The following is a 52,613-nucleotide window of genomic DNA, read 5'->3' as shown; positions in this document are numbered from 1 at the left end:
GGGGTTACGGCCCTACCCTTCGGGTTCACCAACGCTGCCGCAGCTTACCAACATGCCCTGAGGGGCACATTCGCCGACCAGGTTAAAGACGTCCATCCTCTCGCCGACCAGATAACGCCATACGTCGCCGACCAGACTTTCTGCCTAAAGCTAAGTCACATTTTAATATTCTTCTAAATATTCTTCAATCTCCGTGTATCGCCATAATGTTTCTCCGAGATGTTTTCTCCATGTTTGCTCTCCAAATGATTTTCCGAACCCCGAACAGTCATGTTGATGCTCGGACGCCTCCAGAGATGGCCCTGTCTCTGGCTCCTCCCTACACGTGCTATGGACTGTGCGTTATGGGTGGTCGGCAGTGGCTCCTTGGTCACGCCTGTTCCTCCTACACGTGCATGGGCTCCGCGCTCCGCATTATGGTTAACGGGCTAGCTAGGGCTAGAGACTCAGCTACACACTAACTGTTCGGGTGGTTTATATTAAATACATCTTCACACCAACTAATCGCCGAGCTACTTATGCTATTTTATCGCCATTGATAATTTTTCTTCAGAGTTCATATATTTGTACATCATGTACTACCCGTTCTACATATTTGTATTGCAGGATCATCGCCTAGGTGATCGGATCACCTGGTGCTCGGACTTCACCACCGATCAACTGGTCGGACTGCTTGGTCTATGGACTCCGTCGCTGACCAGTTGATCGGAATGTTCGCCGGTCGCTTCTACTCAATGCTCACTTCACCGCCGATCAGTTGACCAGACTGTTCGTCGCTCATGCTTCATCGCCAGATACATCGGTTACTCCTCGGCGCTAGGATTCTTTGTGCTCAAAGACTAAGTGGTCACACTTCACCTTGCGAACATCGCTAGCGACGTCGAGACTCCTCGCTCCTTGGTGCTCGGATGTCGCCAGCGACACTGAGGACTCCTTGCTCCTCAGTGCTCGTTCATCGCCAGCGATGCCGGGGACTCCTTGCTCCTCAGTGCTCGAACATCACCAACGACGCTGACTCCTCCCTCCTCGGTGCTTGGACATCGCCCGCAACGCCGGGGACTCCTCGCTCCTTGGTGCTCGGTCATCACCAGCGACGTCGGGGACTCGTCACTCCTCAATGCTAGGACATCACCAGCGATACCGAGGACTCCTCCTCGCTCTAAGGTGCTCGGTCATCGCCAGCAACGCCGGGGACTCCTCACTCCTCGGTGCATGGTCATCGCTAGCAACATCGAGGACTCCTCGCTCCTCGGTGCTCGAACATCACCAGCGACACCAGGGACTCCTCGGTGCTCGGACATCACCAGCGATGTCAGGACTCCTTGCTCCCTGGTGCTCAGATGTCGCTAGCGACGCCGGGGACTCCTCGCTCCTCGGTGCTCGGTCATCACCCGCGACACCGGGGACTCCTCGCTGCTCAATGCTTGGACATCGCCAGCGACACCGGGGACTCCTCCCTCCTCAGTGCTCGGACATCGCCAGTGATGCTGGGGACTCCTCACTCCTCGGTGCTCGGTCAGCGCCTGCAACGCCAGGACTCTTCGATGCTCGGTCATCGCCAGTGACATCAGGGACTCCTCGCTCCTTGGTGCTCGGACATCGCTAGCGATGCCAGGGACTCCTCGCTCCAAGGTGCTCGGTCATTGCCAGCGATGTCGGGGACTCCTCACTCCTCGATGCTTGGTCATCGCCAGCGACGTCGGGGACTCCTCGCTCCTCGGTGTTCAGACATCACCAGCGACATCGGGGACTCCTCGCTCCTCGATGCTCGAATATCGCCAGCTACGCCGGGGACTTCTCGGTGCTTCGATCTTGCTACATCTCATCGGTGTGCTATCAAGCTGCTCCATGTTGTTTGGATCAGGGTGCTGATCTTGGGCAGCACGTCTGGGTCTTGATACGCGCATGTCAAACGATGTCGGCAAGCTTTCAGACTTCTTTTTTTTACCTTGCTACAAGATTCATTCTTCATCTTCCAGCTGGCTTGGGGACTAAGTGGGCACACTTCACCTTGCAGTGAATGTGCGCTTTTCTCATCTCGTGGCTATGCCCGGGGACTGGCTGCCTGCTCGGCTAGTCTTCTACTTTCTGACCCTAGCACCACATGACTACGTCACCTACTATTAGGCTCGGGGACTAGCTGTGAGGGTATGGCCCCCGGTATCCACAAGACAAGATATGGGCCACACCATCAGAGGTGGCCCAGCCCACAAGATTAAGGCGTGCACGGCGCTGCTCGGCGTGCACCGCAAGATATTATATAGTACCAAATAGGCTACTTTCCTTGTAACCCTACCCCTCCAGCATATATAAGGAGAGGCAGGGGTCCCCTAGTGGACACGATCCATACATCTCAATGCAATACATCAGAACACAGGATATAGGTATTACGTCATACTAACGGCCGAACCTGTCTAAATCTTATGTCTTGGTGCTTGTATTATCATCTCGCTCCTGATCTCGCTCACCTCTACAACAAATCTACCATCATGGGATATCCCTCGGTGGACTACCGAGCATCTTTTGTCGATAGTGTGTAATTGATTAACGGAGGCACAGGTACCTGGACGTTCAGCGCCCGTAGCATGTTCGAACGCAGCTCCTAGTACCAGCGAACCGAACTGAACCATGGCCTAGCTCCTAGTAACAGGCCCACCATAGCCCGCCCCTATCCACCTTCGCCCTGACCCCATCTACCTTCGCCCTGCCCCACACGCGCAGTCTAAACCCATCTCTGTACCCGCCGATCGCCCTAGACCCCTCCTGTCTCTCCGCATAGGCAAAACTCAGAAGCCAGGATGAGCAGATAAGGACGAGGACACCCCCAGCGCGCCTCGACCGTAGCTCCCCTATCCATGGGACCCTAGTGCTCCCGTCCATTGGGCCCACGATGCGTCGTGTGCCCTGTCTGCCGGCTCGCCCTCAGCCAAACAACATAAAACACTTGCAACATAAGACTAAAAATAGATGAAACATTTATAAACATGCTTTTGCAATATGTGTGTGAAACACATGAAACATCCAAAATAAAACATTTCTTGCAACTTGCAACATGAAAACACTTGTTCAATAAGACTGAAACATTTGGAACATAATGTTGCAACATATACAACATCCAAATAAAAAATGATTACAACATACATCTGGAAATAGATGAAACATTTTGAATGAACGCTTGCAACATGCCTCCTGAAAACACTAACAACATATGCAACATGTGCAACATCCCTCGATCTACTTTTGCAACATTAAGATGAAACAGTTGCAACATATATCTGAATTGTCTGGAACACTTAAAACATACATATGCAACATAGGGGAGGGGAAGGCCAGACCGGTCGATTCCGGCAGTTGGGGTCAGAGCCTTCGGCGAGATGCGGCGCACGAGCACCACCAGCACCATCCACGCTAGTGGGTGCCCATGGCTCGGTTAGGGAAGACCTAAGGCACAATGGCACATGCGCCCCAGTGGCCATGGCGGGGTCAGTAGCATGCACGACGGCAATAGGAGAACAACAGATGAACAGACGGTGAGGGAGTGAGTGACACAGGTGTCTGGGACGGTGAAAGCTCTAGTTTGGTTTTGGTGAATTGATAAAACCCTAAGTGCTAACCTAGTTTATCAAGTGATCATGAGATAGGTAGCACACTCCAAGTCATGAAGCAAATGAAGATCATAGCATGATGAAGATGTTGCCATGGTAATGATCAAGTGCTTTGACTTGGAAAGAAGAAAGAGAAAAACAAAAAGCTCAAGACAAAGGTATAAACCATAGGAGCTATTTTGTTTTGGTGATCAAGACACTTAGAGAGTGTGATCACATTTAGGTTTGATAGTCGTACTATTAAGAGGGGTGAATCTCGTACCGGAATGCGATTATCAAAGTGCCACTAGATGCTCTAACTCATTGCATATGCATCTAGGATCTAGTGGAATGCTAATACCCTTGAAAATGTTTGTGAAAATATGCTAACACATGTGCACAAGGTGATACACTTGGTGGTTGGCACATTTGATCAAGGGTGGTGAAGTTTGGGAGCAAGGGTAAGAGACTCCACCGGCGGAGTGTCCGCCCGTAGAGTGCGGACAGTCTGACAGTACCACTGGTGCCCTAGATAGAAAAGATGGAGGTCATTGGGAGTGACCGGACGCTGGCCATGGTTGGACCGGCGCGTCCGGTCAGATGTATCAGTGAAGACGCTGGCATCGGTCAAACGACCGGACGCTGGGTTGCTATGCGACTAGACGCTAGCCAGGTGCATCCGATCAGTGCTGACGTATGCTAATGTGAGGCACATAGAGGAGACGTTGAATGACCGGACGCTGGGTGAGTCTAATCGGGCATGACCGAACATGTCCGGTTGTGAAAATTCATGTTTGAAACCTTACTGGAAACGACCAGACGCTGAGGTCCAGCGTCCGATCACTTTCTAACTAACGCGTCCGGTCAACTCAAGTGACCGTTGAGATCGGGACACGTGGCTATCATCGGGCAACCAGACGTTGAGGTCCAGCGTCCGGTCAACATGACCGGAGCGTCCGGTCAGCCCGTGTTGTGCCCAGTGAAGGGGTACAATGGCTCTATTTCATGGGGGCTTCTATTTAAGCCTCATAGTTGGCTCAAGCTCACTCCTTGGCCAATTGCATTGACATAGCAACCTTGTGAGCTTAGCCAAAGCCCTCCCACTCATCTCCATCATTGATTCATCATCTTTGTGAGATTGGGAGAGAATCCAAGTGCATTGCTTGAGTGTTTGCATCTAGAGGCACTTGGTGTTCGTGTTTCGCTTGTTACTCTTGGTGGTTGCCGCCACCTAGACGGCTTAGAGCAGCGAGGATCATTGAGCGAGGGTGGTGATTGTCTCTGGCTCCGATCGTGGTGATTGTGAGGGGTTCTTGACCTTTCTCGGCGGAGAGCCAAAAGGTACTCTAGTGGATTGCTCGTGGCTTGTGTGATCCTCATCTTGTGTTGGTTGTGCGGCACCCTATTAAGGGTTTGCCGTGTGAAGCCAATTAGCGCATAAACCTCCAAGTGAGTGAATCGCCACAACGAGGACTAGCTTACCGGCAAGCAAGTGAACCTCGATAAAAAATCATTGTGTTCATCATTGATTCCGAGGTGATTGGTCTTCATTGTTATTCATCCTTGTGATTGATTGGTTCCTTCATCTACGCGGCGGTATAATCTTCTTGATCACTCTCTTTACATTACCGCAAACTAGTTGTCAAGCTCTTTAGTGTAGCTAGTTGTGAGAGCTTGCATGCTTGGTTGGTGTGGCTCTTTAGTTAGCCTTTGAGAGCATACTAACATAGAGTAGTGTCATAGCTATTATATGAATAGACACTATCTAAACTAGAATTGTGATAGGTGGCTTGCCTTTTTGAGTAGGCTAGCGCAACACTTGCTTCGCCTTATAATTGTCTAACCATTTTATTAAGTATTATTGTAGAAATTTTTAATAGGCTATTCACCCCCCTCTAGCCATTAGGACCTTTCAAGTGGTATCAGAGCCGAGGTCACCATAATTTGAGGCTTAACAACCTTCGGTGTTAAAATGGCTCAAATCAACAACACCAAGAAGCCACCCCAATTTGATGGCTCATATTATTCTTATTGGAAGTCAAAGATGACCACATATATCAAGTCAATCAATAGAAAGGTGTGGAAGGTGGTAGAAACCAAAATTGAGATTGAGGATCTAGAAAATCCCGCCGCGACCGAAGAAGTGTTTCTCCAAAACAATGACATTGCTCTTAGTGCCATTCATGATGCAATTGATGTGAGAACATTTGAGCAAATCAAGAATATTGAGATGGCTCATGAAGCTTGGAAGAAATTGGAAGAATCATTTGAGGGCACTCAAGCCGTGAAGGGTGCAAAGGCATATATTCTCAAAGAGAAGTTTGCAAGCTTCAAGATGAAGGAAGATGAGAGTGTGCCAGGCATGTTCCATCGGATGGAAGTGATTATCAATGATCTCAAAGCACTTGGTGAGAAGATAGAGGACAAGGACTTCTCCAATAAGTTCTTGAGATGTTTGCCCGCAAGATTTGGCATGTTGGTCACCTTGCTAGTGAGGATCGGTTTGAACACAATGACACCAAACCAAATCTTGGGAGACATCATGACCGACGATGCTTATAGAGATGATGATGAGAAGGAAGAAAAGAGGGAGAAGAAAGATGAGAAGAAGGATGACAAAAGGAAGAGCGTGGCATTCAAGGCCACATCATCCAAGGGCAAAGCTAAGCCAGAAACATCAAGTGAGGATGATGATTTATGAGATGATGATGATGATGATGATGAGAAGATGGCTCTATTTGTCAAGAGATTTGGCAAGTTCATGGTGAAGAAGGGCTATCGTGCTAGAAGAAAGAAGTCTTCATCCAAGAACAAAGAAGAGTCAAGAAGGTGCTTCAAGTGTGGAAGCAAAGACCATCTTGTTGCTCAATGCCCATATAATAGTGACAATGATGATGACAAGAAGAAGAACAAGAAGAAGGACAAGAAGGAAAAGAAAGAGAAGGACAAGATGAGCTTCAAGAAGAAGAAGGGTGGTTCATATGTGGTCACTTGAGATAGTGATGCTTCCTCAAGTGATGATGATAGTGATGATAACAAGACCACCAAGAAGAAGATTCTTGTAAGCATTGCTATCAATAAGAAGCCTTCTCTCTTTGACTCTTCATCATGTTTCATGGCTAAGGCCACTAAGGTACAAACTTGTGATGATGAAAGTGATGAAGAACATGATGATGATAATGAACATGAAAATAAAAATGATAGTGATAGTGATAATGATGAACCTACTAAGGATGAATTATTTGGCATGCTAGAAGATGCTAAAGAACACTTTGACATTAAGAGAAGGGAATGCAAGAGCTTGAATAAGGAGGTAAAATCCCTTAAGCAAGCCCTTGATGAGCTCAAAGCAACTCATGAGAGGCTAGAGAAAGCCCATGAGAAGCTTGGCAAGGCTCACAAAAAGTTTGAAAAGGCTCATTCCACCTTGCTTAATGAACAAGATAAAAAGAAGCATGTTGAAACTTGTGATGTAGGTGTAACTTGTGATTTAATTGATGCATCACTATCTATACCTATCATTGTTGCTCCTACTAACCCTTCTTGTAGCACTTCCACTTCTACCTCATCTAGTAATGATGGTCTCACTTGTGATGCCTCACTAGTGGTTGAGAATGAGAACCTCAAGAAGAAGGTCAATAAGCTCACTCACACCTTGGCTAAGGCCTATGGTGGTGAGGACCGCTTGCTTATGTGCTTAGGTAGCCAAAGAGCTTCTCTCTACAAAGAGGGATTGGGCTATACCCCTAAGAAAGGCAAGGTGGCCTTTGCTCCTCACAAAACTAGTTTTGTAAAGAACAATGGTTAGTTTTGCAATAGTTGCAAGCAAGTGGGTCATAAAGAGCAAGAATGCAACAACAAGAGCAAAAATGCTAATGTATCCTTCATAAAGCTTGATTCATGCTACATGCTTACTAAGGGTACAAATGGTGTGAAGGCTAAGTTCATTGGTAAACCATGGATGGGCTCAAAGAAGAAAGCCATTTGGGTACCAAAGAGCTTAGTGACTAACCTTTAAGGACTCAAGCAAGTTTGGGTACCTAAAAAGAATTGATCTTCTCTTATAGGTCAATTACAAAGCTAGAGGAAGGCATTAGGTTCTTGATAGTGGGTGCACTCAACACATGACCAAAGATGTAAGAATGTTCAACTCAATCAACACCAATGACAATGATGGTTATGATAGTATCACATTTGGTGATAATGGCAAAGGCAAGGTCAAAGGGCTTGGTAAGATTACAATATCCAATGACATGAGCATATCCAATGTGTTGCTAGTAGAGAGCTTGAATTTCAACTTGATATCCATGGCTCAATTGTGTGATCTTGGATTCAAATGCATATTTAGGGTAGATGATGTAGAGATCATAAGTGTAGATGGCTCTAACTTGATCTTCAAAGGCTTTAGATATGAGAATCTATACTTGGTTGATTTTAATGCTAGTGAAGCTAGATTATCTACATGCTTGTTCACTAAGTCTAGCATGGGTTGGTTATGGCATAGAAGGCTTGGTCATGTTGGAATGAAACAATTGAATAGATTGGTTAAGTATGACTTGGTTAGAGGCTTGAAAGATGTTGTGTTTGAAAAGGATAAGCTTTGAAGCTCTTGTCAAGCTGGCAAACAAGTTGGAAACACCCATCCTAAGAAAAGCATGATGAGCACTAGCAAAGCATTTGAGTTATTGCACATTGATTTGTTTGGGCCAACATAATACACTAGCATCGGTGAAAATAAATATGGCTTTGTGATAGTGGATGACTACACTAGATACACATATGTATTCTTTCTAGTGGACAAAAGTGATGTGTTTATAATATTCAAATTATTTGTCAAGGGCATTCACAATGAGTTTGAAACAACCATCAAGAGAGTTAGAAGTGACAATGGTAGTGAGTTTAAGAACACTAGAATTGATGAGTTGTGTGATAAATTTGGAATTAGACATCAGTTCTCAACCAAGTACACTCCACAATCAAATGGCCTTGTTGAGAGGAAGAATAGAACACTCATTGATATGGCAAGGTCTATGCTTAGTGAGTACAATGTGAGTCAATCTTTTTGGGCCGAAGCTATCAACATGGCTTGTTATTGTAGCAACCGCCTCTATTGTCACCCATTGAAAGAGAAGACACCATATGAGCTCTTGAATGGTAGAAAGCCCAACATTGCATATTTTTGGGTCTTTGGTTGCAAATGCTATATCTTGAAGAAAGGCACTAGATTGGGCAAATTTGACAAGAAATGTGATGAAGGATTTCTACTTGGTTACTCCACTACAAGCAAAGCATATAGAGTTTGGAATTTGGATAGTGGTACTCTTGAGGAAGTTCATGATGTTGAATTTGATCAAACCAAGGGTTCACAAGTAGAGAATGAGAACTTGGAAGATGTTAGAGGCATTCAACTTTCAAATGCCATGAAGAACATGGATATTGATGAATTGAGGTCTAGGCAAGTGAATGATGATGAAGATGATCAAGTGCAAGTGCTCTCTAACTCAAATGTGCAAGATGATACAAATCAAGTTAGTGCAAGTGGCTCTCATGACAATGAACAAGATCAAGTGGCTAGTACATCATCTCAACCCAATGATCAAGCAAGTGCAAGCAATCAAGTTCCCGTCCTCCAACCAACTAATATTGCAAGAGATCATCCATTAGACACTATCATTGGTGATATTTTGAGAGGTATACAAATAAGATCAAGATTGGCATCATTTTGTGAGCATTTCTCATTTGTGTCATCCATTGAATCAAAGAAGATAGATGAAGCTTTAAAGGATATTGATTGGGTAAATGCTATGCATGAAGAATTGAATAACTTCACAAGAAATCAAGTATGGGAGTTGGTAGAAAGACCAAAGGGACACAATGTGATTGGAACTAAATGGATCTTTAGAAACAAGCAAGATCAAGATGGGATAGTAGTAAGGAACAAAGCAAGATTGGTAGCACAAGGCTATACACAAGTTGAAGGTCTTGACTTTGGAGAAACATATGCCCCGGTTGCTAGATTGGAAGCAATTAGAATCTTGCTAGCCTATACTCATGCCCATAACATCAAGCTCTATCAAATGGATGTTAAGAGTGCATTTCTCAATGGCTACATCAATGAAGAAGTATATATTGAGCAACCTCCCGGTTTTGAAGATGATAAGAAACCCAACCATATATACAAGTTGAAGAAAGCATTGTATGGCTTGAAGCAAGCACCTAGAGCATGGTATGAGAGATTGAGGGATTTCCTACTCTCTAAAGGGTTCACAATGGGAAAGGTTGACACCACTCTTTTCATCAAGAAGATTGGAAAAGACTTGTTTGTGTTGCAAATCTATGTTGATGATATTATATTTGGATCAACCAATCAAGACTTTTGTGATGAGTTTGGAAAGATGATGGCTAATAAGTTTGAGATGTCCATGATTTGAGAGTTGAGTTACTTCCTTGGTCTTCAAATCAAGCAATTGAAGAATGATACATTTGTGAGTCAAGGCAAGTATATCAAGGACATGATCAAGAAGTTTGGCATGAGTGATAGCAAAGTCATTAGCACACCAATGGGAACAAATGGCAACTTGGATAGTGATGCAAGTGGAAATATGGTGGATCAAAAGTTGTATCAGTCTATGATTGGAAGCCTACTCTATGTGACCGCATCAAGGCCGGATGTCATGTTTAGTGTATGCATGTGTGCAAGATTTCAAGCCTCACCAAGAGAAAGTCATTTGAAGGCTACAAAGAGGATATTGAGGTACTTAAAGCATACACCAAATGTTGGTTTGTGGTATCCCAAAGGAGCAAAGTTTGAGCTAGTTGGTTACTCCGACTCGGATTATGCGGGATGCAAGGTTGAAAGGAAGAGCACCTCAGGCACATGTCAATTATTGAGAAGATCACTTGTTTCATGGTCATCAAAGAAGCAAAATAGTATTGCATTATCAACCACTGAAGCTGAATACATATCCGCCAGTAGTTGTTGTGCATAAGTACTTTGGATGAAGGCCACTTTGAATGACTTTGGAATCAAGTTCAAGAAAGTGCCATTGCTATGTGATAATGATAGTGCAATCAAGTTAACCAACAATCTAGTTCAACATGCAAGAACAAAGCACATTGATGTCTGCCACCATTTCATAAGAGATCACCAACAAAAAGAGGACATTTGCATTGAGAGTGTAGGCACCAAAGATCAACTTGCCAACATATTTATTAAGCCATTGGATGAGAAAAGGTTTTGCAAGCTAAGGAATGAGTTGAACATATTGGATTTCTCAAATATGTGTTGATGCACCTCCCCACTTATATGGCATGCCTCTCCTTCGAGCAATCCAAGGTAAAAGTTGATTGGCATGGCATGCATCCTTGCTAAGGACTTGTTTAGTGCATCTAGACATCTTTCATGTTTAATAGGCTCATTTATGAAAATCAAATGAATTTGATGATTGTATGGTACCACTATAGCTTCTATGCTTGACTTAATCTAGTGGTAGCATATGATATGTTTGTGGGCTTGTAAACCTAGTGTTTAATCTAGAAAACGAGCTCTAAGTGTTTAACTCAACATGGTACAAGATAACCCTTATTTGGAGGTGTGAAGAAGCTTGTCCTTGGATCAAACCGAGTTAGATATCTTTGGCAAATGATCTAGATTGGACCAAATTTGGAAAAATTATCCTCACCCCATTGATTGACATTGATAATCCTAACCTATCTATTTTTAAACCTTTATGGTCATTGATGACAAAGGGGGAGAGAATTTGACATAGGGGGAGAGATATGACAAAGGAAAGGAATCAATTAAAATTTTGAGCACACAAGTAAGGGGAGCAAGCTCATGAACTTGTATGGTGCATTTGAATATGCATGTCATATGTTTGCTTGCATGGCACAAATTTTAAATTTCGATATCCATGCTTGTGTGGTGTATGCTAGTTGTAGGTTTGAATGATGAAATAAAAAAAACTAGCATGCATAGGTTATATAGTGATTTCATTTTCAAAGTGTTGTTTCCAAGTGGTATCAAGCTAACCATGATGCTAAGGATGGTATAATGGTGCACTCCAATTGGTATCACGCTTCAAAGGTCCATCTTTTATACCTTAGCATCATTTGGTAGACATTGTCTACTATATTTCCTATCTAAGCATATGTGCAAGCTACAATCCAAACTCTTAGCACATATGTAGGGAGAGCAATTGCTACCATTTGGAGTTCATGAAACTTGTCCATATCCTTTTACACATGGTAAATATGCTTGGGCAAGCAACATGGATTCAATTGAATTTCAATTCATATCTTTGTGTAAGGGTTGTCATCAATTACCAAAAAGGGGGAGATTGAAAACTCTAGTTTGGTTTTGGTGAATTGATGAAACCCTAAGTGCTAACCTAGTTTATCAAGTGATCATGAGATAGGTAGCACACTCCAAGTCATGAAGCAAATGAAGATCATAGCATGATGAAGATGTTGCCATGGTAATGATCAAGTGCTTCAACTTGGAAAGAAGAAAGAGAAAAACAAAAAGCTCAAGGCAAAGGTATAAACCATAGGAGCTATTTTGTTTTGGTGATCAAGACACTTAGAGAGTGTGATCACATTTAGGTTTGATAGCCATACTATTAAGAGGGGTGAATCTCGTATCGGAATGCGGTTATCAAAGTTTCACTAGATGCTCTAACTCATTGCATATGCATTTAGGATCTAGTGGAATGCTAACACCCTTGAAAATGTTTGTGAAAATATGCTAACACATGTGTACAAGGTGATACACTTGGTGGTTGGCACATTTGATCAAGGGTGGTGAAGTTTAGGAGCAAGGGTAAGAAACTCCACCGGCGCCCTAGACAGAAAAGACGGAGGTCACTGGGAGTGACTGGACGCTGGCCACGGTTGGACCGGCGTGTCCGATCAGATGTATCAGTGAAGACGCTGGCGTCGGTCAAACAATCGGACGCTAGGTCGCTATGCGATCGGACGCTGGCCGAGTGCGTCCGGTCAGTGCTGACATACGCTAACATGAGGCGCATAGAGGAAACGTTGAATGACCGGACGCTGGGTGAGTCCGATCGGGCATGACCGGACGCGTCTAGTCGTGAAAATTCATGTTTGGAACCTTACTAGAAACGACCGGACGCTGAGGTCCAGCGTCTGGTCACTTTCTAACTAACGCATCCGGTCAACTCAAGTAACCGTTGAGATCGGGACACGTGGTTGTCGTCGAGCGACCGGACGCTGAGGTCCAGCGTCCGATCAACATGGCCGGAGCGTCCGGTCAGCGCATATTGTGCCCAGTGAAGGGGTACAACGGCTCTATTCTGTGGGGGCTTCTATTTAAGCCCTATAACTGGCTCAAGCTCACTCCTTGGCTAATTGCATTGACATAGCAACCTTGTGAGCTTAGCCAAAGCCCTCCCACTCATCTTCGTCATTGGTTCATCATCTTTGTGAGAATGGGAGAGAATCCAAGTGCATTGCTTGAGTGTTTGCATCTAGAGGCACTTGGTGTTCGTGTTTTGCTGTGGGTTTCGCTTGTTACTCTTGGTGGTTGCCGCCACCTGGACGGCTTGGAGCAGCGAGGATCAGTTGAGCGGAGGGTGGTGATTGTCTTCGGCTCCGATCATGGTGATTGTGAGGGGTTCTTAACCTTTCCCCGGCGGAGAGCCAAAAGGTACTCTAGTGGATTGCTCGTGGCTTGTGTGATCCTCATCTTGTGTTGGTTGTGCGGCACCCTATTGAGGGTTTGGCGTGTGAAGCCAATTAGCGCGTGAACCTCCAAGTGAGTGAATCGCCACAACGAGGACTAGCTTGCCGGCAAGCTAGTGAACCTCGGTAAAAAATCATTATGTTCATCATTAATTCCGAGGCGATTGGTCTTCATTGTTATTCATCCTTGTGATTGATTGGTTCCTTCATCTACGCGGTGGTATAATCTTCTTGATCACTCTCTTTACATTACCGTAAACTAGTTGTCAAGCTCTTTAGTGTAGCTAGTTGTGAGAGCTTGCATGCTTGGTTGGTGTGGCTCTTTAGTTAGCCTTTGAGAGCACACTAACATTGAGTAGTGTCATAGCTATTGTGTGAATAGACACTATCTAAACTAGAATTGTGATAGGTGGCTTGCCTTTTTGAGTAGGCTAGCGCAACACTTACTTCGTCTCATAATTGTCTAACAGTTTTGTTAAGTGTTGTTGTAAAAATTTTTAATAGGCTATTCACCCCTCTCTAGCCATTAGGACCTTTCAGACGGGCGCATGGCACAGCCGGTGATGGGCATGGCGTGGCAACCAACGAGCGCCGGTGGGGGAAGGGGCGTGGACAATGAGTGGCCACGCTGCTTCGGGTCCTAGCGGATAAGCATAAAGGAGTGGGGGCGAGCGGATAAGCACGAAGGAGTGGGGGCAAGCGGATATGCACGAGGGAGTGGGGACTTTGTATTTTGTTTGGGGCCCACTCCTGCGGAGCACGGGAGTCAGGGATGGATGCCCGAGTTGGATCATTATCGTCTATTTAAGTATAGAAAGTCATATAGCCTTTTGATATCACATGGTGTGCCACTAGCCATGCCACTACGCTGACTGTGTCGGCTCTTTATTTTCAACCTTTTCCCTTTCTATATATTGGAAAAGATGCGAAATGTGCATATAGTCCTTTAATTTGCGCCACCAATACACATGAGGGCGCTTTTGTTTGTGTTCCTAAGACCACTCAAAGTCCATCATTTGAATTAATTCACTCATGACCAAAGACCACTCAAAGTCCATCATTTGAATTAATTCACTCATGACCAAAGACCCACTCCAACTCTATCACATGAAATCCAATTCACATGACCAGCTAGCCAAATGCCAGCTCCACCTCCAACCTTTGCGTCTCCTGCCTATAAAGGACACGCCAAGCCCGCCGAGCCGTCCCACTCCGCCACTCACCATCTTACTCTCTAAATCGAGTTCCTCTGTTCTTGCCTAGGAAGGCTGCGCTCTGCCAATCTCCCTCTTCGAGCTGTAATCGATCGAGGTAGCTAACCTGCAAGGATTCCTTCATTCTCCTTCTTCATTATTTCTAGACTCACAGTCACATGCTGGTCAACAAGTCTAATAGCATGATTAGCCTCCTCCGATAATATCATTTTCTTCATCTCTAGAGCTCATTTGAATTTATTTATTTATGGTGAAATAAATTTTGTTAGATTTCTAAATTCATGATCTATCTGTTAGTGTAATTAGTTCGTATGGTTCTGCAATATTTTAGGGTTACTTATTAATTATGGGTTGCTCGTTAGTATTATGGTTATTTAGAGAATGAAAAATTTTGTGATGCATTGATAGAAGTGTTAGCCCTAAAATTCTTTTACAGTAGGTTCATTGTATTATTATGTGCTCACTGTAATTTTTATGGCCTTAGAATAGGTTGATAAATATGGTAGCTAGTACACCTTGTTTTATCATATATATAGTAAATTGATATTAACAATAAGGATGCCTTTAGTTGCTAAGGTAATACATGAAATGTTTCATACCTGTTTAGTGGGGAATAATAGGTAACTTTGCGTATTAGTCATTAGAGTTAGTTTAGTAGCCTGGTAGATGTATTCTTATTTTAAGAGTTGTTGTTGTCGTATTACTAAGCATTGCGTCATCATTTCATGTATGTAGATAACGAGTGGGTAGAGTTCGTGACTACGGGCGAGCAGGAGTACGACGAAGTCGTCGAAGAGTACGAGGAGGAGATCCTCGTGCAGGAGGACATTTTGGAGCTGCCCGTCACTGACTTTACTGACACCGTGCCCGCTGAAGGCAAGCCCCGGTGCATAACCCCTATTTTGCTGCAGTTTAAATTATATTTGTGCATTAAGTTTTAAGGGGTTGAATGAAACCCACTTGCATATATATCTTTATCCTATGAGTCTTACTAGTATGACAGGATCATGTAGAATGCTATGCTATAGGACTCCATTAGAAGTCGAGTGATTGCCTGTCACTCGCGAGAGATAGGAAATATATTACTGTATTATTATCACTTAGAAAATATAAATGGTGGAAAGGAAAAATGGTGACCGGACAGGGATATGGTTTGGGTATTGGTGGGTGTAAGAGGTTGTGTCGCTGTGGACGTGGGGCATGGCTTGGTTACACTGTTTTCCCTATCCATGTCGATTAAGGACCGATCATTGCATAAGACTCTAGGCAAGTCACAGACTTATTATCTCGAGCACATACTTGGGTATGGGCGCTTGGAAGACTTGTTGCTCTCTTGTCGTGGATCCGGCTCTTTCTGGACTGACTGTTAGGGTTTGTTTTTTGTTGAGGAGGTCCTTGCACCGCCCTAAGTCTGGGACTCAGGGGCAGGGGCTTGGAGTCCTAGTTTGGACGGGGACTTGGACACCTGGGATAGGAGGGTGATGGGTTGGTCCTGCTTGTGTCTTGGGTACAAACGGGGCGTGTGTTTTCAGTGTACCCAGCTGGGGCATTGATTTGTGAATCGCTGGGAAATCTGGTACGGCTTGTCTGTAGCCTAGCACCATAGTAAGAACTGAAGATGACAGATGGAAGATGGAAAAAGAAACTCTGATTGCTTACCACCTGCTTAAAAGTAGCACAGGTGCTTACATAGAATAGTTAGTTAATGAACCAATGCGGCAGTTTATTAAAAATCAAATATAAGGACGTATACTTAGTAATACTTTCTGCAAATGCAATCAACCCACAAGCTAGACAGCCTTGCATATTCTTGAAGTATTTTCTCCTGTCGGGTTAGTCTTGCTGAGTACAATTGAGTACTCAGGGTTTTATTTCCTCTGTTGCAGGTGACAGGTGGAGGCTTGAGCTGACTCTTATGTGTGGATTCCTCCTAGTGGGTTCAGAGATGATTTCCTTTACGCTGCGATCGTAGTGTTTATTTATAACTTTCACCAAACATTTTTATAAATGAAAGCTTTATAATCTGTTGTCATAGCTTATATACCAATGCTTCATCATGACATGAATATCTGTTTATTTTCGCTGTAACTCTGTTCACATGTTTATATTCCGCTGTTCAATTAAAATGTTCGTAACTCTGATAATATGATTACATTCCGTGGTTATAATAATAAATATTGTACTCTGATGTTGTATTAAAAGTGATGTAAGAAATGATTAAGAATAATGTAAGCTTTATTCTCTCATTTGTGATCTTGATGGCGAAAATGTGGATTTTCGGGTTCTCCCATGGGGTGTGCCCAACGAAACCGAGTAATTTAGTGTCCTCCCTTGAGTGCTTAGTGTCTAATTGAAGACGGCACTCCTGGGAGGCATTAGATTAGGTGGTTCTGCCACAAAAAAGATGTGAAATGTGCATATAGTCCTTTAATTTGCGCCACCAATACACATGAGGGCGCTTTTGTTTGTGTTCCTAATATAAAGAGATATGTTGTACTGGTAGTTTTCCTCCAAAAGATAGAGAAGTTGTTGTCCTTGTAGCCAAGCATGAGTTTATTTTAGTTTCCATCGTTAACAATGTTGTTGAAATTACACAATTCCCTTATTAATCTCTAATTTATTGATTTCTAAGGATCAATCCAAGCTAAGATTTTGTCCTTCGTCCTGGCTCCTCTATACATTGTAAGCAAGAGCTATTTTTATCTCTCGTCGTAAAATGAACTAGGAGCCGATAAAGCTATTATGGTCTTGTTTGAAACGGCTCCAAACGTGACTCCTACTTGCATTGCTACAACGTATAGAGGAACCAGAGCTAAAGTCGGTGAAACCTAAATTAGTGGTTTCATCATCTCCTAATTCATTTTAAGAGGAGAGATAAAAAAAAGAGGGACATTGGTACAGTGTACGGAAGAGCTAGAGCCGAAGTTGGCTAGAGCTCCACCAAACAGGGTCTTTTTTTTTTTTACTTCAATGGATTTGGCTCCTCCTCATGCTATACCAAGGAGCTAGAGCCGTTCAGAGCCATACCAAATGGGGTCCAAGTGTTGATAATATGACAACGAGACCCAACAAAATTAATTATTAAATAGAAACATGAGTTTTCATGAAATTAACTTTACAGGGAATTCTATTGCTCATTTTAACTGGAGAGTTAGTGCTGTCAAATATGGTCCCATACACTTGCGTTGCTTTTACCTGCACACTATTACGCAAAATAAAAATGAACGCGGGAACAGAGGGTTCCCTAGAAGCAGCCATGGACCACGGCACCAACCTGTGCATGCCGGTGTCCGAGAAAATGCTCAGCCGGTGGCGTGTAGAGGCCGTTGCGCGTGGCGGCTGATCTGGTGTAACAAGGTCAGTCTCAGTGGGGTGTGCATTAAATATGCTGATATGGCACTGTCTTGATGAAGAGAAAGAAAATAAAAGTTTTATGGGAGTGGAGAGAGTTTCATGAGGATGAAACTCTTCTGCACTGTTTCTAAAATATGGGTGTGTTGGAAACTGGGAGATGAAACCCCTACTGAGACTGGCCTGACGTACGTGTCGCGCTTTTGGCCGGGGATCACTTAGCTATGATTAAAGGTAAAAAGGAGGAGGATTGTGACGGTGGTAACTACACCAACGAGAAAACGCGTTCTCTATTGTTGCAGTATCTGTAGTTTCCATGCTGCTTCGTTCTGCCTTGGATGTGGATCTATTGACATGATGATGAGACGAAAGAGATGTGTGTGTGTGTATATATATATATATATATATATATATATATATATATATATATATATATATATATATATATATATATATATATATATATATATATATATATATCTCTCTCTCTCTCTCTTGCCACACACGCTATTGAGCCAGTACTCCTACAGTCCTATTACGTGGGGTGCTCATCGTTGACAATGAGTCAATGACAGATGATCTTTCATACTGGAGTTGTCACTTGTGTCATCTTTAATTTAGTGCATATATAGGAGGAATCCAGGAGCCTAGGTCGGATATGAGAAACGATTCCGTTTTGCGAGAACCGGAAGAATCATCTCCAAAAGATATTTTCAGCGAGCGATTCGGAACCGGAACGATTCAGTCGTTCTTACCTATGTACACGAAACAGCGAGAGGCCGGTTTCACATATATTCTCATCCTATCGCTTCCTACTTGTCTTTTCTCTCAGTTAATCCTTTTTTACACAATAAGTTAAAAATAGGTTGTATTTAAATTGTTTAATTACTGTCCAAAAAGTTAGAATTTTTTAAAGCGTGTTTTTATTTATATGATTAGCTAAATGGTTTTATAAAGTGATTCTAATTCATCATCTGAGATAATCTAGATCTGAAATGCCTCTGCGAGAATCTGGAGCCTACCGAATGCACCCTAAGTCCCCGAGGAGTAGCTCCCGATGTAAGTTTTGGATGAGGCCAGCCAAACGTGTCGAGAGGTGCCGCTACCAGGGATGAAAACGGATCGAATACGGACGAATATCACATATATTATATTTGTTTTTATATTTATGTCCGAATTCGGATTCGAATACGGATAGTGTCAACTATGTCGGATAGGATACGATTGGATATCGACATCATAAATATGCGATTTGAGTATTCGGATATGGATACGGTATCGGATGTTGGATATCCAGATTCGGATACGGACAGATCTCAACCCCTCTAAACGGATTCGGTTTCGAATACGGTCGAAAAATATCCGTACCGTTTTCATCCCTAGCCGCTACACGTGTGAAGTCCCGGTTTCCCCGCTGTCTAGAACTATAGGCGAGAAGAGGAGCTTAAAATACCAACTTCTTCTAGCTCCCTCTCACTCCCATGGGCCTATGTATCGGTGAAGGTTAGCTTAAGGATGGTGGACAATGATGGGGAGGAGGGGTGTGGCCTACTGGCCGCCGGTGTCGGAGCACATGTGGCCACCGATGTAGGGAGGAGGAGCACAGCCTACGGTTGCACGGAGGAGGGGCGGACGCTGCCGCCTGCATCGGGGCTGAGAGGGGCGATGCGCCACTGTCGGAGTCAAGGCTGAGAGGGGCGTAGCCCGCATGTGTCGGTGTCGGGGAGGAGGGACAACATGTAGCGACCACCGTCGCGAAGAGGGATGGCACGAGGCCAGATGGGTATGACCGGCAGGCCACATGTGTGGAGACGGAGCATGCTAGCGAGACGTGTTCATGGAGGCAGAGGCGTGACGGGCGGTGGAGGAGAAAGGTAGAGGAGAAGAGAAGAGGAATGGACGATTCATAATTAAATAACACTCACGTGGACACAATGACAAGTGGGCTCATGAGTCAAAATTGAGGAGTTGTTTTATCGAATGTTTTTGTAACGAGAGAAGCCACAACTAAAGAAAATTGTCCACCAAGCCTGAGCCAGAGCAGTTTTAGCTTGTGGCGGAGCTTTACCAAATAGACCCTTTTTTTGCGAATATTACCAAATGGGCCCTTAACCACATGGTTTGGAATATTCACTTTATCACCACCGGATGGAATGTCGAGCTGACGGTGATTATTGCGCACTTTCACAAACGATGACAAAAACCAGTGGTCATGAGGTAGTAGTTAATCCGGTGGTGATAAAGATGTCCATTTACACTTTGGTCGAGAAAACAAACCCAACTTTATGAATTCAATTGCATTTTTATGCAGCAACGGGCAACAATGAACTGTTAAACTTCGGCAAGAACAAAGCAAGAAATACTCTCTAAATATCTGTCGTTTTCGCTTCCCAAGAAATAATTTGATTAAATATATTAAAAAATATTAATATTTATGGTAAATAATTAGTATCATTGAAAAGATATTTAAATCTAGTTTTTTAATAAATTTATTTAAAGATATAAATGTTACACGTATTTTCTATAAATTGAGTTAAACTTGTGATACGTATATCAAATATGACAGTTATTTAGGGAGAAGGAGCAGTCTTTCAATTATTCCATAGTAGTTTAAAATACGAGAGTCAAATGCTAGCGTGTGTTGTGTCCCCTGTGACAGGGCACGATGACAGGTGTCACACCTACCTTCCACATGTCCGACGGTTATGGGGTACTGCTGTTTTGTTTTATTTTGTTTGAGGGGATGCTGTTTTGTTTTGTAGTACAACGTCAAAGGTTTTCTTTCTACCTGGGTTGGGCAGGTGATGCCTAGCGTGAGCAGAGTAGGGTTTTTATTTTAGAAAATAGGTTGTCTAGCATTGAAAGATTACGACTCCGTAAAATACCATTGAAAGTTTGCGTCTTTATAAAATACCACCAAAAGATTAAATCGTGAACTGAAAATAGCATTCCGTTAAAATAAAGCGACAGAAGTGACGGAACTGAAACTAGCCTCCGTCACGCTGTCACGCCCTTACAGATTGTTCTCGTGGACGCTCGCCACGAATAGGAATGGCTCATGTGGCACCACCGGCACCACGTGCCGCAGCGCCCGTGCTTGCACACGTCCTTGACGTCCCGGCTCTGACCTCGCCCGGTCCTGCCCCGCACCAACGCCTCTCCTCGATCCCGGTCTATGTGCATGTAACCTGCGTGGGATGGAGGAGGAGGAGGAGGAGGAGGAGAGCCCCTGCAGCGGGACGTCCTCAACCGCATCGGCGACATCAAGGCGCTCGGCACCTGCGCCCTCGTCTCACGCCGCTTCCACGCGCTCGTGCTGCTCGTCGACTCCGTCTTCGTCCGCATCATCCCGACGACCCGCCGCCCTCCTGCTCCTCCGCTGTACCGGGCTCCCCGCCGCACCAGGCGCTAGCTGCGGGCGCGGCGCGTTCGTGCACATCGCGTGCGTCCTTGTCGGCGGCATCGCCACGCGGGCGTCTCCTGGCGCTCCAAGCCACTGCCCGCACCCATCGCGGACGTCTCCCACCAGTCCACCACTCGTGCTCCGAGGTGCTCCGCTCAGCTGCGGCGCCTCCACATCGAGTTGGCACTGAAGATGGCGTGCTCCTAAAGTGGAAGGCCGACTTCGGCTCCGCCCTCGGCGCCTCGGCGGTCTACGAGCCCACGTCCTCGCGCATGCTCCTATAGTCCTATCTGGCAAGGATGTGCGCAAGCACAACCTGCGAGCGCTGCATGTGGTGGCGGGGTGCCGCAGGAGCCGTTCCTATTCGCGGCGAGCATCCGCGACAACATCGCGTACGGGCGCGACGGAGGCTTCCGTCACTCCCGTGACTTCATTTTAACAGAATGCTACTCTCAGTTCACGGTTCAATCTTTCAGTGGTGTTTTACGGAGCGCCAAACTTTCGGTGGTATTTTACGGAGATCACGATATATATATATATAATAAATATATAGTGCATTTTCTATACTCCGGAAGTAGTTAATCCCTACTTGTACTACAGCTACGCCAACACCGCTGGCCATAACGGGTCCGCATGTGTTCAATCGGATCCAATTAAGCATGTGCCTGACCGGTAGAGGTAATTAAGGAATCAAATAAAATAATATTATCTACTGCTTTGTTGCCGTGATTCTCGGTTTGGTGCTGCGTCTCAGTCGCTAGAGTATGTACGCATACTCTATCTATAAAAAGCCTTTAAACCCTGTAGATCCACAGTGAATCAATCCCAGCCGTTCATCCATTCTCTCTCCGTGCACACGCTTCCAGAAACCACCGGATCAATCGTTACCTATCCCGTCAATCAATAAAAAAAAAAAAAATCGCCTGCTCACCTGGCTCCTCCGTCCTCTCCGTCGCCGCCGGTCACGGCATCCTCGACCTCAACTCCGTCGTCTCCCCCACCTCGCCCCGGTGCTGCCCCGTAGCACGGACGCACGGCAAGCGGAAGGCCCGGCGCCGCCTTGCGTCTGCGCCGCATCGACGCGCACCGGCGGCAACCGCCTCCCGTGCGACCTCCGCCGTCCGCTCAGCGCGGCACCGCGGCATCACGAAGGTCCCGCGCACTACGACAGCCGTGTGGCGCGGCACCACGCCACCATGCTGTAGGCCACACTTGCCTGCACACTACTCCAGCCTTTCTAGAACGCCTCTTTCTAGACAGCATCGGAATTGACGGCTTCATGACTAGGTATTCACACATCGATTCATGATTTACCCATTGCCTGATTGTTTTTGCCTTAACTCCGCCCTCCTTTAGGGTTTGCATTTTGTCCTACATTCTGTGTTCATCTCCGGTTAGGATTCTGACCTCAATGTTCGCACAGATAGTTCTGTCAATTTATTTCACAAACCAGATTAACTGACACTAAAGTAATAGAGACTAATTTATTTAGCCTCTTCCCGTGCAGTGATGAAGTGCTATTTCGTCAGACGCTTTTCTTTGGGCGTTCCCGTCAGCGATGGAGTGATGTTTCATACTGATACAGTCACCTATTATTCGACAGGATCTGTTATTTTGGTGAGATCTTTTCTTCCCCATTAATGCTTCCCTTAACATTCATACATTCTTGCCATTTGGTACTGTTTCTGGTGGTTTTATTTTGCTCATTGCAAATGCTATGATGTTCCTCTACATTCAGACATCAAAGGCCTGGCATGTCCTGAACCAGCCAGGTTTATTGGTAGTGTTGCATTTGAACCTGCAGACACTAATTGCTATCCTCCTCCAGGTGTACTGCCCAGCTTTTGTCAAGTACTGAATCGGCCAACAGTTGTGACTTCTGCAACCCATTGCCTCTAGGTCGCTAATATTGCTTTTTCCCTTTTTCTTTATCTTGCGATTCATGTGTTTCCTGCAGTTATGCATTATAGCAATCCTATTGAGCTTATTAACAAAGTTTATCGTGTTTGCTACAAAATAATTTGTGGTGTATATCAGTTGCTACCACATGTCTCAGCTCTTCTAAATATGGCTCACATAAATTTGCCTCATATGCACCGCTTATGGTGCGCGAATGAACTGGTAATTTCCCCTTCTGCAGTTTGTGCAAGGGAGTTGCTGATCTCAATTTTGCCCCGCTTATAGTGCGCAAATGAACTGGTAATTTCCTCTTCTACAGTTTATTCAAGGGAGTTGATGATCTCAATTTACAAATGATTCGGCTTCCTCTCCATATTCTGATCTTCTAGGTTGTTTTGCTTTTGCCTCCATATTGCACCAACAAAGTATTAGACAGGTCAGCTCCCTACTTCATTGACTTATATGAGATGATTACATTTCCATACTTCTTATAGAACATTACATGACCTGTTGTTTGTTTACCCTTCTGGTCGGTGCTTAACCTTCCAACTTAATTACACTTAGATTTCAGGAATTTACTAAAATATGTGCCGTCTTACAGGTGCCCCTACCTAATGAATATTAGTTGTTTGGTTGACAACGTACAGAACATGACCTGAAAAAGGGGTTACCTAATCTCTGAAACAGCCAACGTATTCTCTATTATTTTACAAAAGCTTCAGTGTACTCCATCTATCATTACTTCTACAAATTATTTCATTAAAATAGTTTTGCCTCACAGCGTATTCCTTCAACTCAAAATATGAAGTGCAAGAGGTACATGCTTTACATTAAAATAAAAAGGGACTCCATTTGGTCCACAGTACAAATGGCATGCTTACCCTGATGTTTATAACAAACAAGTGCTCAAAGTTTTGTTATAGTAGCGAGGCTCCAATGCCTCATACCTTCTCTTTTTTTATCCCTCTTGCAGCCCTTCGTTTAGAAAATGTACATCCTTCAATCTTTTCGTAGGCTCATTGTTTTCCAGCTGCCTTTTCATGCCATTACATATGTTATAGATTCAAATATTCCCCATATTGGCACTTTTTCATCAAGTTTCAGCAACTCAAACAGAGAGTAATGTTCCACCATAAAAGTCCATTGCCTTCCTATTACTTCGTCCAAGTGCTGTGTTTGTTAATCTCTTTTACTTCTCCTATCAGGTTTTAAACTTGCTTACCGAAGAGGACAAAGATACCAGATGCTTCAAGCGGACAGAGCGTAGAATTCTTTGTTTTTTGTTCAACATATATGCAGGATGAGCGTTTCACCACCAAAAGTTGCCCATGGAAGCACCCAAACTTCTTACTTCAGTAGTCCTATTCTTCGTGTGTAAAATATGTCAATCTGTTTGTACATGGTATAAAACTAAATATTAAATTGTACGTATGGTGCTACAGCTACTCTATTACTAGCTCATGTTCCAACCAACATTTCGGAGGTTCTTTAGCCTGTGTTCACTGCAATATTATACCATCTCCAATGCATCTATATCTCTTGGACCCTGTGTGTACTGTTGCCCGCGCGAAGCGCGGGGTGGGTTATATATACTATACTTTAAATTTGTCTGCAAATTACTGTTCATCCATGACCCCACAAGACTTATATCACTGTAGATTAGCAGTACTGGGTTCTGGATCCGCGATAAACAGTGCTCGGTCCCACGATGAACAGTGCTCGACCCCGACAAGGAACAGTACTAGCCTGATAAAAACACTACCAACTCGATACGGAACGGTACAAACCCGATACGGAACGGTATGCGTCCTTTATGAAACAGTACACACCCATTACATCTTTTCTTGCCCTTTTTTTTCCGCACTACTTCCCAAGTATATGCGTGTGGAGAAGAGTATATACACATACATATTCATATACTTTTTGAAGGAGTATATACGCGTACTTTTTTCTTGAAAGGTGTATTTATTCATACTTTTTTAAATGGAGTATGTACGCATACTTTTTAGATGGATTACATTTTAAAACAAAGTTAGTATATTTACATACTTACACGTACGAATATGGCCATATACCTAAATGTAATAGTATGCGTGTACACAATTCAGGTTTGAGTATCATTATATACCAAGTTTCACATGCGAGTATGACCAGATACAAGATTCAGATTTGAGTATGATTGTATACCAAAGTTTAACACGTGAGTATGACCATATACACGATTTAGATTTGAGTATCATTGTATACCAAGTTGTGGATGAAGTAGCACTGTATACTTTTCTTTTATTTTTAAACAATCCAAATAGACATACGAGAAAAAAAATACAAACTTTCAATAACCAAATCTTAGCATACTTTTGTGACAAGGGAGTATGTGTATATACTTTTCTCGTGAAAATTACACCAATGTAATACTCACATGCTGAAATCAAATCATCAGTAATAAAATCCAAAGATGATTGAACCAGATCCAGATCAGAAGCACAGTAATTTAGCAAATGAAACATAGAAACTCAATTTTTGGAGTCATAAGACCAATCAGAGCAGGAGCAGGTCGACGGCCCCTAGCCGGGAGCCACGTAGGACCGTGACGTGCTGCGATGATCTATAGAGAGATTGCATGCCACCATTGGAGGAGGATCAGTCACCGGTATAAATGCAGATGACGTATTCAGTGCAAGTGCCAATCGGCAGCCATGCACATAAAAAAGTGCGTGCATTTGACCGACTTGTTTGACGTCACTGCTGGCGCAAATATATACACTTGCACAGTGCTGCTTGCACATGCGAAGATAAACCAACGCTATTTGCCGTGTTCGTCTGGCTGATAAGTCATGACTGAAAGTACTGTTGACTAATTTGTTATGAGAGAAAAATATTATTCGTTGACTGAAAAAGTACAGCTTATAAGCTAAGCGAATAGGACGATTGTTCGTTACACTATTAGCTAAAGATCAGCCTCCCATTTGGAAAAGGATCAGCCACTAAAAAAGTTTCAAAATGTCTCCACCACTAGAAAAGTTGTGATGTGTCGTACGCCTCCTTATTTCACTTCTTTACCCTTTTACGCCACGACGGTCATGTTTGGGTGTAACGGCTCCTAGCTGAAGGACCAAATATCCCTTTTGCCCTCGAATAGATCTGACATGGGAAAAAATATCCTTCTTAACTTTGCCATTGGGTACCATTGACACACTTTGTTGCTTGTTGTGTCCTCTGGACAACTATTTTGACAAATTTTTCAATAATAGTGAGAATCATCTATCGAACTCACAGAAAATAGAAACATGCTGACAAAAATTTGCCAAAGCCAAATCTCAATTTCTAATTTCAAGAACTACATAGCACGATTGATTGTCTGGGCCGGTTCACAAAATGATCTTGTATATTCTGATATTCACTACTACCCCCGATCCATTCCACAAAGGATGTAATTCTGGATTTGCCCTCACATCATACAAGATCATTAACATTTGACTACAAATAGATATATAGTTAAAGCATCTCAAGTTTGACCAAATCCATAGAAAATATCATTAACATTTGACTCTAATGAACTAAATATAATATAAAAATGTATCTCATGACCAATCTAATCTAATGTTACTTATCTAGTAGGATAGTTATTAATATTTTTTGTATAAATTTTGTCCAAAGTATACTTGCTTTGGCTGGGGATAAAGTTAGAATTGCATATGACTAGAGTAGTTGAAGAAAAATATAATAGGGGGTTGACTTTGCAGATTGAAAATGTCGTCGGTATTGTTCATTTCATGCCATGCCAAGCAGTGATGATGGTAGGGAGTAGTGATTCATAACCACCACCGGCAGTCAAGCGGTTGTTAGCTCAGAATTTATGGATGAAGAAACCTGGTCTCGCAGCCAATGGGAGTGTATTAAATGGAATGAAATTTGCATGCTGGCCACCTAAACCTCATGCCTGCAGCAGCCTGCCTTGTGAACTTGTCCGACTCCTGCCGTCCATCCGTCAATGAAGGCATGGCACTGGCATTGGGCATTGGGCATTGGGCATTGGGCATTGGCACAGATTCCTCTCAACTTCAGCAGCAGATATATGAGTAGGATGCCTCCTCAGCCTGGACCCACTGCAACTCAATCTCTAGGAATCATTTCATTTTCGGCTTTCTGCTTTACTTTTTGGCTCCAGAAAATCCTCTCTGTGTCTGCACCAGCAACACATCGTAGATCGTACGTTAGACATTTGTTTAGTTTTTGTGTAGGCCCTGATAAAGCAAACCTGACCAATCACCAAGAACAGTGTCTCATTCATTCTAGAGCACCTAGTGCTTTCCCCATTTATTTCGATTTCAATTCGAGCACTGGTTTATGCATCTCTTTATATTGGAGAAAGGTGCAAATGATCGTATGTATGCAGCAATAAATCTCTCCCTGAACACCTCATCATACAATAATTTATCTCATAAATCATCATTCACCTTTAATTTAACCCTTTTTTTAGCTGCATGGCCGACATTCATCATTAGTCCTAGCAAGAAGTAACCAATGAACAAGGGTCTAGCATTGTACTCTTGTCAAATGCGGGTACACATCATACTCAAAATGAGACAGCATGCTTATGATGCAATTAGGAACATGTCGTTATCTGTCTCAAATCCTGGCAGATCAACAAAAAAAAAAAAAAAGCAAACCCACTCGTAAAACAATGAAGAAAAAGATCAGTGTCACAATACTATATTGAACAAAAAGATCAAAGTGCCACAATACTGCTAATGCTGTTGGAGTTGGGCCAACACTAGCTCTAGTACTTGTGTACAGTTTTCTTCCCCGACTAGGATGCCACTCCAGGTTGGACCATCGATATAAAAGCTTCGGCAGGTATAGCTAACAAGTAGCACACATTTTAGTACCTGAATCCTATGGCATCCATTTAACAGGAAAAAAGAAATATGTACCGATGATTAAGTAGCCCATCCTATCGAAAGAACACAAATCCCAAAAGCAACCATCAACTGTCATGGCTTCTCAATCAAATAGATGTTACTAATAAGTTACAACATATATGGGTGAGGAAAACTGATATGGTCCTCGACACATAGGTCAAAATCTCTAACAAGAATCTGAGGCAGCATAACCATCCTTCACCTCTCAAAAAGCATAACCATTTCGCAGTGCGGCGTGTGAGGGAACAGATCGACAGCCATTGCCCTCTTCGGGATAAAAGGTTCAGAGTTGGGCATCGACTTCGTCCTCTGCCGAGCAAGACCAGCGCTGCTCATAGATCGCCACCCTCGGTTGCCTTTGTTCTTCTCTTGTTTCTCAGATGTTGGGGTGCAAAGCTCAATCGCATTAGCGACTAGACTCTCAGGGTTGCAGGAAATGTACCTGTGATACAAGAAAAGAAAAACAAGCAGTGAGTTTCACAACTGTAACAGACTAATCCATGACACTGTTGTATGTTTGTTTAAACTCTACACTAGGATCTGCCCCTGATCTTCAGAACGGAACCACCCGACATCACTAACTCAATTACAATTCAGTTCAGCATCAGCAAACACTTCACTGCATATGCTCCCAGTAACTTCTAGCTTGAAGAGAAGTAAGAAAATCTACTGTGTCCAACTAAGACAGTATGGTACAATGCAAGTATGTGAAATACGTACACTAGACGTCGAATACGTGGATGCGTCCTCAATGCCTTGATCACCTATAAAGATACTCAGAATGTGAGTATGATCCACCATGAAGGTTAGTACCTTAGTAAGATGCAGAATATAAACTATAACATAGTGCAAGTAAATCCAGTAAATCATTGTGCTACCCCCACAAGTGCTTTGGTTTGCTAATAGGTTTTGCCTATACAAACGGGAAGATGTTTGGCAAATAAGAAGGTTCAGTATTCTAATGATAATTAAGGAACAGGGTCAGAGCATATAGAGGATTGAACTAAGATAGCTGCCAGCCCTTTGATTAAATACAGGTGGCAAGCACCAGCTCATTACACTGTAACAGCAGGAAAATAACAACAAGCAGACTTTCAGGAATTCACTACAATCATTCATCAGAAGGCTGAAATTTACTTACAGTAGGGTGAAGGCCAACACGTGGAGGGTCTACAATAGCAACGACATTCTTAAACTGGCATGCATTAGCAGCAAGGACATTGTCGTTTGGATTGGAAGAACCATCCTGGCATGCCTTGCCTTGCTCCAAACAATTATCCGATGATGTCTCAATGGGTTTATCATTGATCAACGATGCTTCTCCACAATTCTGTTCACCAGAAGCCACATTGTATTCATCATGACTGCAATGAACCACTTTGTTCACCCCATCCACCTCCTCGTCGCTTGCACAGGTAGGATGATCAACTGACGTGTCCATAGGCTGCTGACCTTCACCATTGCCATTTCTCTGCTTTGAGCTATCTATATTTTCACCATCACAATTTGTGCAGTCAATCGTATTGCTTGTATCATTGATTTCAGGATTACTTTCAGAAGCTGTAGCCTGCTGCTGTGGTGAACCAAGATATTCTGTGAGAAGGGGCCCCATCACATCTTCGGCCTGTTTAATCCCAACACATGAGCTTAAATGAGATTATTTCAGTATGCAGATAGATCAGGAAGTCAATGGAACTGAACCGGATGACATTATGGTAGTTTTTAGAGGAAGACAAGATAACAGTTAAGACTGAGACAATGTGGTATCAGTGTCATGTAGTGAATATGAACCTTACCTTACCATAGACAAAGCGACAATTTTTTATCCCATTGATAAGAGCATTTCTGTGAGCATCTGAAACTGCTGATTCATTCATCTCAATCCCAACAACCTGGCAAAATTAGTAACTAGATTTGAGGAAGATTCTTCCAAAGAAACAGAGACCGCTAACAAGAATCTAAATGATTTAACAATGGTTCAAGCTGTAGCTGTGTTATACTAGATATAGACAACAAATTGTGTAAAAGAAATCACCATTCCAACACGATGTGCTAAGGTCAGGCCAATAGTTCCAGTCCCACAACACACATCAAAAAGTAATGTGTCTGAATTGAGATTAGCCCAATCACCAGCAAGGGCATACAATCTTTCCGCAGCAAGAGTATTAACCTGTGTAATTGTGTCTCATTAAAACATTTGTTTATAACCATAAAAGGCAATTAGCAATAACTTTCTGTTTCAGCTACTGACCTGGAAAAAAGCTGTTGGTGATATAGAGAACTTTAAGTTGCTTATGTGATCATGGATTCTTGTTTTATCTTCTGCTGTGCCATCCAACTGATCTCCCTTTGGTACCAATAGCGGGATCAGTGGGCAATCAGTAGGTGCAGCATTTGATATCCCTTTATGATCCTGCATGCATAAGTTGGTTCCATTATTCTTTAATTAATTATTTCAAGTACAACATAGACAGCCAACTTTTCAACATAAACTGAAAGTAACATCACTAAGGGATTGTTTGATCTCAAGTTTTACCACAATTTTTTTAGCTTAACGACATAAAATCTGGTTTGGTTAGCAAAGATAAAGATCAAGATATTCAAAAAAAAAAAAAAACTAGCACATAGTATGAGTTCTATGACATATCAACTTTTGCTTTTTTTCATGAATCAGTTTCCAATCTAAATTTTCTCCACTGCTGAACAAATCATCCAAACAGAATGCTCTGTAAACTTATCCAAAAGAATAGTAACTTAAAATCAGTTTTCCTGAAATCAAATGAAGCCTATTTTCTAAAAATGTTATTTCTAAATCAACATGGTCCAAATAGCCACTAAAAAACAAATGAATAATGAGCCCAGTGCTGCAGTGTTAGGCATGACTATACAAATTAGTATTATATAAAGACAAAAGTCCAGTTCAAAGCTACAAGCTTAGTGCTCCCAGCAAAATGTTAAACAAAATTCCTGACAACCATGACAAAGTAAGTTATTAACACCTATGGGCTATAGCTTTTACTGGACAGCACACAATACACTTTACAAGCAAAAAAAGAAATGAAATTAATAAGAACAGCCACAAATCATAGTTCTGAAGAAGCTGGGAAAACTTACTTGTACTACAATAGTTGTCAGTGGCAAGGGAGGTGAGCATGTTGCTGCTCCTTGTATCAGGGCAGCAGACAGCTTGTCAAACTCTTCTTTCATAAGAGCTTCATCAACACCTGTTGAACACACCTGAAATTACAGTCAAAGTTTGATAGGGTGTCAGCGGCCAGCCACTAGGAATGTTTAGGGTGTTTGGTTTGAGGAATCAAACCATACTAGATGAGGTGGTGCACCATGAGTTCATTCCTCATACTAGTATTAATTATTGGCTTGTGAGGAATGAGGTGATGATGGATCAACCTATTCCATTTCACAAACCAAATAAAAAGTGAGGAGTGAGGAGATAATGGACTAACTCATTCCTCAAACCAAACACACTATTTATGACTCATTGAGGTTGACACTACAAGTGAAGTTTTACTCTAAACAACCTGCACAATAAGCATGACTTCTGATATTTGTGATTCTGCATTCTGTGAAACAACAGCTTCAGATGGACATCTTCCCTCACGAACCTAAAACAATCCCAGTGTAAAAAAGTTAATTCTATAGTAGTCTTAGTTCTAAATCCCAGTATAAACATAAAATAGAAGTATCTAGCTATGGATTGAGAATTTAGAGAGCATACTGTGAATTGGCGCCAAAACCCAGAGTTGTCAATCCTGCTCCACAAAGGGAAGCTTGATGATTGAAGAAAATCTTGGAACATCTGAGCATATTTGCAGGCAATTTCTGAGACATTTGGACAGTTCACAGGTTCCTCGACAGCAGTCACACCTTCCCTAGAATTATGTTGTACCAGTCATTATTAATGGAATTAAGAGCAGTGAAAAAAATGAGAAAGAGAAACCAACCTGAAATTTCCGAGCATAAATCCTACCGTCTTTTTGCCGTCTAAGGAATATCCTACAGAGAACTCACACTTGTTACGGTATCCATTAACAACTGGGGACTCCAAAATGCCTTCAAGCTTGCAAGGAAGACCGCCTGGGTAATTGAACAGACCGTTACTTAGCTAAAAGGAGTAGAGTACAGAAGGCCATTACCAAGAGGCAAAGCACAAAAGGTCATTGCAAAGGCCATAATAAGTGCATCCTGTTAAGCTGAAAAAGCAATTTTTTCAGACCCCCCATGTTCAGAAGCCAGAACAATGAGAAGAGCATGTTCCAAATATTTGAGATAAATTGCAGAGTGGTCGAAAACAGATTTATATATGTTTCAGGTAAGTGAAACATATTAGAATTTGTCTGCATTTGTAAAGAGTTGGATTGCATGCCACTTATGTTCACTTTTGACCAAAAGAAAAGGCATGTCTGACACACATTTTACACTCAGCAGTCAGCACCATGTCTCATATGTCTTTGCCTAGAGATTCTAACAGCCTGTCTGCTATCGATGTGAATCATTGAAGCATGGAAGGGTTAGTCTCCTGAATATCGAGCCAACTGCACCTTTTTTCGAGCTTTTTTTAAATTTGGCATAACTTATTCATCATAGTCTCCTGAATTGTTTGAGACCCAACTTCATGCTGAGCTTAATGAGCCGAGCTGAAGTCGAAAGTCATTCAAAATTAAGTCATTTTCATTTTAAAAGAAAAATGAGTCCAATCGGAGGACTTTTGAAACGAGCCACTGAGCCAGCTCAACAAGCTTTTTGAGGCTTCCATGACCCGAGTCATTAGGGTCATGGAAGCCTAAAAAAATAGAAGCAGTGCTTACGTGGAAGAGTCTTCAACAGTAATATGTGCTATAATCATCTTAGGGTAGTGAAAATATATATATAACAAAAACATTGGACAAGAAGTTGTTCCATTGGCCTCTGTTTCAAAGGCGTCACCTAGGCGTCCAACCGGACACAGCTCACCTTGGGTCGCCTTGTTGACTTTGAAACCATGCCATCAGCACATACACATATGGCATAACTATTTGCATTTGCTGATTAATACTTCTGTTTTGACTGGAGATTGCATTATTACTTATCAGCAATAATAAGTAAGAATTAGTAGCATGCATGTCCCTTAACACTAGATTTAACTCCTCCGTGGATGAAGATTGTTTCAGTTTACTCACAATCCCGCATGGCTTATATCAAAATATGCATTACATTTCAATCATTCTGCCAAAAAAAAGCCAACATAAAGCATGGCATACAATTATCTTCATCCACATATAGTTGTCTAAAAGAATGTGCACGGGGATCATAAGGGGCAGAGCTAGCGTTAAGTATGGCTAGAGCTAAAACAAGCTATGAGTGCAATTGTATTTGATGAGCGGTGGTAAAAAGTACTAGTAAAGAAATCTTTTTGAAACACAAAGGAGAATATAAACTATATGACAATGATTGATGCTGGATCAACCCATCACCGTCCACACGAGCTTATCACAATTACTGAGAATACCATGTGAAATTGTAACACAATAAGCTTGGAAGGTTACCGATTTCCTTTGATTTAAAAACCCAATCAGGAAGGGGAATGGCAGGTGGGCAAGCTTTCCTAGAATTGCGAGTCTACATTAGATTAGAACAGTAAAAGAGAGATTAGCAATTTCTGTAAAACCATTGTTTATCAGTGTTTAGAACAGTACAAGGACATGAAATTGGCCTTACAAGTTTCTTCAGTATCTGTGCCATCGATTGTTTTTTGTGTTCTAGCTGATCAATGTAAGTCATATGGGCAAGGGGAGTAACTGCATCACGGGCACTTCTTTTACTTGATGAATCCGATTCAGGCGCAGGTGTTTCCTCTGCAGTAGTAGGACTACTGCCATTTTCTGTTGCTGTTCCAGTATTGGATACAGGTGCTTCAACATGCGCTTTTTGATGGGACCTACGATTGGCATCTACTATCTTTATTTCCTTTCCACCAGAAGGGTTCTCCTTTAGGACCTAACCAATTCAAGAGGTAAAAGTCAATGTTCCTTGCCTTGCCTAGACACCCAAGCAAATAGAAAATATGTAGAGAGGGACAATTACCTGAACAGCATTTGTTAGTTGTTCAACACTCTGAAAAGTCACAAAACCAACTGTCATTCCCTTCTTCTTCTTTGCTGTTGCAAACGAGATTTCCTGCAGCACCATCATTTGACTTGTAACAGTTAGGTTGGCAACTCAGCATAAACTAACAGGATTCGCGAATGCATATCCTTATTCCTTTTTGAAAGGAAAAGGGGGAAATTGGTTGCTTGAGACTCCGAATGTGTTGGTGTTGATATTTTAACTACACTTACCAATACGAATCACACATAAGCTGCCTAAAACACTCATACACCATGATTGGTGTTGATATTTTAACTACACGTACCAATACGAATCGCACTTAAGCTGCCTAAAACACTCATACACCATGATTGGTGTTGATATTTTAACTACAAGTACCAATACGAATCACACTTAATAAGCTGCCTAAAACACTCATACACCATGATCACTTAGATGCCTCTGCTGGACAGAATCAGTATTGGTTCAGGCTTCAATGTATTAAGCAAACTTCTCGAGCTCTGGCATTAAATTAAATAAGTTCTAGTTGTTGATGCTGCCGGGCAATGCGTAGTTCTAGATTTTACAGTACGAGACACTGTCCAATAAAACCAAGAACAAGAAGGAACTGAGCACTAGTACTACTTGCCTGCTCCTGGAGGAAGGACTTGAGCCTATCAGCCGTCCACCCCCTGGAAAGCCCGACGAGGCACTTGTCGAGCGACTGCTCATCCACCGTGACCTCCTCCTGGGCCTCCGCGGCGACCTTGCAGAGCTTCTTGGCGTGGTCGGAGGTGGGGTCCCAGGTGCCGTCGGGCCGCGGGCGGAGCTCCTCCTCGGTGTGCGCGTAGCGGCAGGACTCCCCGTGGCTGCACCCTTCGGCGCCGGCGCCGGCGCCGCGGCGGCGGAAGAAGGAGCACAGGCTCGTCTTCCACATCGGGTGCCGGGCGACGCCGCTGCCGGTGGAGGCGGGGGCGGATGGAGCGTCTTCGGTGGACGCATCCAGGGAACCATCCTCCCTCTTACGCTTCTCTCCGGCGAGTTCCGGCTGCTGTGGCGGAGGTGTCAGGACGTCCTCCATGGCGGTGGCGGGCGGCTGTGTGCGCGGATCGGAGGGTTGCAGTTGCAGCGTGCAACGAAAGGAATTGTCGTCTTGAGCCTTTTGTGATAGTGGGCCGTTAGTTGTTCGTTTTCTCATCTGGGCCTTCTCTGTTCTGGGCCATCTGTTCTTCTCTCTCATCTGAGAAATGAAACAGATTTTCTAAATGTCAACCTAACAAATTTTCATTGGTTTAATATGTTCCTTCAGTTTTATAATTATTATTAAGACTACTAATACTTCATTCTTTTTGTGTATTAGAGTTTAATTTGCAGCAAAGGCAGTGTCATCAGTTTTGTTTTGTCAGTAAAGGTGCAATGTTCAATTCAGTTCTTATACAAAAAAACTTCAGTTCAGTTCTATGCTGAAAAAGAATCATATATATCTGTTGACACCAATTTTGGCACACCCAAAATGTGTGAAAACATTTATACCATGTTAAATAAAATGGTATAGATGATCAAGTTTCAAATGAATATGATATAGGCAAATAAGGAATAATATAACATCGCTAAAGACGAAAAGAAGATGGAGCAAAAAGAAAAAGAAGACACACATGTACATATATGCATGAGCGTGTTCACGCCTTGACAAATAAACAAAAGCACGACAATCACATGTCCCATAAATACACCCGGCCATAAATACATACATGCATATACATACACATGGGTTAATCAAAACATGGCCATGCAAGTACGTGTGTGCAGTGGCGGATTCAGGATGAGATCAAGGAGGGGGCTAAGTAATGGACATGTTGATTGATAATGATGATTTATGCTTGATGCTACAGTCAGCGACGAAGCCAGGAATCGACGAAGCCAGGGCTGGCTTCCTCTTCTTCTTCCTCCAGCCCCTCCTTGCCTTCTTCTTCCTCCTCATGGCGGTAGCCCGGGCTAAGCCCGGGCTCCATGTAAATCATGGCCGTAGGGGGGGCTGGAGCACGGGTAGCCCCCCCGCTGGCTTCGTCGCTGGCTACAGTAATTTAACGAGAAATTAAGGCTCACGAGGGGGGCTGCAGCCCCCAGCCCCCCTGGATCCGCCAATGCGTGTGTGGTACATACACAGCAAGCGTATAGCACTTACGTGCACGTCGGCCAGGAAATAATCTATTTCCTGTTCTCCTTAATCACTTCAGTTAAAGAATAAACAAATGGTCCAAATGCCAGTTGCCAGGCAAGGAAGAAACTGTTGTGCGCGCTTGACATATTCGCTGGTTGGTTTCTGGGCAGATAAGTCCGACTAATGCTGGTTTGTTGTGAGAGGAAAATACTATTAGTTGACTGATAAGCCCTGACTGAAATCATCAAGCGAACATATTGATTCAAACATAGTCAAAGGAACATACTGATTCAAACATAGTCAAAGGATGGCCACTTCTTCGAATCACTGCCGCAAGACCGAGTCGTGCAACCTCTACGGACCGCGCGCTCTATTGATTTTAAAAAAATGGCGCCGCACTGGCACCGCTTGATCAAGGGACTAGCAAATTGGAAGTCGAACTCAAGAGCGCCAAGTAGTCCTGGCAACCACTCCCGCCGCTTTAGACCTAGACGTGACTTGAAAGCAAAGAAATCGCCTTGCCGCTTGCTCTATAAATAGCATGCTACTACAAGAGTTCAGGTCCCCGCTCTCTGATCCAAAGTGCCGTCAGGCTGCCTTCACCAATCCACAGCGCAAACCACCGCCAGGCTACTGCAAGAGTTCAGGTCCCCGCTCCCCGACCATAGTGCCATCAGGCCGCCATGCTGCTCATATACGCTGCTAGGTTGCCGCTCTTGTCTTCCCAACAACTGTCAGGCTACTCTGCTGCCGTCCCGGCGAGACCACACCGCTAGGCTGCCTCTCTGCCGCATCACCAGAGGCCAGAAGCCTACGACGCCATTGCTGCACCAGTTGGAGTTTCAGGGAAGGTGAGAAGCGCATCATGGCGTTCTTCTGATTCCCTTCCTCTGTCTCCATCTTCACGGCTTCACAGTGCTCGGTGACAACCAAATCTTCACCGGCAACTCCATCGCCAAGCCTCGTCCACTATTCTGGTATAAACAGGGCTAGTGAGGACGGTGCTCCGTATATGGGCATCATGCCTTGGTAAAGGTCCCAGTAAAAGGTCAGCCAACAGTGCCACGACCGTGCTTTGCACATAGACGATATGCCTCGGTGAAGGTGTAAAAAGGCAACAAATATGCCTAGGTGAAATGCGGGTTTGGATGCGTTTTGGCTTCATCCCATGGCTAAAAATTGGGTCGGACACGCTCTGGCTTCACCCTAGTTATGTTCATAGTGAAAATTCAGTTGGACGCGATCTTGGCTCCAACCCGGTTAAAGGTTCATGGTACAAAATTGATGGACGCGCTCCACCCGATTCATGGTAAATTTGATATGGACACGAATTGGCTCCATATCCAAACAAATCTACATGTGTTTTGGCCACGGCAGCGCCGACCCGTTCTTATCATGCATCAAAGAAAATAAAGAACTCGCATGCTACTGCCATGAAGAAATATCATGCATGGGTTTCTATCAAATCAAAGAAACAATCATATGTGCAAATGAAATTATATAAAAAAAACAAGACATTGACAATGTGCTGCATATTCAGTCCATGCATATATGCCTTGAGCGTCGCTAGCGTGTTAATTAGCGTCTTCTACACAAAGTTAACTTACTTAGCGTCTGCATGCCTCCTGTACTCGTGCATTACACCAGCATGTATTTCACTGGCAACCATGATAAAAAGTGAATCATGCACTCAACTAAATTGCGTCTATGAAAATGTGTAGTAGTCCCCTGCCAAAATCACCGGCTACCATGCAAAGTCGGTTGGCATCTGCATGTCATATGTCTGTAAAGAAAATAAAGATCATATGCAAATTAACATTGCCTTCTGGTCTAACTACATGCACATGAACGATACTTTGCATGTTGCACGGCCATGACCTTTGTCAATGGCTTATGTCCTAATCAATAAATAAACAAAACTCTGTCATATTGTACTTCTCCACGTAATGAATGTGTTACGGTTATTAGTGCATTTCAGTCAAGTAAATAACCTGACGTTGTAAGTCTCTGGTGTACTCATCCACAGCACCATGTTCTGGCACAAAACCAATCATCATTTCAATGTTAAATATTTTTTTAATGTAAGAAAGACCAAATGCATTACACGGTTCATCTCTAAACACACCATTTTGCAACTAAAGGATTCCATTCTAATATACTGCATGGCTAACACCTACTTGCATGCCCTAAGTAATAAAATATCCCAATATGCTCCGCCCGGTATGCATATGTGCCGTTGTTTGCCTAGCCAACTGCACAAAAGAGAATATGATGTCAAGTTAGTGATCCCATCCATGAATAATAATTCTAGCATTCAAATTAAAGTAAATTGCATAATATATACTAATCCATGGGCAAATACTATGCTATGAGTACGCACGTTAACTCTGATAAAATAAGTTAACTACATACGTCATGGTCTAGTCCGGTGATGCAACATATTGTAAGGAAAATGGACCCTAGACCCATTTACTTTGGATTTTGATGTTTGATGACCAACACAACCAAATTGGACTAATGAATTTGCAAGTGATTATTTTATAGTTTAATAGGATGCAAGACGTGACTTGGACAAAGGCGACGTGATGATCCAATGATCAACACCTTAAGCAAGACCTTAGGAGCACAAGAGAAGACCCAAGATATCAAGCAAAGTCCAAGCACGAAGATAGGAACCAAGCCGCACGTGAGATCGTGAAGAAACAAGCTCAAAGAAGCGACCGGACGCTGGAGGAAAGCGACCGGACGCTCCGATTAGGAGGTTCGGCAATAGCAGCAGTGACTGGACGCTGGACTGGACGCAGACGAAAAGTGACCGGATGCTCCAATCAAAGGCTCGGCAACAGCAGTAGCGACTGGACGCTGGACCGGACGCTGGTAGCAAACCGACCAGACGTAGGACAGCAGCGTCCGATCGAGTACAGAGAGGTTCCAGAGCGGCGAACTTGCGACCGGACACGTCCGGTGGCAAGTGACTGGACGCTGGCAGTGTCCGATTAGTTGTTCGTGGCTCCAACGGTAAGGACGACCGGACGCGTCCAATCAGGATGACTCCAGCGTCCGGTCAGTAGCAGAAAAGTATGATTTTGTTCCCAATGACTACTTTCTCAGTGGGGCTTATAAATAGAGCCCCCAACCGGCCATTTGAGATTGGTGGAGCTGAGGAAATATACCAAAGATGTTGATACACCATTTTAGTGATCTCCACATGCATAGTGTTTAGTGTTTCATTAGGTGATTAGCGTAGGTGCTTTGCGAAGTGCTTAGGTTGATTAGACCACCGCTTATGCGTTTGCTCTAGGTTTAGGCCTAATGTTTAGTGAGGTTTACATACCTCTTATCACTCGGTGCTTGCGAGCACCATTGTTGTACATCAGAGGGGTTTGTAGTCTTGCGAGCTCACACCAACCGAGTTTGTGGTGTGGCCGCCACCATGTACCAGAGGGAACAAGGCCCGCGGCATTTCGGTTGAAAGCTTAATAGTGAAGACGGCAGGGAGCATCTAGGAGAGGCTTGCCGGAAGGCACGTCGGACACCCACTTGTGCGTGGGGAAGGCCTGAGGCTATCCATGGAGTTACCCGACCGAGAGCTTGACCCTTGCGAGGGATTCCTTGCGAGGGGCTCCAATGAGGACTAGGAGGAAGCTTGCACGCTTCTGGATACCTCGGTAAAAATACCAGAGTCATCGACGGGAGTTTGTATATCTCTACCTTGCTCTTTAGCTTCCGCATTTACATTGATTGTAGTACTCCTTTTGCGGTAGAGATAGCAACACACTAGCAAAACCGTAGGTGCACATTTAGAGTTAGATTTTTAAGTTGTCTAATTCATCCCCTCTTAGGAATCACGGTCCTCCTTTAATTGGTATCAGAGCCGATTGGCTCAATTTGGACCTTTGGCTTAACCGCTGGTGAGCCGACGCTATTTAGAGTGATTGTGATAGATACCTCTAGGCCTCCGCACTTTGATGACACTAACTTCCCATACTATAGAGCTAGAATGGCTTGCTACCTTGAGGCGGTTGATTTGGGAGTTTGGAGAGTCACTCGTGATGAGATGAAACCCATTAAGAATCCTGATAAACCCACGAAGAGTGATAAAAAGGAAATTCATTTCAATACTAGAGCAAAGAATTGCTTGTTTGAATCATTTAGCATGGATGCGTTTAACCAAGTATTCACTTTAAATACGGCATATGAAATTTGGTTAAAACTTCAAGAGCTCCATGACGGCATAAGTAATGTCCGTGAGCAAAAACATTGTCTAGCTAAACAAAATTACGATTCCTTCAAAATGAATGATGATGAGCTTGTTCGTGATATGTATTCTTGTTTGAATCTAATTATCAATGAGCTCCATTCTATAGGATTAACAAAGCTAGATGATGCGGACATCATGAGGAAGATCATCTCCATGCTACCACAAAATAAATATGCAAGCATCATCACCATCCTTCACAACATGGAGGACTTGAGCACCATGACCCTGGCCATAGTCATTGGCAAGATAGTGGCATTTGAAATGTCACGCAAGATGGGTCAAGAAGAAACCTCTTCATCAAGCAAAGGTAAAGCTCTTGCATGTGACAAGAAAAAGAAGATGAAGGACAAGCAACTTGAGACAAGCTCAAGCTCCTCAAGTGAAGAAGAAGATGAGGATGATGATGATGATGATGATTCAAGTGATGATGATCAATCTTCCTCCTCCACCTCCGACCTTGATGAAGAATCAATCAAACTTATCAACAAGGTGGAGAAGATGATCCAAAGGCTCAATGTCAAGGGTGTGCCCATCCGAATTCAAGATATCATCTTCACCAATCAAAGAAATGAGCAAAGAAAAAGATGATGCTATGGATGCGGTGAGTTGGGGCACTTTGTGGAAGTTTGTCCAAACAAGCCCACACCCAAGACAAAGAAGAAGGCGTGCAAGAACTAAGCCCTCACATCAATAAGGTCATGGGATGATTCTTCAAGTGAAGAAGAACACCATCACAAGAGCGAGCCCGCAAGCACTCATCATCAAGCTCTTCACGTGGGTGCCTTATGGCACGAGGTAACGAAAGCTCATCCTCTAGTGAGAGTGATAGTGATGATGAAATGCCTTCTTATAAAGAAATTGTGCAACAAAATCTTAATTATGCTAAAGTTTGCATTAGTCAACAAAAGAAGCTCAGAAAAATAAAAGAAAAGTTAGATAGTTCACAAGTAGCCTACAAAGCATTGCTTGAACAATATGAGAACGTTGCTAATCTCAATGTTGAACTATCTACTAAAATTGAGCGACTTGAAGCTAGTTCAACAATAAATGCATGCACAATCAATGATGAGCAACTTGTAAAGAAAAATAAAAAAATTAAAAGAAAAGTTAGCTAGCTCACAAGATGCTTATAAAAGTTTGCTTGCTAAAATGGAAACCATGTGCAAATATTGTGATGAGCAAACTAATAAAGTTGCTAATCTTGAAGCCATTAGCACAATCCCCACCAAGGCATCTAAAAGGAAAAGTTCTATCATTAACATGTCTAAAAAGGATGCCTCTATTTCTTGTAATGATTTATGTTTAGACTCACCTTTGTGCAACCAAGTTTATGTTGAGAAAGTTGTTGTAGATACATACACACAAGAGGTTACAAAGGAGAATGAGCAACTCAAGCAAGAAGTAGCTCGCCTCACCAAGGACTTGACTCAAGTGAAAGGCAAGGCAAAGCAAGCCCAACTTCATCAAGATAACACCGTCAAGGGAGTAAAGAAGCTTGATGAAGGACAAACTATGGTTTGCTATGTGTGCCACAAGGAAGGCCACAAGTTCTATGAGTGCAAGGTGAAGAATGGGGGTGGAGCAAAGAAGAAGGAGAAAAAGCAAACAAGCAAGCTCTCCAACACCTACACCAACAAGGTGAACAAGAAGGCCTCCACACCATACTTGCTAAAGAAGAAGAAAATTGATAAGGTTCTGGCCATTAAGGTAAACAAGCAAGCCAACAATGGGGTCAAACACTTTTGGGTGCCAAAGGAAATCATCTCCAACATGAAGAGCACCAAAAAGGTTTGGATCTCGAAACTGAAGTGAGAAGTCCTATGGACTTCGGGGAATTTGGAGACTTGGCAAAGTATGGATGCATTTCATGGGGTGCATCATGATGGACAAAATCATTGCCAAGTGGGTTAGTGAATACTATGAACCCAAATTCCCCTTCCCATGATAGGTAACTAGATTCAATTTCCTTCAAATGGTATTAGATTTAATTTTTCCTACAATTGATATCTTTTAGCATCTAGTTACTCTTCATGCCTAGGTTTGCATTTGCATTCTTATATCTTTTGTTATGCATACACTAGGTATTTCATATGGTAGGCTTGCTCGGTTTCATTCTTATTCCTTGGAGCAATCCTACATGGTTTAAAATTGTTTAGGAGCACGACACATAGCTTGTCCTTCAATTGTTCATCTAATATGTGCTAAAGTCCAAATTGTAGATAATTTCTCCCGAATATCGCCTTCGAAAATGACTCTCACATTCATGTGATGTCATCTTTCAAGTGGTATTTTTATTCTAAAATCAATGTGTATGTTTCCTACAAGTATTCCATACTTGTGTGCACAAATTTAGGGAGAGGTTACTCTACAAGTTGGATGCTTTGAGACTAACACCTTTTCAAGCTTATCATGTGTGTAGTAGTCTCATTGCAAGGAAAATGGAGTCCCAGGAGTTAAGCATCATACTTCAAATATCCACCACCAATTGTAAGTGGTAGAAATCAAATTGATTTCTACATGTGGCATTTTTAAACCAATATCATCATATTGATTTCATTTTGATATTTATATGCTTTCTCTGTGCATTATATAGATTAATTTCCCTTGTGCAATACTTTACCAATTATGCATATGTTTTGACTTCTATCACATGTATGCATATATTTAGGGGGAGCTTAGTCTATATAATGTGAGAGTCAAATTTTGTGATCTATTTCACTCTACACACAAAGGATCACAAAGTTTGACCCTCCCTTGTGCTACTAATGTCTTCCTTTTTGGTGTTTGATTTCAAAGAGGGAGAATTTAGAGGACCAAAAGCAAGCATTAATTTGTAGTAATGGTCCGAGAAAGAGAGGATAGTGGATTATGGATTAACCTATGTAATGGGGAGAATTTGTAGGAAGCAAGGCTTAAATCCATAATACCACATAGGGACATTTGCAAGGCCAAGATAAGTTTTTATGTAGTCTTACAAGTAGTATCTTTTAGCATAATATAATCTTGCCCCTTGCATTGCATCCTAGCAAGTAGGTAGTTTTTAAATTTCAAAATTCTATCATTTGTTTGCTTTGGTCGTGTTGTCATCAATCACCAAAAAGAGGGAGATTGTAAGGAAAATGGACCCTAGGCCCATTTACTTTAAATTTTGGTGTTTGATGACCAACACAACCAAATTGGACTAATGAATTTGCAAGTGATTGTTTTATAGTTCAATAGGATGCAAGACGTGACTTGGACAAAGGCGACGTGATGATCCAATGATCAACACCTTAAGCAAGACCTTCGGAGCATAAGAGAAGACCCAAGATATCAAGCAAAGTCCAAGCACAAAGATAGAAACTAATCCACACGCGAGATCATGAAGAAATGAGCTCATAGAAGCGACTAGACGTTGGACCAGACGCTGGAGGAAAGCGACCGGACGCTCCAATCAGGAGGCTCGGTAATAGCAGCAGTGACCAGACGCTGACGAAAAGCAACCGGATGCTCCGATCAGAGGCTTGGCAATAGCAGCAGCGACCGAACGCTAGATCGGATGCTGGTGGCAAACCGACCGGACGTAGGACAACAGCGTCCGATCGAGTACAGAGAGGTTCTAGAGCAGTAAACTTGCGACCAGACGTGTCCGGTGGCAAGTGACTGGACGCTGGTAGCGTTCGATCAGTTGTTCGTGGCTCCAACTGTTGGGATGACTGGACACGTCCGATCAGGACGACTCCAGCGTCCTGTCAGTAGCAGAAAAGTAGGATTTTGTCCCCAATGGCTACTTTCTCAGTGGAGCTTATAAATAGACCCCCAACCGGCCATTTGAGATTGGTGGAGCTGAGAAAATATACCAAGGGTGTTGATACACCATTTTAGTGATCTCCACATGCATAGTGCTTAGTGTTTCATTAGGTGATTAGCATAGGTGCTTTACGAAGTGCTTACATTGATTAGACCACCGCTTATGCGCTTGCTCTAGGTTTAGGCCTAGTGTTTAGTGAGGTTTGCATACCTCTTATCACTCGGTGCTTGCGAGCACCATTGTTGTATATCAAAGGGGCTTATAGTCTTGCGAGATCACACCAACCGAGCTTGTTGTGTGACTGCCACCGTGTACTAGAGGGAACAAGGCCCGTGACATTTTGGCCAGAAGCTTGATAGTGAAGACGGCGGGGAGCATCCGGGAGAGGCTTGTTGGAAGGCACATCGGAGACTCACTTGCGCATGGGGAAGGCCCGAGGCTATCCACAGAGTTACCTGACCAAGAGCTTGGCCCTTGCGAGGGGCTCCAACAAGGACTAGGGGGAAGCTTGCGTGCTTCTCGATACCTCGGTAAAAATACCAGAGTCGTCGATGGGAGTTTGCATATCTCTACCTTGCTCTTTAGCTTCTAGATTTATATTGATTGTATTACTCCTTTTACGGTAGAGATAGCAACACACTAGCAAAACCATAGTTGCACATTTAGAGTTAAATTTTTAAGTTGCCTAATTCACCCCCCTCCCTCTTAGGCATCACGGTCCCCCTTCAATTGGTATCAGAGCTGGTTGACTCAATTTGGACCTTTGGCTTAACCGCCGGTGAGCCGACACTATTTAGAGTGGTTGGGATGGATACCTCTAGGCCTCCGCACTTTGACGGCACTAACTTCCCATACTATAGAGCTAGAATGGCTTGCTACCTTGAGGCGGTTGATTTGGGAGTTTAGAGAGTCACTCGTGATAGGATGAAACCCATTAAGAATCCCGATAAACCCACAAAGAGTGATGAAAAGGAAATTCATTTCAATGCTAGAGCAAAGAATTGCTTGTTTGAATCATTTAGTATGGATGTGTTTAACCAAGTATTCACTTTAAATACGACATATGAAATTTGGTTAAAACTTCAAGAGCTCCATGATGGCACAAGTAATGTCCGTGAGCAAAAACATTGTCTAGCTAAACAAAATTATGATTCCTTCGAAATGAATGATGATGAGCTTGTTCGTGATATGTATTCTCATTTGAATCTAATTATCAATGAGCTCCATTCTATAGGATTAACAAAGCTAGATGATGCGAACATCGTGAGGAAGATCATCTCTGTGCTACCACAAAAGAAATATACAAGCATCATCACCATCCTTCACAACATGGAGGACTTGAGCACCATGACTAAGGTCATAGTCATTGGCAAGATAGTGGCATTTGAAATGTCATGCAAGATGGGTCAAGAAGAAGCCTCTTCATCAAGCAAAGGCAGAGCTCTTGCATGTGGCAAGAAAAAGAAGATGGAGAGCAAGCAAGTTGAGACAAGCTCAAGCTCAAGCTCCTCAAGTGAAAAAGAAGAAGAAGATGATGATGATGATGATGAAGATTCAAGTGATGATGATCAATCTTCCTCCTCCACCTCTGACCTTGATGAAGAATCAATCAAACTTATCAACAAGGTGGAGAAGATGGTCCAAAGGCTTAATGTCAATGGTGTGCCCATCCAAATTCAAGATATCATCTTCACCAATCAAAGAAATGAGCAAAGAAAAAGAAGATGCTATGGATGCGGCGAGTTGGGACACTTTGTGGAAGTCCACACCCAAGACAAAGAAGAAGGCGTTCAAGAATTAAGCCCTCACATCAATAAGGTCTTGGGATGATTCTTCAAGTGAAGAAGAACACCATCACAAGAGGTGAGGGCGTAAGCACTCATCATCAAGCTCTTCACATGTGTGCCTTATGGCATGAGGTAACGAAAGCTCATCCTCTAGTGAGAATGATAGTGATGATGAAATGCCTTCTTATGAAGAAATTGTGCAATAAAATCTTAATTATGCTAAAGTTTGCACTAGTCAACAAAAGAAGCTCGGAAAAATAAAAGAAAAGTTAGATAGTTCACAAGTAGCCTACAAAACATTGCTTGAACAATATGAGAACGTTGCTAATCTCAATGTTGAACTATCTACTAAAATTGAGCGACTTGAGGTTAGTGCAACAACAAATACATGCACAATCAATGATGAGCAACTTGTAAAGAAAAATGAAAAATTAAAAGAAAAGTTAGCTAGCTCACAAGATGCTTATAAAAGTTTGCTTGCTAAAATGGAAACCATGTGCAAACATTGTGATGAGCTAACTCATGTCATGTTGAAAAGAGATGTCAATTATCAAATCCTAGTTTATGCCAAGCATGCATATTCATCTATCGGCGACTATAAGACTAAAAACATTTTGTTCTCTTTTGTAGTTTGTAATAGGAAACCATATGATGTAATCTTATTTTTCATTTACTCATTTTGGAGCTCTTAATCAGGGGTGTTCTTTATGAAGATGTAATTAACATAATTTTTATGCAAATATAAGAATTATGGAAGTATGGACTTGCAATACCTATTCTTTTTCTTTTGTCCCAATTAAATTTAACCAAAACCAAAATTGTCTCTGCTGACGCGGAGGCGGGTCATAGCCGCTTGTTTCCCTGCCATTAGATTCTGGCACGCTCGGTGGGACCTACTTCTCCCCTCATCTTTGAGTTCTAACATGGTTGCATCATACAACTTTGACCTAAATTGTCAAATGAAATTATATGTGCATTCATATTTGCATTCAAGAAAACTCACATATGGTTTTCTTATATGAAGGTATGGCCGGACGTGTTCAAGACTTCATCACGATCCGCATTGGTTCCCTCTGGGTTGATGTTCCCATGGGTCCCATTCAAGCTTCCAACAGTGCTGGTTCACTCCATACTATAGCTGCGTCGCTGGCTGTAGTTGCTCATGACCAAGAGGTTAATTCCAAGCCTGAGGAAGGGTTCACCCCTGTCATGTCCAAAGCCGCAAAGCGGCGGACAAGAAGAGTTGCTGCCAAAGCAAGGATGATGGCCTCCAATGAGCGCGCTACCAATGTGCGCAAGGCCAGATCCTCCAATGTGGTTGCTCCTAGCTCATCCAAGCCCAAGAGCACCAAGTCCCCTAGTTCCAAGATGGCGCCAAAGTTCTGCCCCGCCACGCTTGGGGAGTGGCCTATCTGTGACAAAAGAGCATCGCCAACCAAGTCAACGCCACCAATGATGTCCTCTTCATCGACTCCAAAGACAAGGGGGGAAATGCCACCTTCAATTACTCATGATAAGTTGGGGGTTGGTTCCTTCGAACCTGCCCCAAGCATACGAGGGGCACCTCCGACAAAGAATGCATCGACAACAGCTTTCCAAGCCCAAGAGCACCAAGTCCCCTAGTTCCAAGACGACACCAAAGTTCTACCCCGCCATGCTTGGGGAGTGGCTTATCTATGACAAAAGGGCATCGCCAACTCCATATCTATCACTTGGGTATGGAAGATCCCTCCATTTTTTAAGTATAGGCATATTAGGTTCTAGAATCGACCATCAATCAACTACTATAACAATACATCATCAATTATTTTAAAATTTGTTTATATTTGAAGATATGTGGAATGTGAATCTACTAAAATAACTTTCATGTACTAAACATGAATACTGTGAGTACGCTCTAATTAAATAAAATTAAAAAATTGTTACCACCTGATCAATCCTAGCTTAACCTAATTAACCTAGCCACCTTAGAGCTACACTATCTATGTTATCTACTACGCGTAGAAGTAGAATAGTTTGCACATGAGTAATACATAGTCCACACCAAAGTTTTTATCACATAGATGATAGTTAGGTTGCAACACAAGCCTTGCACACTCAGTTCACACCAAGATTCACATCCGATCATAGCTGAACTGAAGAAGTTTACATAATATGATAGTTTTCACAAGATAAAATTTTATGGGCCATGCAACCACCCATGAGAGCAAGGCTAATACAGTTGGCTTGCTGGTTGTAAGGTTCTTTATAGCCTTCTATTAGCCCACCCATATAGTAGTGAGCTCTTCACTATTAATACATGGCCCACATATCTCTCTCACATAGTTTCTTGATTCTTGTGCCCAAACTAGCTGTAAGCTTACAACCCGCTTCTCCTCTCTCTCCTCCATCTTAGCATTTAGTTAGCTTACAACCTATTATTATACTTGCTCAGAGTTAACCATAGAAGGTGGGGGCACAGAAATACTCATACACTAGCATTTACTCACACGCAACCACTATTTAATAATAGCACAGAAAGTAGGGGAGTACTACGCAGGGTTTATCCAAACTACCAAAATATGCACATGGCTTTAGCAAGGAAAACAAGTTAAGTTGCATAAAAATGGTTGTGCATGAAGTAAAGTGAGCATAATTAAGTATACTCTCAAGTATGCATATATGAAGTCATATTAACACGTTATGACATTAACATGAATAACTTGTGACTAGTAGGTGCATTAACATAGCGCAATGACATATGACTATTGAAAGTACAATCAAGCCCTAATTATTGGTTTTGGTGATAATGAATGCTCAATTAGAGGACTAATGAGATTTATCAAGATGACAAACAGAGAATTTAGAATCAAGGATGTCATACAAAACGGAGGAGCCCTAATTACAAATGTTGACGGCTTCAAACTCAAAGTAGGTTCATATTTTTTTATATTTTGAATTTGAGTATAGGAAAAGCCGTACTATAAAGGGGAACACAATGCTTAAGCCAACTTATGCTACCAAGTGCTCAATCTTGCACTCAAGCATCCTCAAAAGTTCAGCCATGATAGCTTGCTCAACACTCTTTTATCTCTGTTGTCAGGCTTGGTGCGGCAGTGCCACACTTGAGGCGTGGCTATGTCACAGAGTGGCACTGCCATGGGTAAGACATGACACTGTCATGACTTATCTGACCATTGGGACCTGGGGAGGTATTTATACCTCTCCCCTTCCCTCACAACGGTCTTCTTCCTCGCTCATCTTTCTAGACCGATGCCTTTTGGCTCAGCTCTTGTTCCCTCTCTCCTCCATTGGTGCCCAAAAGCTCTCAAGCTTTCCCTTGTGATTTCTCCATCAATCCTTGAGATAAAAAGGTGCCAAACTTGATTAGAGAGCAGATCCACTGATTCCCCAACTCAAAAGAGCACTTAGTTTATATTTTGGCCGGCGGTTGTGTTTGTTACTCTTGGAGCTTGCTGCTAGCAGGCTAGAGCATCGTCTGTGGAGCTTGCCAATGTGTGTGGTAGCCCCAAGAGGTTTGTAATCATCTCTTGAAGCTAGTAAACTCACCCCTCATCTCAAGAGTTAACCCTCTTGACTTGAGAACGAGAAAGGGTTACAAAGCCCTAAGCCTTAGTGGCTAACCTCAACAATATGGACTTAGGCAAGCCTTGGTGGCGAGCTGAACCATAGGATAAATCCTTGTGGCACCTTGTGCTTGATTTACTTTACTTGCATTTCAAATTGTTGTTGAGGTGATTTTTAGGGTTTGTGGCCGATCTACTTATGTATGTTATTTCTACCACTTCTAGCTATCGATCTGTAAACTACATACCTGCAGGAACCTCAGTAATTTCTCTGATTTAAGTTTCTATACTCAGATTTTGAATTGTGTCATGAAGTTGTCTACAGGTGCAGCAGTGCCACTATTCTGGCCCAGCAGTGCCACAGAGAAGCAGTGCCATTGGCGCAGAGCGGCAGTGCCGCAAGGTAGAATTTAACATTTGCTTAAGTTTGTTTTAACAGGTCTATTCACCCCCTCTAGGCTAACTAGAGATCCTACAAGTGGTATCAGAGCAAGTTACCACGTGTATGCTTCACCGCGTGAGGTATGGAGCCCAAAGAAGGATCCAGTGGTGTGAAGCCCATAGATGTTGATCCGGAGGACATGGGCTTGCATGAGCTTAGTGCCTCTACAATGAGCAACACCACACTCCCATAGCTAGAGGCTACCGATGCTGAGAAAGCTCTAAATGAAGAAGAAAGAAAGAAAAGAAAGGCAACAAGAAAAGAAAAAAGAGAAGCAAGAGAAAAAAGAAGAAGGAACAACAAAGGTGAAAAGACAAGAAGCAAAGAAAAGAAGAAAGAAAGCTCAAGAGAGAAGCAAGTAGAAAAAGAAGAGAAGCTAGGAAGAAGAAGTAAGAGAAGAGAAGGCAACCAATGCATCATTAAGTGACATTTCAAGTAGTTCTGAAGATGGAGATGATGATGAGTCCTACCAAGTGTCCAAAGGAGGCAAGAAGGAGAAGAAAGGAAAGGGCAAAGCGGACTCCAATAATAAATATGCCACCGTATCCTTTAACTATTCTTCTATGCCTATGACTAACCATGATCGAAGGGCTTTTATCAATTTACCCACGGGCAAGTTACCTCATTTCAATGGGACTAACTTTGACAAGTGGAAGCACTTAATGAGAGCCTATCTTATAGGTCTTCACCCTGGCATTTGGGAGGTAGTTTGCAATGGATTTGAGCCACCGGTTGATCCTAAGAATCCAACACTAGATGAAATAAGAATTATTCATCTGAATGGTCAAACCACAAGTGTGTTGCTTAGTGCTTTGGATGGTGATGAATACAATTGAGTGATTGGTGTTGATGTTGTCAAGAAAATATGAGGCACTTTACACCTTGCATATGAAGGGGTTGACAAAGTGAGGAAGGCAAGAATTGTTTTGTTGATGGCCAAGCTCAACTAGTTTGTGATCTTGGATGGAGAAGGGCCACAAGAGATGTTTGATAGGTTGATGACCATGGTGGGCAAGATTAGAGGCTTTGGTGGTGATGAGCTAGATGATCACAAGGTAGTGAAAATTATGTTGGAAGCTTATTCACCTAGAAATAAGACTGTGGTCACTCTAATTAGAGACAAGAAGAAGTTTGAGTACTTCACACCAAATGATGTACTTGGGAGGATCTTGACCTTTGACATGCAAAGAGAAGAAGCAAATAAGAGGAATAAGCTTGATGAGTTGCAAGCAAAATTAGATGGCATAAAGATCAAGGGTGTAGCTCTCAAGGCCAACAAATCAAGCAAGCAAGGCTCTACTAGCAAGTTCAAGATCAACAAGCAAGCCTAAAGAAAGCAAGCAAGTCCAAGAGCAAGTAGAGACTACATCATCCTCAAGTGAAGATGAAAATGATGATGAACATTATGAGAAGGTTAATGATGTTGCTCTCTTTATAAAGAGATTTCAAAAAGGTCTAAAGAAGCAAGGATACAAGATAGTAAAGAGAAAGTTTCCAAATAAAAACAAGAGGACATGCTACAATTGTGGTAGCACCGATCATTTCATTGCCAAGTGTCCATATGAGATCAAAGACAACAAGTACAAGAAGGACAAAAAAGAGGACGAGGCCGACCATAGAAAGAGCAAAGAAGTACATGGGAGAGGCTCATATGGGCATGAATGGGACTTAACTAAAGAGAGCACAAGTGAAGAGGATGAAAAAGTTGTAACCATTGCTATCCACAAGTCATCCCCTACACCAAGACTCTTCAACAACATGTTCGATGATGACTACTACTCCCCACATATTTGTCTCATGGCAAAGGGTGAGAAGGTAAAATCAAAAGCGAAACCTCCTCCACCTTCTAGTGATATCTCTAGTAGTGATATTAGTGATAGCTCTAGTGACAATGGATCAAGTGATGAAGAAATTGACCAAATAACTAAAAACTTGGATGGAAAGACCAAATTATTCATCACTAAGCTAATGGAGGATTTAGAGAGTTCCAAGCCGTGCTAGAATCTAGAGAGGAAACTCTTATCCAATAAGAGGATCTCTACATTGCTAGCAAGGAAGCTCTTGAGTTAGAGAGAAGTGAGGTGGAATCCTTGCGCAAGGCTTTGGCCAAAAGAGCAAGAGGACCATGCTATCACAAAGAAAGCAAATAATGCTCCCAAGAAAAAGTATTATGACTTGGATGAAAAGCACAAAGAACTTAAGCTGCAATATAGCATTCTTTGGGATAGCAACTCACATCCCTCTATGGCAAAGGAAACATCTACTCCCTCCACTAGTCAAGGTTGTGGAAAATGTTATGATCTTGATTTGAATGCTTATTCCACTAACTTTGCCAATATGGAGGCTATGAGAAAGGATATTGCTAGGCTCAATGAGATCATTGAAAAAGGGTGCATGGATGGCAAGGCCCAAACCAATGATAAGAAGAAGGATGAACCAAAAGG

General features: G+C 42.9%; 1 protein-coding gene and 1 long non-coding RNA gene across 3 annotated transcripts; one reads left to right on the top strand and one right to left on the bottom strand.

Moving 5' to 3' along the window:
- Window positions 1–22,091: 22,091 nt before the first annotated feature.
- On the top strand, window positions 22,092–24,612 carry LOC136492963 (uncharacterized). 2 transcript variants are annotated; one of them, XR_010768268.1, is made up of 5 exons: window positions 22,092–22,544; window positions 22,765–22,874; window positions 23,086–23,156; window positions 23,295–23,592; window positions 24,362–24,612. It is a non-coding gene; the product is annotated as an uncharacterized lncRNA (long non-coding RNA). The 2 variants fall into 2 exon arrangements; XR_010768267.1 differs by having other exon boundaries at window positions 23,086–23,592.
- A 3,521-nt stretch (window positions 24,613–28,133) lies between these two features.
- On the bottom strand, window positions 28,134–35,296 carry LOC136492934 (zinc finger CCCH domain-containing protein 24-like). Its single transcript, XM_066488961.1, has 14 exons — window positions 34,812–35,296; window positions 34,160–34,252; window positions 33,794–34,072; window positions 33,622–33,694; window positions 32,041–32,173; window positions 31,815–31,968; window positions 31,618–31,701; window positions 31,193–31,315; window positions 30,330–30,491; window positions 30,114–30,248; window positions 29,875–29,970; window positions 29,220–29,702; window positions 28,799–28,842; window positions 28,134–28,520 (listed from the first exon to the last, which is right to left on the bottom strand). Exons 1-14 carry the CDS (start codon window positions 35,241–35,243, stop codon window positions 28,277–28,279), a joined length of 2,535 nt encoding a protein of 844 aa, XP_066345058.1. The 5' UTR covers window positions 35,244–35,296; the 3' UTR covers window positions 28,134–28,276.
- Window positions 35,297–52,613: the final 17,317 nt, after the last annotated feature.

This window comes from Miscanthus floridulus, chromosome 11 (genome assembly GCF_019320115.1).
Source record: "Miscanthus floridulus cultivar M001 chromosome 11, ASM1932011v1, whole genome shotgun sequence".
NCBI classification, from domain to species: domain Eukaryota; kingdom Viridiplantae; phylum Streptophyta; class Magnoliopsida; order Poales; family Poaceae; genus Miscanthus; species Miscanthus floridulus.
The sequence above is the reverse complement of the archived record's forward strand: the minus strand, read 5'-3'. Positions and strand labels throughout refer to the sequence as shown.

What these genes read in the sequence shown, in the direction of transcription:
- LOC136492934 (XM_066488961.1), bottom strand. Translation starts at nt 35,243, where the DNA reads ATGGAGGACGTCCTGACACCTCCGCCACAGCAGCCGGAACTCGCCGGA. An exon ending in GGTTTTGGCGCCAATTCACA is followed by an intron (nt 31,702 to 31,814) that starts GTATGCTCTCTA and finishes GGATTGTTTTAG; the next exon opens with GTTCGTGAGGGAAGATGTCC. An exon ending in TAGCACATCGTGTTGGAATG is followed by an intron (nt 29,971 to 30,113) that starts GTGATTTCTTTT and finishes TAATTTTGCCAG; the next exon opens with GTTGTTGGGATTGAGATGAA.